At 32.1% G+C, this 68,745-nt stretch overlaps 1 protein-coding gene and 1 pseudogene across 1 annotated transcript; both read left to right on the top strand.

Annotated features, from left to right (window-relative positions):
- The first annotated feature begins 21,968 nt into the window (after positions 1–21,968).
- On the top strand, positions 21,969–35,592 carry LOC123230174 (annotated as a pseudogene).
- Positions 35,593–43,217: 7,625 nt separating this feature from the next.
- Positions 43,218–52,626, top strand: LOC123210058 (calmodulin-binding transcription activator 3-like). Its single transcript, XM_044628225.1, has 10 exons — positions 43,218–43,386; positions 43,507–43,826; positions 44,675–45,172; positions 45,371–46,050; positions 46,416–47,001; positions 51,150–51,263; positions 51,350–51,412; positions 51,512–51,745; positions 51,833–52,066; positions 52,156–52,626. Exons 3-10 carry the CDS (start codon positions 44,714–44,716, stop codon positions 52,552–52,554), a joined length of 2,769 nt encoding a protein of 922 aa, XP_044484160.1. The 5' UTR covers positions 43,218–43,386; positions 43,507–43,826; positions 44,675–44,713; the 3' UTR covers positions 52,555–52,626.
- The last annotated feature ends 16,119 nt before the right edge of the window (positions 52,627–68,745 follow it).

Below are 68,745 nucleotides of genomic sequence, written 5' to 3'. Positions count from 1 at the left end.
GAGAGATTTTGTTGTTTCGAATCCTACGAATAAACAAAAATAAATTAATTCAGAATTAAATAATCAAAGTAATCAGAAAACTAGATTGAAACAATAATAAAACGAGTTCTAGCCAAGTAATTCAGGTATGGTTCAATTCAATTGATCATTGATAAAAAGATTAATTTTTCCTTTTAAATAAACCAATTATGAAACATCGAGATGCTCGTTGTTCTGCTTTTCCTTAGGCGTTGGTAATTAAGAAACGTTCTTTAATTACTTCTCTTGTTTTTCAATCAGTTCTAGATACGATCTTAGAATTTAAATTGAAAACAGAACTAAGAATTAGAAAACCACCGATTCTAATCAACAAAACACAGATGTTGTTTTTGTTTAAATTAGATTAACCTATTCCACTAACATACAATAATTATTCTATTTCACCAAGTATGCTAGTCAGCCACTTATGATTAAACCATCAAACAATTACGGATTCAGTAATTTAATCTAGCAAAGTTGTTTTTAATCTAAAATAAATAAGAAGTCTCCTATTTAATTGAACAAGACAACAATAAATAAAATCAGGAATAAATTAAATATTAAAAAAAAAAGAACGGATAAAGAAGATCTCACAATCGTCATAGAACCATGATCTTGATTACTCGACTAAAGAAAAGAGTTAGCCACTCATGTTTATGTTCATGGTTTCACAGAAACTATATTATATGTATTTTATGATATAATATATATTATCTATATGATTGATATACTTTTTTATAGAAAATAATAATATAATAAAAATAAATATAAGAAATTTTAAATTTTTAAAGGTGTTTATGATTTTTTTAAAATAATAATATATTAATTATATATTTTTTATTTTTTATTATTTTATTTTTTAAAAGTTACATTAGATGATAACATATGTAATTTGTAATACAAAAAATTAAAATTTTAATATACAACATTATAAATGATTTGAATACCGAAATAGGAAGCAAAGGATGTCGGAATTGCAAGCATCAAAGAGAGCGTGACGAGATGAAGAGGCATGGAGGTACGAATCATCTCGTGCTAACGAGATAATATATTATAAACGATAATGCAAAAGAGGGCACTAGTTATGTACAAAGGAAGAGAAACAACATCAGAGAAAGGTTTTGTTGTACTAGATTCATGGTGGAAGGTTTTTGAGGAGTGAAGAGGTCTCTGGCGAGCCCCCTTAGACAGTGGTTGGCCAAGAGATTGAAGGTGGGATGGTAGAGAAAAAGGAAATGATAATGATATTTGGTTGGAAATTGATATGAAAGAATTGGAGGAAAAAACACAAAATAAACCCGAAACTTTGAAGGAATTAGAATCTCTTTTCCCATAAGCTCTATCACCATATCTCTTAACAAGCAGCACTACCCACAAAATCCGTTCTTCCTTTTTCCTTCACTCCACGTCCAAACAACACAAATTTAAAAAAGTTAAAGAAATATATACACAATAATAGAACCTCCAATAACTTAATTAGATACAAGATTATCAATGAGTGGTGGTTCTCGGTTAACGGGGGGGCTGCATACTGATGATTTGATTGGAGTTGGGATTGGTTGACGACGATGATGCTGGTTGGAGGCTGGAACTTCAATGATCGATGAGGGCTAGGACTCTCACCTGCTAGCATGTGTAGTTTTAGTTTGAGAAGCCTAACTAATAAAATAATATATCTTATGAATAAGGATTTTATAATAATAATAAGGGAGTGTTTAGTTTAAGTAATATTTTATTAAAAAAAATAAAATATTATCTAGAAGATAAATTACTTAGAAAATTATTAGTTATAAATTATTGCTATATTTGATAAACTATGATAAAAATTGATAAATATAAATAATTATTATGTTTAGTTAGAGGTAATAAAAAATGAGAAATTAAATTAAATACTTCATTCTATCCTAAACTAAACAAAAATACCTTAAATATTTTTAAATATACTAAGACTACTCGTCACCACTTCTATATAAACTTTTACTTTCGTACATTTATCACATTATTTGAACTCTTACTCTCACATTCATTTTTACTAAATATTTGATACAATGAGTTCGTTTAAAAGGAAAAATAAAAAAAATCATTTTATGAGAATAATATATTAATATGAATCTTAACTCAAAATTTAATTTTATTTATTAAATCAAGTTCGTATATTATATATTAGGGGGCATTTTGATAGTTGATAATATTTTAGGGTGTTAAAAAAATGTTAGAAAAATATGAGGGTTTTTTGATATTGAACAATGTATTAAAGTTTTAAATAAAATGTTAGAAAAATATAGAGATATTTTGATAAAAATAGGGCTATTTAGATGCAAGACAATATATGAAGGTGTTAAATAAACGTTAGATAAATATATGAGGTATTTTAAAATTACACAAAATATTAGGGTGCTAAAAATATGTCTAAAATAAGCGGGCATTTCGATATTATAAGATATCAAGTTCATATGCTATGAAAGTGTAAGTTGTATTTTGATATTTTATAATATTATAGGGGTTAAAAAATTAGAAAATATAGGGGATATTTGGATATTAACTAATATAGGAAATAAACATTTTGGTATCAGATAATGTATAGGGGTGTTTAATGAAATGTAGGGAAATTAGAAGTGGCATGTTGATAGTCGACTATATATAAAGGGGTTAAAAATTATAAGAAAATATAAGGGTCATTCTGATATTGATAAATGTTTATTGTGAATTTTTTATTATAATATTGATAATTGAAATAGTTGGTTATATTGTTGTTTGTTTCCAAGAAGAATAAATCTAATGTGATCAGAACATAATAAAATATTTTAGAGGTTTTTAAAAATTGGTTAAAATTCCCTCTAGAATAACATTTTGAGGGATTTATCCAATGAAAAATGTGGTATTGATTCGATCCAAAATTACATTCAGTTATGCATGAAACCAAAAAGTATCAAGCTCGACTTCCCTCTAAAGATTGAAAATGATGAAGATGTGGAGGGCCTTATTGACATGTTGCAATACTTCTAGGAATGTATTTAATGTATTTAATTTTTTATTACATGTATCGCAATCCAAGAACAAGAAAAAGAAGAAATACTTGGCAACAATGATAGTGAAGTGAAAAAGGAATCTGCTGGGGAAGACTTGATCGATTTTCATAATGATGCATTATATGTTGTTGTTGAATAGGTTCGTGGAGACAAAAAAAGGGTTTCAGATTGGGGTGACTTTGAGGGGAATAAGATGAGTAATATTCCTCTTAATGAATCGGGCTTCAGGGATATGTCATCTGTTTACTGTGATATAAATAGTCTCCAACTTGAAGATCCTATTATGGGTAGTAGAATTATTCTAGACTATTTTTTGATTATGTCCCCATTGATCAATTTAAGTAGTGGTGGATACATGGGCATTGTGAATTTTCATGAAATGGCTTGCTTGTCTGTGTAAGAAGTTTTAGCTTTCACATATTCCATGTAAGCATGTCATTACTATTGCAAGACATATGAGGTTCACCAATGAGTATACACAAGTTAATCATTTCTTCACCATTGAATACTATAGTGTAATGTATGTGGAACCTGTCAATTTACTCGAAAAACCAATCAGAATGGTTACCTACTGTTGAAGAAAGAGTTTTCTTGGCACTTGTTCTCAGTTGTTGTCACCGAGTCACCCTTTAAATAGAAATCGACGTCCTTTACAAGGTAAGATCATTATACCGAAGGTTTGTAGTCGCTGTAATCAACCAGGATATGTCCAAACAAACTACGTAAACCCATCACCAATTTCAAGCTTTGTGCCATTGGGTTCATCTATAAGAGCTAAAGGAAAAACATCTTCACAACTTCTATTTAGTTTAATTAATGTTTGATATATGTATTTGTTAAAATAATTTGTAACCAATTTAATTTGATTAATGTTTGATTTAAGTACTTGTTGAAATGAGATGTAATCTATTTAATTTTAGTAATAATGTTTGATTTAAATACTTGTTGAAGTAAGATATAATTTATTTAGTTTGAGTAATGTTTGATTTTTGTACTTGTTGAAATGAGACGTAATCCATTGAACATTATATTAGTATTATTTATGTTCCAAATATATGTTAATTTCCTTTACTCACTTATAATGTTTTATCCATTGTTTGAGTTCTAATTTATACATTATCAAGTAAGTTGCAATAAAACTAAAAAACTTGAAAAAAATATGAAATCAAACACATACACAATAAACCATTGTAAATAAATATATACATAACAACCAGGGTTGGATTTAAGCCGAGCTAAGCTTGAGCTCAACTGAAGTTAAACTCGGCTCAGTTACTGTTGAAACAAGCTTAAGCCTAAGCTTGGGCTAGATGAGCCAAAAAATTCAATACTTGAACATGGCTTAGGTAGGCTCAATAAGTCTGATCATAAGCCAAGTTTGGCGAGCTCAAAAGAGCTTGTTCAAAGCCCATGTGCTTCTGCCTTCTTTTCAATAATCTGGGACCAAATTGAACTATAATAACTCATATAATAAAATCGAACTACATAAATATCATTGTTTCAATCAAAATTTATTAAGCAACCAAACAAAAAAAAAAAAAGCAAACAACAAAAAGTATGGAATTCCTCATCATTCAGAATATGAAATATATATTATTAAATGCAAAGTTACTTAATTCTATTAAGAAAAAAATTCGTAAGAACTAAAAAATCATTATGTAATAAATTAACAATAACACTATATAAATAACAAATTTCAATCCTATTAAATACAACAAATAAAGATGAAAAATATTCTTTAAAAGGTACTTTAAGAAATACCCAGAAAAAGAATATTGTCTTTTGACTTCTAAGCTACCAATATAAATTCATTTATAAAATCTCATGACAGGCTTTCTTCATATTCAAAATTTCCACTAAATTTTGTATCTATCAATTGAGATGGTCCAAAAAGAGCCCGTAAAAGGTTTAGCCTGAGATTAAAAAATTAGTTCATTTTGAGATTAATAAATTAGTTCAAGATTAGAGAGTTAAGACTTAATTTCAATTTGAAAATAATTTAATTTTGAATTTAATTTGAATAAGTTTAAATTCAAATATTTTGATTAACTCAAACACCTGTTTTTGAAAATAAACCTAACTCATATATTGAAACAGTTTCGATCAAATCAAGTCATAATGACAAATATGTATCTAACTCTCTCAAGTATCAACAAGACTTGAGCTAAATATTATAGTAAGCTACAAAACATTCCTACAAAAAATTACCAGATTTTTTTGGCGTAAGGTCACTGGTTTCGTCCTGCCTCAGACTCATCAGGGGAGTGGCTCTAACTCGTAACTAATTTGTGCAGGGTTGGCCTAGTCCCCTTTTCAATGCGCTACCATAGCAACATTGTGCACGCCCCGTGACTGGAGCACTCCTAACTATAGTTATTGCATCCATGAACCCAATGACCTCGTGCTTCGCTTAACTCGTAAAATACCCCTAGTCCTCCACTAGCCGCATCAAATGACTGCATGATGAGTGTCCCCCAAATTGGCTAAAGGGATATCTGACCACCTGTTAAGTACGACATACCCCGTCATGTCATTTTTCATATGACAACCTGGAAAACCCCTGTCCTCCACTTGGTGCACCCTCTCATTATGGCATGATGTATTCTTGGCATTTGCTACTTAACTTTAGGATTTACTTATGCCCCGTGCAGAACAGTTAATCTGTCGTCGCCTACAATTTACTTAGAGGGATCTCTTTTTACTACTGCAGTATTGGTGATGGTTTGGCTCTGATACCCAATGTCACAGGCTGAATTTTCTTGACTTGCTTGTGCGACATTCTTGATAGGCCTTTTGAAAGATCAACATTGCATACGCCTACATTTTGACTTAGGGTCACTAGTTTCATCCTACCTTGGACTCATCAAAGGAACAACTCTAACTCCCGACCAGTTTGTGTAGGGTTGGTCTAGTCCCCTCTTCAATGTGCTACCATAGCAACATTGTGCACGTCCCATGGCTGGAGCACTCCCAACTACAGTTATTACATTCACAAACCCAATGACCACGCACACTCACTTTTAAACTCCCCGTCACTCATAATTGCCTAAAGCCTTGTCACAACTCCTCACCTGAGCCTGTGCACTATACATCGAGGTAGATGACTCATGGGGGAAATTTGAGGTCTGTTAAAGCCCTAAACACTCTATAAAGCACAACATAAAAATACTACAATCGTTTGAACCCTCGCCTTGCTGGGGGACACCCTTTACCCTTCGCAGTATCAAGTGATCCTCTTATGGTGTACACCCAACAGTGGTTCAAAAACCTATCCTTGCCAATAATGCTAAGATGAATGTGATGTAGGGTAACATCTGTCGTGTGAGCCCATCATGTCTACCTATATAAGTTGTCTTGGAATCATATATGGTAATTGACCAATCACATAAATCTAAGACCTTAGTGGCCCAATGGGCACAATCGAAGTTGTAACATTGAGAAATTGTAATGAGCACATGTGTTGTATATAAGTAAATTATAATTGAAACACACATATACAATACCCTGTTGACCTTGCCCCATGGTTTGTAAAACAAACTGGGCATGTAATCCGCCTCCACCATTTTCGTGAATAGCTTCGACCAGTTGTGCTCATCTGATGATATGGTACTCCAACTCTCATATGTGATCCCAATATGCCCTACGAAGAATATGTGTGTTGTTGTCCAACTCTGTGGGATAATAACCTACTACTTGTGTTAGTGCTAACATAGTAGTGCCAAGAAGGAATCTACATGCTAAAATGGATATAAAACAAAATTGTATTATGTTTTCATGAATATATAAAACATTTAAATGAAGTCAATGGATATAAAACCCTTACATCGTTAATCAACCATTCATGCAACTAGACAACTGTGTGTTAAAAAACGATTTTGGATTTCGTTCCTATGCAATAGATATCATGCTTGTTGGATGCTATAACTCCAGTATACCATTTTAGAAAAGCTTCCTCACACTCTACAGCAGAGGACAAAATGGTCCTAACTTGTCATTTCGGCCTTAGTTTTATTGGATTTGTATATGGAATGTGAATGAGTAGACCTTTTCTTATGATCCTACCATAAGCAATCTACACCAATTAAAAAATTACATAAAATTGTTAATTCAATTATTCATCTTAATTAATAAACATGATGAAATTAGTTAATGTTACCTTTTCGACGTACGACGGAGGGGGTTTGACGGAGGAATCCTCTATTATTCTTATGTAAACCATTTGTACCCCCAAAATAGACTGGAGAAGTAATTTAACATTATTAGTGAGCAACATATCTATAAATATACATTTAATTATATACATATATATCTCTTCCTACTCTCCTTATGACATAACATCAAGTACCGCATCTTCTTGTAAACTAATATCAATGACCCATTTGCTCGTGCTAGGGAGGTTAGCAATTAACCATAATTATTCATCTTGAAAAGAAGAAAAAAACAATTTAAATATAAATTATAATATTTAATTGCATTCAAATATCAATAATAATATTTACAATACCTACCTCAACGTTTGGGGAAGATTTATATGGAGAACTCTCAACCGATACTTCCTTATAGCCAGTACTTTGTACGAATATTAATGATAAATTGTTCAATGATATTTCATATAAAATATACTAACAAACAATTAATTACAAACCTCAGGTGGAAGAGGTAATGAAATCATAGGGCTAATAGGTGAGGGTCTTCCAACACCTTCATAAGCACTTTGTACAAAGTTAATATGCATGTTAGACAAATGGGTAAATAGAATTTATGGAACAAATAAATAAGATATGACTTTTTACCTAATTGACTGTATCTAGCTATGTATATGTCACGATGTCCACTAAATAACTCATATGATCCTCTAGTTAAGACATATGAGAAGACATCTACTCTTGCAAGATAGACATCTGATCCCACAAACAAGAAATCTCACCTAATATCATATTGCCTTAGTGGGCCAATGCAACATCTAAAGGGTACAAAATAGGTGATGCAGTTGATGGGCATTTGTGCATGAGGTGTTTGGTAGTAAGGGCTTGATTGCCATAAAAATGTGTGGGCTTAATGGTTGGAGTCTCAATGATAGAACATGTAATTTGCTCAGTAATAAGCGTTGAACATCGATACGTGTCTCAAGATTAGAGGTCTAAATGTGCATATAAGTGGCATTGTTGGAGAAGCTCCATCTTATGCCAAAGAGGATGAGGATGGCTACGAATCCAACATACCTGTACAGGTAATAATGTCAACATACCATTGTGTAGCCTCCTCAATTAGTGATAGTTGGTGTAGGAAAGTAATATCAACCTATTCATTTAGATATATAATTAAACATATTTGCATTAATCAATAAATCAATCAACTAATCAATTAATAATTACATACCTTATCACCGGTGAAAATAATTCCTATATGACTCCATCTAGAAATATCTTTTGTATGCTATTTGAACATTTGTGAAGACGCATCAATAACAACTAAGTCTACCCAATTTACAAGGTGTCGATTATCCTATAGATCCAAAACTACAATGTAAACATTAATATTTAAATAAAATTAATAATTTTTTTCCATGACAATCAATATATAAAATTAATATATATACACTTATATGGAATGCGAGTGAGAACCCATATATATCGTATTTATGCATATCTAATATCTGACCGAAGTAGATCCGCTCACTCACTTGGGACATTGAGTCGTATATCATTTTCCACATCAAAACACCCCACAAGTAGGAATTGAAACTGTCCAAGTGATCGAACAATTGGAGATTCTCTACAAAAACCTTCTTTTATTTGTCATTCTCTAGTAACACCATATGAAGACAACACAGTAAGGCCATTTTGACGGCGTTGATATCGTCATCCCCCTATAGCCTTGTAAGGAAAAATCGCTTCAAATCATGATATTACACCTTTTGACACCCTCGAAAATAGGTTTTCTAAATCCTATCTCCAGATCCTCGTGGAATATATGATGAAAGAGTAGTTATTCGATTGAATGGTAGCTGCTTAAAAGTGCAAACTCGAATGAGTTGAATCTCATGTCAACCTCATCAATCTTAAACCAAAACTCATTTCTACCTAATCCCCAATACAATTGTTACAACATGAATGAGTGAACCAACACTCTACTAAATCTCGTATCTAGTAATCGAATCAAATGTCCAAAACAAGTCCTCTCAAACATTCATAACTATGTTTGTGTCAATATAGATTTAATCATGGACATTACATTTCATTGTACATAAGAAGTAACCTCTGCTTGAAAGTGTTGTGTCTCATTCGAGATTCTTAATACTCTGTTCTCATGTTTTCTTTTATAAGAAACATCCTATAAAAAAGAAATTATTATCACAAATAAGTTGATAAGATTTTTAGATAAAAAAGACAAAAAATTAGATACAAAAACAAGAAAATAGACATAAGATTCAAAAATTATACCTCAAAAAATCTTAGAATGACAAAAATAAAAAAAATAAACATGAAATTTGAAAACTGTATCTCCAAAACCCTTAGAATGAGAAAAATAAAAAAATTGATCTGAAAATGACAAACATCAATCAAAATGAGGAAAACCAAAAATTCACCTGAAATTCGAAAACTATACATCAAAAAATTAAAAAACTGATCTAAAATTCAAAAATCACACGTCAAAATATCCTAGAATGATAAAAACTGAAAACTGACCTAAAATTCAAAATCTACAGTCGAAAAACCCAAGAATGACAAAAATCAATAAACTAACTTAAAATTTGAAAACTATACATTAGAAAACCCTAGAATGACAAACTTAAAAAACTACATATTGAAATACTCTAAAATGATAAAAACAAAAAACATATCTAAAAATAAAAAACTACACCTTAAAAAACTTAAGAATGATTGAAATCGAAAAACAAACATTAAATTCAAAAAATACACATAAAAACCCTAAATTGACAAAAACTGAAAAATCGGTCTAAAAATCACAAGAATCGAAAAATGGACATGAAATTTGAAACCTACAAGTCATAAAACCCTAAATCAGAAAAAACAAACACAAAATTTGAAAACTAAACTTCGATAAACCCTAGAAGTGAAAAATTATCAATTTGCCCCTTTATCAATTTTCTGCTTTCCTACATGTCCTATAGTTTCAATTTGCCTTCTTATCATTTTTTAACTCTCCTATAGGTCTTACAGTTTCAAAAAATTAATTCCATCAAGTTCCCCTGGAGCACCCCCCGGGTTACTATTCAAAATTAGCCTTCCCCAGGGTTTCCCTCGTAATCCCCCGGGATGCTCACTATTTGAAATTTCATAATCCCCCTTCTTACGTGGTGTCGATCCTACCTTAAGGAGATTTTATTCACCTCGGGGAAACCTGGGGTCCCCTGAGGTGGATTGCTAGACAAACTCAATGATTTTTCGACCAAAAATCGTCATTTCAATGTCATATTTCAACAACAATTGAATCTAAACCTATTATAACACAATATCCTTTAACAAATTCAATCAAAACAAACAAGAATCAACACATTTTATACATTGTTCAGAACCAAAACCTTAAACATTAAACACTCAAAATCGTCATCAAATTGATATAATTTGAATAATAAAATGATTCAAACAAGACTACAAATAATGTACTAACCTTCTTTACCATTTACGTTGCTAGAAAACACAAAATGCCAAAGAAATCCAAAAAAGTGGACTAGCCATTGAACCCGTGGGAGCCTTCGATTTTCCTATGAATTCCAACAGTGAATTGAGAGGAAAAGTGGGTTGGGGTATCAATAATTTTTTGTTTATATACAAATGCATTTTAGTCATTTTTTATAAATGGGGCATTTTTGTTTAATGTTGAACTTTTGGGGTAATTTTGTTAGAACCCTAATGTTTTGGGCAATTAATTTAATATCCCTAAAAAAATACTAAGATATTATTTTACTTAAATGTCTTTAGGTATAATTATTCTAAAATATTTTTCATGTTATTTGTTATATTAATTGAAAATGAGATTATTTTTGTCCTAAAAAATTAGTAAGTAAGGAAGTAATTATAATAATATTAAAATTACCTTTATTATTAATGATGATGTGACAGATAATATTAGGGGTAATCTAATTACAACCTCCACCTTAATTTTTTAATACTTAAGGTAGAGATAGTAATCAAATTACCCCTTATATTATCTGTCATATTACTATTAACAATAAAATATTATCGAAATATTTTATTCTCTGACAAATCCAACAAAGTAATATCAATAATAAAAAATAGAATACCAAAATAATTTTTTAATACTTGGAGCAAACGTCCTCTAAAATTTTGCATCATAATTGTAGTAATAATTATAATGAAAGTTGGATTTTAATTCTCTGGATAGATTCATTAACAATAAGGGGTATTTGGTTTGAACAATGTTTTATTATCAAAATTGGAAGATTATCTTAAAAATATATTACTGAATATAAATAATTACTATGCTTGATAAAATTTGGTAGACATAAATAATTATTGTGTTTGATTAGAGGCAATAAAAGAATACCAATATATTATTTTATTTTAATGTCTTTGGGGGTAATTATTTTAAAATATTTTTTACATTACTTATTATATTAATTGAAAATGAAGTTATTTTTATCTTAAAAAATTAATAAATAAGAATATAATTACTTTTGTCCAACGGATTAGACGTCTTTAAGTGTTTAGACCATAGGCCAAAACAGTTCACATTTTGCAAGAAAAGCTAATTCTGCCATAATTGATTCTTCCCATTTAGGTCAATCATACATTTTTTTGTATTCGTCTATAATGTGTGTTTCAAAATCATTACTATTCATAATTCAAGTAGCTATTACAAATAAGAATACATCATCAATGTGAACCGTTTAATGGTTCAATATCTCTCTTGTATAAACATAATATATAAAGACTTTTGTATTCTCACTTTCTTGTATTTTAGGAGTTTGTTTCAATTTAGGGGCTCTAGTCTCTTTTGGGACTATGATATATTCTAGAGAAATATCAATGAGTATAGAATTTTCAATTATTTTAGGGTCATCATGATTGATATCTTTTTCGTTATTTGTCTTTCGTTTTCATGGAACAATGTCCTTTAATCCAATAGGCCTACCACACTTCTAATGAATGGTAGACGGATCAGTTATGGCTTGAATGGACCGTTCAACAGTCATATTAATTCTTACTAATGCGTTTATAACTAGTATATGTGATCTTGTCACTTTTGTTGTATCCACAAATGTATCAGACTTTGGTTGACAATAATTTGTAAATGCATAATCCCCTATATTTTAGATAACTTTAGGATGTGAGAAAATTTATATGAGACATTGTAGGTAAGTACCAAATGAGTTTCTGCCTAACTTCAAGAGGTATTTTCTTTTCCCTTAAAGGTGGCAATGTTGTCTCATTAAAATGACAATTTGTAAAATGTGTAGTAAAAGGATCACTTGTCAATGGTTCAAGATACTTGATAATGGATTGTAGCACAAACAGTTAAGCCCTAAGAGCATTAAAGTTTTTTCCCTTATTTTAATTGAGTTAATAAATGTTTTTTAGAGAGATGAATGCTTGTGTGTAGGGGCACACATGGTTGTGCATTGTTAACAAATTTTGAATTTTGAGGATAAGATCAGAATCCTAGTAAAATAAAAAAATTCCATAGTTACATGATATGACATACGCCCTTATATTGGAGATACACACCTCGTGTGTCATGTCTAGGAGACAAAATAAAAAAAAGGCATTTAACCTAATTTCTTATTCTTTTCACTCCCAACAATACACCAAAAGAGAGAATAACAAGTAAGGAGATTTTTGGTTGTCGAAAGAAGTTGTCGATCATCGAAAATGCCATAGCCATGCAAAGATGACAACACTCTTCTTAAGTCAAGTAAGTTAGTTCTTCCCTTGGCTAAATCAAGCATGATTTAATCAGTTTAGATGAATGCTTTAAAGATTTTGATTCTTGGTTGGTTTATGATGCCATGATGATCTTTATATATGTATCTATGTCTCTGTAATGATGAAGTATTCTAGTTTTGTTATGATCATAAGGTTTGAATGTAGGTTAAAAGTTTGAGATGAACATTAGTTTTGATCTTTGATGTTAGACATCATATATGTGTTTAATTGATTAAAATATGTTAGGGGGCCTAGAGATGGTCGCTTTATGTGTTGACATGTTGTAAGATTCATGTATGCCTTGTATGGCTAAAAATTAGCTAGAAGAAAATGTAGAAAACGTAAATGTTATGATTTTAGATCATGACACATGATCGTGTATAACGTCATACATGCTTAAATAAAAGAAAATGGGGGTACACCTTAGGCATACACTTATGTAGATAGTTAAATGACTATTTTGCCCTTAGACTAAGCATAAGGAAAGGAAACAAAAAGAAAAGAAAGAGAAAGAAACATTAGTAAGAAAGATAAGGTAGTTAGAGATAAAAGAAGTATCTGACTATGTGGAAGCTAGCATAAGGCCCTAATTAAGTTCAAAAATAAAAAAAATAAAGGAAAGTGGTACACATCTAGATAACCACCAACTATGTGTAAAAGTGGCAATGTACATGAAAGCAATAGGACTGCATACCTATGAGATGTAACATGCATTCGGTGCTAAGGTGCATAACCATTCAATTTAGTTCAACTTAGGCATGAATGGTATGAGATTATGGCTTTTAGATATTTCCTCATGTGGTTAGCAAGATGTATCACATACGTACGTGTGGTAGGGACCATCCCAAGATGGTTTTGATAATAATTTCATGACTAGCATATGTGGTAAGGGAGAGACTGCAATCATATTTCCTCATGTGACCAGGGTATCTGAGTTAACTAGCTTAATAAGCTGTATGACATATGCAGAAGACATGATAGATAGTGATGCATAAGGTGTCTTACCCTTTTAATAAGGCATCTGATATGCCAATTTCATGTTAGACATTTTTAACCTTTGTGGATGACCTATGTCAAGGCATGAGAGTGCTGAGTAGTGAACACACCAAGAACCTTAAAGGGAATGCTAGTTTATCAGTTTTACATATTATTCAAGGTAACGAAAAATGCACCAACTTATTGAGTGTTTTCACTCACACATTTCTTTTTGTTGTATTGCAAGTAAAGGTGATGCAGGGCATGTAGGGGAGTGAGTAGTCCAACTGAGCAACTACATAAAGGTGAGGGGCAAAATCATCTTTTGATAGATTTCTTTTTATTTATATATTTTAACATACAGTTACAATTTTATAATTTTTTATACACAATAACTATTTAGATTGAGTTTTTAGACACTTATTTTATTTATGAAGTTTAATAAATGATGTATTTTCAATTAACACTCAAAGTTTCATTTTTTTGCACGTTTGGGTATTTATTATTATGCTTTAAATTATGTGCTATAAAATTAAGAGGTCAAGTCATACACGTCTCTTTAAGTCATATTTCAAGTAGAGGTATGCATATAGAGATGGTTGTTATAGGGATAGTGAATTATATCTAACATAAATTCTTAAACAATGTTGGATCTCATTTTAGTCAGTTGAGAAGACACAATAGAGACATATACAAGACAATCAAATATCCTCAAATAGGATATATCAGGTTGGTGACTGAGAACTAATTGTAGAAGAGAATATTGATAATAAGAAAATATGTCGCAAACGAATTAAAGTTGTAGCATGTAATATGACATGTCCACAAATAAAAGTTGGTAATTGAGTTCTTAGTAATAAAGTACGTGTAATTACCTGGAGTCGTTTGATAAGAGACTTAATTAATCCATTTTGAGTATAGACATACAAGATTGGATGCTCAACATTAATCTTTATAGACATGCAATAATCATCAAATGTCTTGAATGTACATTCACTAACATTATTTAGTTGTATTGACTTGATTGGATAATATGAGAAATGTGTCTTCAATTAAGACCATCGTATAGATGCATTATTCCAAATTGGCAACAAATAAACATAGGACTATCATATAGATGCATCAATTAAGATTAAAAAAATAACGAAATGACCTATTTGATGGATGAATGAGTCCGCATATATCCCCTTGAATTATATATAGGAATGATGGGGATTCAACTCCAACTTTGAAGAGTGATTGTCTTATCATTAATTTACCTTTTGAATATGTAGTACATAATTTTTCACTAGACAATAGAATCTTGTGATTATTTCAAGCATGTCCATATGAATTTTTAACAATCTTACGCATTATTGTAAATTTTGGGTAACCTAGATGATCATGTTAGAGCATAAAAATCTTTGGATCCAAGAACTTTTGGTTTGATACGGCATAAGTTTTAATTATTTTTATGATTGTATAATACAATCTAAATGATAAAGTGGACAATTTTCTAATACACATCTTTGACTAAATGCATTACAAGTTATACAAAGAAATTATGTATAATTTATATTCATGGTTTCAACATGATAACTGTTATTTCTTATATATTTAAAATTAGATACATTCTTTCTGGACCTACTTGAATATAATGCATCATTGATACTTAACTTAGTCCTACTTTTAACAGAATTGTGACTCTTTCGGAGCCTTCAATCAGGTTTACTGACCCTAAAATTGTGTTCACTCTAACTTCATTTTGTGCTACAGTTAAGAAAATTTTTTTCCTTAAAAAATGTATGCATTATTTTTGACATACACAAAACTTGTGTGCATTATCCACTAAACACTTGCCTTCATAATTAACTTTTGAACTCAATGCTTCAATTTTAAAGTCCATATCCTTTCAGTTAGAAATTACGTTAGTTATAATATATACAAAATAGTGAAAGGAAGGCGTACATGGTAATAAAAACATAAAATAATATTCATGATTCCAAAACAAGCAAATAGGATGGATTCTAATCATGAAAATATTGGACATTCACGTCATTAGTCAAGTGACCTATATTTTTACTTTTCAAAGAAGTCTTAAAATATCAAAATTCGTTAGATCGATATAATTTGAATTATCAACAAATTTGATTATATTTTTATAGATGTTTAATATAGATCCACTCAATGTTTATATATGTAATAGGTACACAATAAATGACATTTACAATCACAAACATATTCATTGTTCTGTGGTTTACTCTATATTACTCTTTATTTTGCTTTAATCTTAGTTCTACATCTGGTGATATGACTGAGATTTTCAATTATAACCGTCTTTGGGTTGAAAATCATTTCACCTATGATCTTACCCACACTCACGATAACCACTACTGGAGTCATGTTCACTTTAGAGAATAGTGCATTATTAATGAGGCAAGTTTGATGGTTTTTCATCAACAAGCAAACATAATATTAATTCAAATATTCTTTTCGTAATATTACTATTACAAGAGCATATTTTAGGGATGATATTAATTTAGAATATCTTTTCTTGATCTTGTTACTACAAGAGAATAATTTATAGATGACATGTGGGGAATGGTTTTTATAACATATTTTCAAATGAGCAATACTATGTGTACCCATTTTGGGTACATAAATGTATACACACTCATATGTGTCATCATATGATTGATTATTATTTTATTCTTAATTCAAAATCATCCAATCACATGATAACACATATAAATGTGTATACATTTGTGTACCCAAAGTGGGTACACATAGTTTTATTGTTTTCGAATATATTTGAACATAACAAAGTTGTAGTAACTTACAAACTTATTGGGAGTAGTATTGATTTTTGATGTTCAAATATATCTTTCAATTTTTTCCAAAAATTTAGTGGATCTACATTATATTCATATAATCAACTCACAATCCTTCGTGGATATGATATCATAAAAAAAAATAGTGGCTTTGGATTTGTCTTTTTAGGATATTTTATTTAATTACTTTTTTAAAACTCATAAATTCTAGGTGAAAAATTGTGTCAAAAGCTCATTTAATTTAATCTTATCTATTCAATTTTAGAGAATGTATTAGGATTAATTTTTGAAAATTCAAGTTTAGATGTTATCCTATATTAACAAAAGAATGTCTTGTAATTAATTTTTGAAACTTTAAATTTATATATTATCTCATATTTATAAAATTTCTAGTTTTATAATTAATTAGTATTTAGACTATCGAGTTTTAAATTATAATATTTAAAATTTTGATTTCTAATGATATTTCCAACAATTTTCATAATCTTTGCAAACTTCAAGTTGCATATGAGATACAATTATAATTATAATATAAAAATAATGAAATTGTAATTCAGAAACAAAAGTTAGAATTTCAAATTCATATTTGTCTAATATTTGTAAAACTTCTAGTTTTGTAATTAATATCTAAAATATTGAGTTTTAAATTATGATATCCAAACCATTAGTTATTATAATATTTGAGATTTTGTATCTATATTTTGTCCTGATTTTGCAAACTTCATATTGTGAATAGGATAAAATTATAATTTGTGTGAAATAATTATAAAAATAACATAAATGTAAGTAACCACAATTTGCTTTTTTTAAATGGAAAAATAAATATAACAAAAAATTTAATGAGATAATAATAATAACATAAATATAAATAACCATAATTTGTTTTTCCTAGACGGGAAAATAAATATAATAAAAAAATTAAATATAATAATAATAATAATTTAAATATTCATGGTTTGTAATTTATAAACTGGATAATAACATAATTGAAATATTCATATTTACATTTCACAATCGGGATAATTATATAATTTAAATATCTATAGTTTGTAATTTGTAAAAAGGATAATAACATAATTTAAATATCCACATTTGTACTTTACAAATGGGACAATGACATAATTTAAACATCTATGGTTTATAATTTATAAACTGGATAATAATATAATTTAAAGATTCATGTTTATATTTTACAATCGAGATAATGAAATATAATTGGGTAGATACAGCTGATTATGTGTTGTAAATTTAGAAAAATTGGAGGATTGGGATGGTATAATAAAATGAATTGCTTGTAGCTTGAATGTTTGACAGTAAAATGCTTCAGTAGAATGCAGGGGTTACAAGTGGGGCCCGGAGGCCGCGTCTTTCTAATGGAAAAAATCTATGGCCGGGGGGCCGGGTGGTCGCGTCTTTCTGAAGGGAAAAAGCTATGGCCGCGTCTTTCTGAAGTCAAAAAGCTATGGCCGCGTCTTTCAAACATCCAATGCATGGCTTAACTGGGAAGGAAATCTATTATAATATAATAGTAATAATATTATTAGTTATTTATCGCTTATTTCTAAACAAAGACTATCATAAAGTTGACTACAAGCCAAAGAATAAAAATCAGTGCCCAAAAAACCTTTTCCCACCTAAGGTTTAGTTAATTGTCAATTTTTGTACATTAAATTTTAAAAATTTAACTATTCACCTCTTAACGGTTAAAGTTAATAAAATCTATTAGTTTTAAATATATATTTGTTCTTTAACCTATAATATTAAAAATAAAATAAAAATTTCTCTTATTTCTTACCTATATTATAAAAACTAATAATTTTATTCTAGTTAAGTTTTAAAAACTTTACTTTTTTCTTAATATTTTTTTTTCTTTTCTGGTGATCATCTTTGTCTTCAATCGACCAATACTAGTGAATAGTAAATACAATCCAAAGTTTGAGTTGGAGCATTTTTCTTAGAAACCATTAACAAAAGGTGGTCGAGAAAGAACACTTTAACATCCCTCCCCAAAAAGTACTATCCATCGAAGGAGAAATATTACGAATTAATATCCGGAATGTTTATTTTTTTCTTTGAAATACTTTAAAATGAGCGCATCACTAAAAGTGTTTAGAAATTATTCTAAGAAAATTAAAAATCTAGAAGCAAACAAAAGATATATATATACTCATATAAAAACTCATCTGTAAGCATATGAAAATATGGAGTAATCTTATACAACTGTACAATCATCTCAAAAAAGTCAAAAGTCAACTAGAACATATGACTGTATGCATATAATATAAATCAAAGATAACCTGCTCCAGCCGGATCTATCTTCGCTGACCTGACCCTGTCTCGTAGCTACCACGATCCCCTGTACCTGCAATCATGAAAGAAAAGGAAATGAGAGATAAAAACACTCAGTAAGAGAAAATAATTAAGTAAACTATCTCATTTCTTGTTCTAACTCCCTCTTGGGACTCAATCCCATATCATAACCTCCATAAGAAATCAAGGGGATAATCTGGTTCATTTTTTACTATTTGAGTCATACTTTATCCCATCTGGTGTCTATTTGATACTTTGTGGAGGCTGACTATAGGAATTTGACACCTTTTTAAGCTCGAGCTTTCTTCCTTTCTCTCACTACACCATTTTGAATCTGAATTGAGCTCTACTATGAGCATGCTCTACTGCGAGCGGACCCTACTAGAGGTCTATGTCTTAGTACGGATGTGCCCTACTACGGGTAGTGTAGTGTAAAGTGCCCCCTCATAGTTCATAGCATGCATACGTGTCTTATATCTTACTAATCTTGCTTTCATCTAAATCTATTCATAACTCAACAGACTATACTCTTGGAATGACCCCTAAATCTTGAGCCCTAAATTCCTTTTCTTGCTTTTCTTTATCTCTCCTTTCTTTCCTTTCCTTTCCTTTCCTTTCTTTCTTTCTTTCTTTCCTTTTTCTCCTTTTCTTTCTTTCCCAAAAACTATGGAATACTGTTCATAGAACTATTCATTTGTTAGGGCAATCTTCTTTTTCATATGATTTAACAACCCAAACAGTCTCTAATTCACACAAACTATATATCGTTGAAAAGAGGATTCAAAGAGCTTTCCAACAAACTATAATAGTACTCCTAATTCATTAGATAAGATAGTCAAAATGTGAGATGAAATTAGTGGCAAAAACTATCTTCACTATTTATTTAGTAAAATAGTCCTTTTGGTTCAAATAATATTTAATAGTCCAAATGATCTCTAATTCATACAAGCTATATATCATTGGAAAGAGGATTCAAAGATATTTCCAACAAGCTATAATAGCACTTATGATTCATCAGATAAGACAACCAAAACGTGGGATGAAATCAGCAATAAAAAACTGTCTTTACTGTTTATTTGGTACGACAGTTTTTTTGTTCAAGCAATTTAATAGTCCAAACAGTCTCTAATTCATACAAGATATATATCATTGAAAAAAGGATTCAAAGATATTTCCAACAAACTGTAACAGCACTTATGATTCATCAGATAAACCAGTCAAAACGTGGGATGAAATCAGTGGTAAAACTGTAAATATTAACCAACTCTCTGCCAACAACAAAATCACACACATAGATATCTCAAATGGCAAAACAACATTCCTCAACTTCAAAATTATCATTTATAACATAGATCTAAGAAACCAAAAGCTTAAAACATGCAGCATGTCAAGGATGACACCCCTTACCTTGTTTCAAGTCAATCTTGACAAGTTGGCTTCCTCTTCCTTGTCTTGCTTCCTTTATCACTGAAATCACCTTAAATCAACACCAAAACACACTAACATATTCATATAACATGTATCAAATATATATATATATAATCATAGGTAAAGGGAAAGGAAGGAGATCTTTTGGTTACCAAGGCTTCCAAAGTACTTCTTTATTTCCTTTTCTTATTTTGTCTTCCAAAACCCCTTCAATTCCTTCCTTTATGTTCACAAAACAAAGGAAAATAACATGATAAATGGTGGCTACTGGAATGGATAGGAAGATGATGGAAAAGCCTTAAAGCTTCCTTTATTTTTTTTGTCTTTTCTCTCTGTATATACATCTTTATCTCTTTTTCTTTTTTTGTTTCTTTTTGTGTATATATATATACACACACACACACACACCCATACATATATATATATTTAAAATGAGAAATATCTCAAAATAGGGTCAAAAAACATTACCCCTGGAACATACCTGAGGGTATTACTAACACTGTCTCTTCTACTCTTAAAAGAAACAATTTAAATCTACAGTTCAAAGGATCTTGGATTGAGTTTCTCAACAAAAGCAATAGAATAGGCACACTCAAAACCAGTTTCGACTACAAATATGAAGACAAAAGTAATAGAATGAGCAAGCGATATGAAGACAAGAACAAGAAAATCATAAGTAAAGAACAACACAAGATTAGAGGCCTTATAGACAAATATTGTGTGAGAGTATGGTTTGTAGAGATGCTTTCGTTCACACTTCTGCTTAGAATCCATTTCAAAAGTTGAAAGATGGGTTTGGATCTGTTGTAAGAATTAAGAGTTAAGTTACAGAGAAAGTAGGAGAATGAAGAGATGTAGTGCCAACAACTTATTATGAAGCCTATAAGCTTTTGTCAATGAATATTTACGATTTTTTTTCCTTTTTTATAATTTAGGGTGGGTTTTCTGAAACTGAAGAGGAGAGGCACGCAACAAAAAATGCATCTATTGTTGTAGTTAATTGGTTGACCAGTTACCACCAGAGCAAAGAGCCGGTGAATAATTTTACTATTATTTTTCCTTTTCCCCCACCCATATATTATAGGTTAAAGTACGTATATTTTTACTATTATTTTTATAATTTAATTTGACATTGGTGGTCATCGAAAAAGGAAGGAAAAAAATATTAGAAAAAAAAGTAAAGTTTTCAAAACTTAGGCTGAAGAGAACTTGTGAAAAAGTGAAGTTTTTAAAATTTAGATTGAGAAGAAATCATTAGTTTCTAAAATTTAGATGGAAAAAAGAGATAAAAATTTATTTTTTAATATTATAAGTTAAATGACAATTATACTTTTGAAACTAACGTAATTTATTAACTCAAACATGTAATGGGTGGGTATTTAGATTTTTTAAAACTTAGTAGGTGAGAGTTAATGGACAAAATCTTGGATGGGCAAAACGTTTTTGCCAAAATCAGTTAAAATTCGTTTGTAGATTAAATTTTGCCAGCGATATTTATATTTCTTCATTTCTAATCTCCCAAAATCTAAATTTTTATTTAATCCTACCTCTAATTCTCGCTGATTACCATGACGCTCGACTAAAAGTTGTTTTCTTTTCGATCATCACAACATCTTCAATGGTAGAGACCGGACGCGTCGCTTTGGCTAATCAACTCGGCAATAATCTAACTTTAATTCACTCGTTTGATTGATTTGAGTTAGTGACTTGGTGTTTACCTGTTCATTAAGCTGATTATTGAATTGATGCGGTTGCAGATATCGAGCAATTACTTTTAGAAGCTCAAAATCGATGGCTTTCTCCGGCTGAAATTCATGAAATTCTTAAAAATTATAAGAAGCTTCGCATTGCTCCTGAGCCACCTAACTTGCCAGGGAGTATGGCTTTTGCATGTTTTGATTGAATTGTGATCTTGCTTGTGTTAATAACCCTTTTTGGTTTTTGGTTTTTGGTTTTGGAGTTTAGTCACTTGGATCAAGTGGGAGTTTAGTGCTTTGAGCATTAAATCTTTCATTTTTACTTTTTTGTAGGGTTGTGATTTCTTTGATACTGTAACAACTTAAAGTGAATGTTTTGTCATCGGAGCTTTTCTAATGGTTTAATTTGTACCCTTTAGGTGTTTTAATGTGCTTCAGAGTTAGTTTGATCAAATTCAGTCTAAATTGAAACGTACTTGGTTTGTGATTTTTGAGGCTGTCTTTTAACTTTGGTATCTTTGATTGAATTCTAGTGTCAGTTGTTTGAATTCTCAACTTTTGACGTCTTCAAGATTATTAGAACTACTGTATTTCCTTGTTTGTATCAATTAGGTGTTTTTCTGAAACTGATTATTTAATAATCAAGAAGTTGTAACTGTGACTTACATTTCTGATTTCAGGCGGTTCACTTTTCCTTTTTGATCGGAAGGTGCTTAATTACTTTAGAAAAGATGGCCATAACTGGAAGAAGAAGAAGAAGGGGACGAAAGTACTGGAGGGTCATGAGAGACTCAAGGTGAGTACCGATTTAATTAATTGATTTGTTTAAGTGTCTAAGCCCCACTCTAAATTAAATAGAGGAAATCTTTAATTATGCTGATTTTGTGCAGGTATGTTTATCTTGTGGCACAAGATTCGTTTTATAGAAAACTCCACTGTGCTTTCAAACAAGTAAATTTTTTCAGGTTGGAAGTATTGATGTGTTGCATTGCTATTATGCCCGTGGAGAGGAAAATGAGAGTTTCCAAAGACGCAGTTGCTGGACGATTGAAGAGTAAGTCCTTGAAATTTCATTAGTATTTGTGTCAACTAACTGCTACTGTGTGGTGTACTCGATATCACCAAAAGGAATGCAAGTGTTATGAAAATCACAAATTGCTTTGTACTTATGCTAGATATTTCAAATTTTTTTAAGATCATGTTATTTAAATTCTCTCTCTCTCTCTCTCTCTCACACGCGCGCGCGCACACACAAAGGGTAAGCACACATGCAAGTTCTGTTGTTATAGATCTTTTGATCTCTTGCTGCCAGAGGTATTTCTTAACTCAGTAATTTTTTAATCTTCAGCTGTGACTTTTTATTGATTTGGAATTGCATGCTTGAAATAATTTTACTTTTTTCTATTTCTTTTCTCAAGGACGTTTTGTTGGGCTTACTTTTTTTCTTCTCAATGAATTGATCACTATGCAGGGAACTCTCACACATAGCTCTTGTCCACTATCTAGATGTAAAGGTTAGACTATATCCTATCGTCTTTTACATATGTGCGTGTTTGCGTCTGTTCATTCAGTTATCTATAAGTTAAAAGGCCAAACGACTATTTCCCACCCAAGGTATGCTGTAATGACAAGTTTTCACCCTTTAACTATGGAAACATCAAATACTCACCCATGATCAGTTAAAAATAACGGTGGTAAAGGTAAAATCGTCATTTTCTCTATAATATTAAAAAATAAACTAAAATATAATCTATTTTTATCTTCCTAAACTTTAAAAACTAAAATTTTCCCCCAGCCTAAGTTTTAAAAAATGGCAGTTTCACCCTAGGGTTTGGTTTTGAAATCTTCGACGACATCTCCGGCTCCATTGCAGACAGCCTCTCCCTCCCGAGATATCCTCTCCTTCCGACGATCTCTTTCCTCCCATTTGGAGGGCCGATTGACATCGGAGATGCCTTGGGAGACGAAGAACTTCGTCGGGGAAGACAAAGTTCTTCGTCTTCTCAGAGGAAGACAAAGTTCTTCGTCTTCCCAGAGGAAGACAAAGTCGTCATCTTTGTCTGGGAAGACGATGGCTTTGTCTTCGTCTTAGAAGACGAAGAACTTCGTCTCTGACGCCGATCGACCCTCCAAATGGAAGGAAAGAGATCGTCGAAAGGAGAGAATGCTTCGGGAGAGAGAGGCCATCGGTAATGGAGCCAGAGAGGTCGTCGGAGATTTCAAAACCAAACCCTAGGGTAAAACTGCAATTTTTTAAAACTTAGGCTGAGGAAAAATTTTAGTTTTTAAAGTTTAAGGGGGCAAAATGAGATAAAATTTTCAGGCGTTAGAGTTCTGTTAAATTTAACCGGCCATGAATGGGTATTTGGTGTTTCCATAGTTAAAGGGTGGAAACTTGTCATTACATCATACCTTGGGTTGGAAATAGTCGTTTGGCCAAGTTAAAAACTTAACAGTAGTGATATTTTCTGCAAAGGCCATATTGGTTAAACTTCCAAAAGTTTTGAAGATTTCTCCTGAATATTCTTTTGACTCAGGTCTAATAGTTGGGTCCGCGTAATAAATTATGTTTGGGTTTGATTGTGAGAAGCTTAATAGATTGGACTGATGGTTATTAGTATGTGGGCTTGAGCGGTGATTAGCCCTCAATGCAAAGTGGGTTGGGTTGTTATTGAAAAATAGGTTAATGTTTGGGTTGATTAAATGGGTTTATGGATTGGGTTAGTTCTCTATGACCCAATTCTTTTCTTCTTTATTTTTTTTTTCCAATTTCGCCTCCCTCAATAGAGGTGCAAATAAAAGATATGCATAATCAAATTCCAATGGTTGGGTGTTACTAGAATTTGTCGTCTCATTGTTAGAATCTATCGATGTATCGTTTTAGACTAGAATAGAGTTTGTGTACTCCGTCGTCTTGAGTTTGTGTATTCCATTGTTGGCAACTCCAATTCCACCGTTGTTTTTTTTTGTCATCACCATTAAAAGGCAACACCTTTTTGTCCTTCTTTTGCTCCTTCATTGCTCCAAAGCCTATAACCAAATGATCTAAAGTGGCATTTATGACATCCAACTTATTCATCAAGATCTTTATGATTTTTTACCGATCATACTATTACTCTTCATCCTCTCCTTAGTCATGCCTAGATCTTACGTGCTCTAATATCAATTTAATAGAGACTTAATACAAATATTATTAATATTAAATAAATAATATTGACAACAAGAAGTGTCAATTGTAAAATTTATTTTGTATAAATTGAATAAAACCAATCAATCCTAAACCAGAAGATCTACACATAAGTTATAAAATATTGAATTAAATTTTTTAGGGTTATAGGAATACTTGGAACGTCATGCATCTGAATCCGAAGAACTTTTGAGAATCAGTTGAATATTGAAGATATGTTATTATTGGTCTTTTACTCTAGAAACCTCATCTATAAAAACTTTTAATGGAACAAAGCTGCAACGATTAGGTTTTTGAGAGGGGATCTAGCTAATTTATAAAAAAAGATTATTTGGACTCTCTCATCAAAGGTTCAATAACCCAAAAACGCAGGTTAAACTGCCTACCCAAATATGTAATCTATAAAATGTTTTTTTTTTATTGATTGTTTAAGCCCATCTATAAACTGTTATTGGACTATTCAATTACTCGATTTTATTAAACTAAAATAATAATTAATGTTACCCTACATTAGAAAATTTTCTAACATTCTCCTATTTAGGCTATATTAATTATATTTTAATTTATTTCAAGAAAAGGAAAGACGATTTTTTGACTCTTGGGTAACCAATATTTAGCTTTGAAGTGGTCACTATTTTAAAAACAAAATAGTCCAAAGATTTATAACACTCAATTATCAATCTAATTAACATGATCACCAATATTGAACTAAGACATTACTTATGTCTTGAATCAACACAAGATCGTCTATGACTACAATTACTAATAACCAAATTAACACAAATCAATGATTTAAGAGTGTGGCAAAAATAACACCTAATCATATAATCCTAAATGGTGTTATACTTTTGTTACTCATCTTTATGATTTTTCTTTAATCTTTATATTTAAAAAGAAACATGAGAAATCTTTTTGCTTTCAATAAAACCTATATATTTTAATTGTACTCGAGACTTAAAGAAATACATATATAATTGTCATACTCAAGAAAAACCTTATCTTGAGACATATGTTATACCATAATCGTATATATGTACATATATTCATATACAAACAAATACATCATTATAATGATATATATATATATATATATATATATATATATATATATATATATATATATAAACAAATTATAATATAAAACTCTCACTAACTTTGAATATCGAAAGATCTAAACACTTTTATATTTTTAATATGACTTTAAGGGCTATAGGTCTTGTTCTTTTGGTTAGGGGGTTTAACTTATATCAATTTTGTATTTATTTACTTTACCCTAATTTTCTATTCTTTATGAGGTTCTTGACTGTAAAATATTTTATTTCTGTATATCTCAATTTACTGATGGTCTTTTACCCAATTACACTGCTATCATAATAGATAATGTTGACACCAAGTAGTCTAAAAATGTAATCTCTTAACCACAAAACCTAAGAAGTTGTCCCATAGCAAGCTACAAATCTAATATCCATGGTTTAGGTTGTTAATAATAACTACTTAATGTTTTTTCAAAATTTGACCTCTTCAACGAGTATAATAATGTATCCAAAATGCATTTTAAATCATTTTTTCAACTACCAAAAGTTGATATTTTGCAAGTATCCTATTACCACTTAAACCATAATCAAATAATCAAAACTTGGATTTGAAAGGTATTGATTAGGAATCTTAAAGGCAAAAATTATATTAGGCTCATGCATACTTATGTATTCATCAAACTTGCAATAATGTCATTAGAGGGGACATTTCACATTAACTTCCTTCCAACCTTATTTTTTAGACACTACTTGATGTTAAACTTATCTCCTTTCACAATAGACATATCATCGTCTTTTAATTCTACATGTTGAACCTATTAGGAACACATTCCATGTATGCATTTTGAGATAAGTCAAAAGTCCATGAGTATTGTCTTAGTGGACCTCAATACCAATATCAAATGAAGTATCTTTAAGATCCTTCACATCAAAAGTTTTGGATAAAACCAACTTGATCTCATAAAACAAGTTGATGTCACTACTACCAACATATTGAACTATACCATGAAAGACAAATATGCTCTCACTAATTTTTATATTCCTATATTGGTCTAATTTGTTTTATATGAAGTCATGAGCAGTTGCACTTTCTCAAAGTAGCTTTAATATTGTATTAGGCAATACTATGATTGTGTCATTTCATGAGATATAACAAAATTATCTCTAACAATTTTAATTATATATTGCAATAAATCTGTATTAGACAATAATCAAAACAGTTTTAATACTATATAAACCACACTTTATAAGGATTTTTGATGCATTATCATTAAATCACCTTTGGGCAGAAAAAATAATATGCTATTAGGATCCCAAACATAAAGTTATATAAGTCATAATTAAGACCTTCAGAACATCTAATTTTTGAAAGAAATATCACCTTAAGACATATACACTTCTTAAACTAGTTTATCCTCTATCTAATATGAAAATGCATGTCAGTTGAATTAATCCAACCACTTTTGGACGTATTGAATCTTTCATGACCAATGTATTTTCCAAATTAACCTTCTGCTATTACCGATTCTAATATAGACAATGACCACCTTTAGGTAGAAAATTATCTACATTAAAGTTGAAGAATGTATCATTACCAAAGGGAAAATAATGTATTGCTTTGGCGATTAACATCATGAAAACTCACAAATTGTTCCTATAATACTAAGCACTATTGCCTTAATCAAGATTTCATGAGATAAAACACCTTATTATCTCTAATAATCTTAATTCAAAAAATGTTGCATCTAACCTAGTGAACAATAATCTTAACTTAATGTAATAATTTAACCACAGATGATAGAATTGATACTAAATTTATCATCATAATAGGACAAGATACCTTATGCCACAATATTCATTCGAAAATTAATTTCTTTTTCAAATGGAGACCTACAAGTGTCTCATATGCCTTTACATGCCACCAGAAATCATTCAAGAGTTACCATAAGTCTTTCATGCATGTCATGGATTGTTACTTGCCTTTCACGAGTCCTTATTATGCTGCACACACCACCTTAGACTTTTAACGCACTCTAACTTGCCTAAACTAACCTTTATAACCTCACATGCACCCTAAAAAACCCTTTATGTACATTCATGTGCCCTACAAAAACTTTAGAGCTTTATGACATGCTCTCATAATGCATTCACACACATTAATGTGTTTGAAAAATCCTTTACGCATGCACACACATTACCAGGAATGGATTACACACTATTGTGTGCAACCACTTGGTATAATTCACCATTTACAAGCATTGACACACTTTTAGAGATTGCCAACATGCCAAATGAACCATTCACACGCCTCACACACCACCAAGATATTCTTATGCACTTCTTACAAGGTACACATGCTTTCATGTGCCTCCAAGTTCTATACACACACCTTCACACGCTAAAGTAGTTTCTCACATATGTTCATGCACCAATTAGAATCTTTCTTTCTTCGCATCACACACATGTCAAGCGCCATCCAATAAATTTTTGTGCGTACAATTCACGCATCTAGGTTGGGATTACATCAAGATGATTCAAGTAATCTAGGTAAACAGGTTGAGCAGACTCGAGTTGACTTTGGCTAAGTCAGTTTATTATAGTGGGTTGAATTTTGGGTTTTCCCACCCCGTTTTTGACCGGCAATCTTAAAAAAACCCTTTGCTTGTTTTGACATTTGAATTTTTGGCTTCTATTTGTCCATTCCTTTCAATACTAGAGGGGAATTAAATTCTGGCTCACAAAAAGATATTTCTAGGCAATTTCATCACTTGGATTAGTGTTGGTAAGTTGTGGCAGAACAAGGAAAAGCCAATGATGCTAACAATCCTTTCCTTCTTGATTCTGATGTTGATTATAGGTTCCAATTGATAGGAAAGGGTTGTAAGGGCATGAATCATGCCGGTGGTGGTTCAACCACCTTCGATTTTGTAGGAAATAGCAATATGAAATTAGTCCACACGAGACAACTTATCACATCCAATTTGGATCGAAAAACAATTTTAAATGTCAAAATTGAATGTTCCAAATTGAATTTTGTTCCCCAAAACACTCTAGCAAGGTTTTACAAACTCTAATTTCAAATTTCAATGGTTCAATTAAAGACCCTAGTCATGAATTTTCAATCATAATTAATGATCTTTAAGCCTTAATTCAAAATTAATAAATTCTAATTTCAATTATGAAAAATTTAGATACTATAACTTAATGCGTTCGACTCTGATACCACATGTAAAATTTATTTTATATAAACTAAATAAAACTAATCAAACTAAACCACATGATTTAGGCACAAGTTATAAAATACTAAATTAAATTATTTGGCATTATAGGAATACCTAGAACCTTTGAAAATCACTTAAACAATGGAAATATGTTATAACTAGTCATCCGCTCTAGAAACCTCCCTTGTTGCAACTTTTAATAGGAAAAACTATAGCGATTAGGTTTTAGAGAAGGGACTTAGCCAATTTATAAAGAGTTCAATAACCCAAAGGCCTACAATAAGCCGTCTACCCAAATTTGTAATATGTAGAATGTATTTGACTTTTTCTTTATTAATCATCTAAACTCATCTATAAACTACAAAAATCATAATTAATGTTAGCCTTCATTAGAAAATTTTCTAACATCAACTCCTCACACCAAAGGCTGCAGGATTCTAAGTGCAAGGTATGAGACTTGGATCTTACATTGGAAAGTATGGACAACTATTGTGGGGTTTATATGACTTTAGACTCTTCTATCTCAATAGCTAGCTTTTGAGGTATGATTTTCCTAAAGTTTATATCATTTGGTATTAGAATCATCATCATGTCTCTTAGTTGCAATCGTGCAATGTGAGTGGTGATGCCGACATTGCAGTGTTCACTCGGGGCTAGTAGGGAGCTAGCGCATAGCTAGTCGGCATGGTGCAGGGACTACGGAGCGTGTGGTGTGTTAAAATGTCAAGTGTAATATATGAGACTTGGATCCCACATTGAAAAATATAAGTAACCAGTGTGGGGTTTATATGACCTTAGACTCTTCCATCTTAATAACTAGCTTTTGAGGTCTGGTTCTCTTAAGGTTTATATCATTTCTAATATAACTCCTTTTATCCAAATAATATCCTAATATCTTATTCTTCAAATTCAAATTCCAATTATTATCTTATCATTTAATATCCTAACTAATATTATCTTAATTAATATTTATTATTATTATTATTATTAATGCCTCCAAAATTTTCATAATCATACAAAGGATAATACTCGGTGCAGATTATAATAACCAAGCAAGTTCCAGATTCCACTCCTCTCAATTTACAGCACCCTGTATTGGAGAATAAAGATGCTGGATTCTCAGATGCTGCACCATTTACAAGTAAATCAGTTTTCTCACTTTTGCTTTAGTAGGATTATGTTCTGGTTAACATGACTGTTTTTTATCTGGTTGTTGCATGAGCTGACATGCCAATTTTATTTTAATACTCTGTTGTCAACAGATGATTACCAACGAAAGTTCTCAGATGTTCCCGGGACAGATTTAACTTCACCTGGTCAAGCAGATAAAATTAAAGATATTAATGATTCTGCCTTAACATATGACATTTCCAAAAACCCTGACCTCCCGTCATGGGTCAGGGAGGATGTCTTGAAGAATTGTTTTTCTGGCGTTGGATCACTGCCTTCTAACCCATCATTTTCATCAACTCAACCTGACACCATAGGAAATATCCCTAAAAAAAAGCACGAAATACTGGGACAGCTTTTTACCAAAAATCGGACCTTGGTTGAATGTGGGAGTCACTTACCGCCCTGGGATTGGCAGGTAGAATATGATGTTCCTTGTAGGTTCATGTTATTGGCACGAACGCTGATATATGATATTAAACCTTTCCTTTTTTTTTTCTATGATTTCATTGTGGGTAAAAACTGTAGGAAGCATTGTTCAGACAAGTTACAAGTGAAATTGAGGTGTTTGAATAGAAGTTTACAATTTGATTATTTCTTCACTTTTGAAATTAGTTTGTGACAGTCATTCATCTTTTAGAACTCTGTTTTTTGGAATTGCTATTCTGACTTCCAATTGATGTTGATAAGAATAGATTCTTTGGGTTAAAAGTTAATCTGACTCTAGAAAGGGATAGCCAGATATTTAAAATATAACAAGTTTTGAGGGCTGAGTATATATACCTGTTATCTTACCTTAAATTGCATTAGCGTGCTAGTAATATCAATTGTGTTTCTTAGTTTTGATGTTTCAGGATTGTTAGGACTTTCTTTCATTTATCCCGGTAGGAATTTTGTTTGATTAAGTTTGATGAGTTATTAATATAAAAATTGTGTGTATTGGTGCTTTACATTTGTGCATAATTTGTCTCAGGCTATTCAGTCATCTCTTCACTTTTGTTTTTATGAAGTAAAGTACCCTGAGGCTTTGCTTAAATAGAAATTAACCATGGTTGTGTTCTTGTTTATGGTAATATAATAGCTTTAGTGTAGAATAATTCTTATTGGTTGTTACGTTGGTTTGTGGCAACCAGCGTATAGACAATTATTGGTTTAATTTCATCTTTGAATAATTCTTAAAGTTGTATATTTATATACCAGTGTCATGATGCATCATACCAGAAAGCTTAGATTTCATATTCTATTTAATTCATCTTGTTCAGACTTTAATTTGCCTTGTCAACAGACATCTGAGAATGATTCTTCTCTTTTATCAATGTGGCTCATGGGTCAGACGCTGGCTTCAGAATCAGCACTTAACATTACATCAAGGTCTCATGAGCAAGATATTGAGAATGATCACCGAGTAGATCTGTCAAATACAGATCGTGGACATCTTTTGCAATCAGTTCCAGAGAGCAATTCAACCATACAGGGGAAAACCCTCTTTTTCTCTTCATTAAAACAGCATTTATTTGATGGCTCTCTAACTGAGGAGGGTCTGAAGAGGACGGATAGTTTCAATTCCTGGATGAGTAAAGAACTTGGGGATGTAAAAGAGTTGCATATGCAGTCCAGTTCTGGGGTCTACTGGGAAACAATTGAAAATGAAAATGGACATGAGGATTCCAACATTCCTCCTTCCATCTCCAAAGACCAGCTGTACAGTATTATCGACTTCTCACCCAACTGGGCATATGTGGGCTCAGAAATTATGGTATATTGCAGTTTATTATTGAATGTGCATGGTATTGTCAACTAAACATTAGATGTCTCATTTATTTAAATAGTTGGAATATTAACTGACTGCTTGAGTTAAAGCTGAACTTCCCTGCGAAGTAATATTTATTATTTAGTAAATACATATTTCTAATTTGTAGTTTCTTTTTCTTTATTTTTGTACTCTTTATTCAGGTCCTGATCAGAGGAAGATTCTTGATGAGTCAACAGGAGGCTGAAAATAATAATTGGTCATGTATGTTTGGGGAAGTGGAAGTTCCTGCAGAAATTTTAGTTGATGGTGTACTTCATTGCCATACTCCTGCACTGAAAGCTGGGAGGGTTCCATTTTATGTTACATGTTCTAATAGGTTAGCATGTAGTGAACTGCAAGAATTTGAGTATCGAGAAAACAATGTTCGAGATGTGGATCTTGCTGATAATAGTGCTAACATCACAAGTGAAAGTCTCCATATGCAATTCGGAAAGTTATTGTGTCTAAGTTCTATAAGAACTCCAAGTTATGATCTTAGCAAAGTAAATGAAATATCCGAGTTGAGCGGTAAAATTAGTTCATTGCTAGAAATAGACAATGATGATCAGGATGAGATGTTAAAACTTACGTCAGAGGAAAAAATTTCAGTAGGAATGGCCAGAGAGAAGCTTCTGAGGTAAAAGTTGCATGAATGGCTCTTGCAGAAGGTAGCTGAAGGTGGAAAAGGCCCTAGTGTTTTAGATCAGGATGGACAAGGTGTGCTACATTTCGCAGCTGCTCTTGGCTATGATTGGGCCCTAGAACCAACAGTTGTTGCAGGTGTAAATATCAACTTCCGTGATGTAAATGGATGGACAGCACTTCATTGGGCGGCATATTGTGGCAGGTAACCACTGTTAAAAATTTTCTTGCATGTTTCTTTTGAATTTGCCACAAGTAATTTATTCCTAGATATTTTACTTCTTCCAGGCCTGCCTTATAGTGTAGAAGGCATCATACTAGGGGACGGATTTAACTGAATGGTAAAGTGAAAGAGTTGTCAACTAAAACAGGGGCTTTTAAAAAAAAAAATGGTTAACTAGGCTAACATATCCATAATAATAAAGAGAAGTTAGAAATTTTTACTTCAGTTGCATAGAGTTCATTGGTTGAAGTACTTGTATCAGTGAAGCTGGTAGAAACATTTTTCATAGTTATACATCACATCATGTTATTAAAGAATAAAAAGGTTAGTTCTTAGAATAATTTTTCCTTTCCTTTTAATATCATTTGACGAACTTCACTATTTCCTTTTTGGTATCTTCTTACACCAATCATTGATGATACCAGAGAGCGTACAGTTGTCTCTCTCATCTCTCTTGGTGCAGCTGCTGGAGCACTTTCTGATCCTACTCACAAATATCCTTCAGGCCAAACACCAGCTGACTTGGCTTTTGCTAGTGGACACAGAGGAATTGCCGGTTATCTTGCGCTATCTGATTTATCCGATTTGAGTTTTCTCTTTTCATCTCTTACCATTAATAAAGAGTATGGCGAAGCTTCAGAACTTAGTGGAGAAAATGCAGTTCAGACAGTTTCTTATCAGAGTGCTGCTCCTATCACTGATGAGAACTTACGATATGGATTGTCGATGCAGAACTCATTAGCTGCAGTCCGTAAAGCGACTCAAGCAGCTGCTCATATTCATCAAGTGTTTCTTGTGCAGTCCTTCCAGAAAAAGCTGTCAGATGAACGTCCTCTTTCATTTGTAGCAGCTAAGTCTCACAAGGCTGGACATCATGATGAATCAGTGGGTGCTGCTGCAACAATTATACAAAGTAAGTTTCGGGGTTGGAAGGGTAGGAAAGATTTCTTGATAATTCAGCAGCGAACTGTGAAAATTGAGGTGCGTTTCCATTTCTCATGGTTTTCTCACTTATGCTCTTCTAGGCATGTATCTTCTCTTTAACTCTATATGGCAAGATCTTTTTTAAATCTTTTTTTTGGGTTTGATATCAAATTTGTGAAGTAATATTTATACCTTTTTCGGTGATAGGCACATGTCAGGGGTCACCAGGTAAGGAAAAACTATAAGAAGATAATTTGGTCGGTAGGAATTGTGGAGAAGATTATCTTGCGATGGAGAAGGAAAGGAAGTGGTTTGCGTGGATTTAAGTCGGAATCACTAACAGGGAATTCCAGCATGATAGATACTTCCATAGAGGAGGATGATGACTATGATTTCCTGAAAGAAGGCAGAAAGCAGAAAGAAGAAATGTTGCAAAAGGCACTTGCCGTAGTGAAGTTCATGATTCAGTACCCTGAGGCAAGAGATCAATACAGTAGACTGCTGAATGTTGCCAATGAAATCCAAGAGACCAAGGTAACTCTCTCTCCTTAACTATATATATACACACATGCCTACAGAACATCTTCTTGCATTGTTTGATGGAAAGGATTTTGGAGACTAATGGCCTGAGGCCTCGAAATTTGTAGGACCGAGAACTTGTATCATTAATTTTAGCACTTATTTTCTTCTCTTGTTCATAGAATTGTATACTTGACGATTGAACCTTCCATAAAGGCAGTGTAATGAAGCATTAATGATTTTATATTGTTAGTAAGCCATATTTTGAAATTGTGTACTCATGATCCTTGCAGATTGTCCCATAATATGTGATGTTCAATGGCATTATTACTGCAACTTTATTTCACTAATCTCATATTAGAAGTCTTATTTGTTTCTATTTTTCTCTTGAATTTTCAGGGAAATAGGACAAATTATGCGACTGAAGAAACTCATTATTCCCAAGAAATTGAAGAAGCTATACCCAAATTTGAGATAGAAGGTTTGATATCTTCCAATTATTATCTATCATCTAATATCCTAATTAACATTATCTTTATTATTATTATAATCAATATTAATTATTATCATTATTTCTTAATATTACCCATCTCTTTGAAAACCACCTTATATCCAAAACTCTTTTTGAGACTACCTTGGGTAAGTCATCTTTGGGTTAATCCTATTGGATTTTGGCTCAGGTCTAATGATTGGTTTGAGTAATAAGTTATGCTTAGGTTTGATTTTAAATAGTTTAGTAAATTGGACTAATGGTATTTACTTATTAGTATGTGGGCTTGAGCGGTGATTAGCACCCACTACAAATTGAGTTGGGTTGTTATTGAGGAATGAGTTAATATTTGGGTTGATTAAATAGGTTTCTAGATTGGGTCAGTTCTCTATGACCTAGTTCTTCTCTTCTTCATTTTTTTTTTCCAATTTTGCCTCCCTCAATAGAGGCGCAAGTAAGAAATATGCACAATCAAGTTCCAAAGATTGGGTGTCACTAAAATCTATCATCTCGTTGTCGGAATCTGTCAATATATCATCTTAAACTAGAATCGAGTTTGTGTGCTCTATCGTCTCAAGTTTGTGTGTTCTATCATTGGCAACTCCAATTTTACCGTTGTTTCTTCTTCGTCATCACTATTAAAAGGGAATACCTTTAAGTCCTTCATGTGCTCCTTCATTGCTCCAACGCCTATAGCCAAACAATCTAAAGTGGCGTTTATGACATCCAACTTATTCATCATGATCTTTATAATCTTCATTAGATCAATACTATTACTCTTCGTCCTCTTCTCAATTATACCTAGATCTTACATGCTCTAATATCAATTTGATAAAAATTCAATACAAATGTAATTAATATTAAATAAATAATGCTGACAACAAAAAGTGTCAGCTGTAAGATTTATTTTGCATAAATTGAATAAAACCAATCAATCCTAAACTAGAGGATTTACTCATAGGTTATAAAATACTGAATTAAATTCTTTAGTGTTATAGGAATACTTGGAACTCTATGCATCTGAATCCGAAGAACTTTTGAAAATCACCTGAAAATTGAAGATTTTATTACTGGTTTTTTACTTTAGAAACCTCCCTTATAATGACTTTTAATGAAAGAAACTGTAGTTATTAGGTTTTGGAGTGAAAATCTAATTAATTTATAAAAGAGAGATTATTTTACCCTCTTATCAAAGGTTCAATAACCCAAAAACCTAGATTAAACCATCTATCCAAATCTATAGTCTGTATAGTGCATTGGTTTTTTTTATTAATCACTTAAGCATATCTGTAAACTGTCATTATACTATTTAATTATTTGATTTTATTAAACCAAAATCACAATTAATGGTTGCTCACACTAGAAATTTTTCTAACATTCTCTTAGTTGGACAATATTAATTATATTTTAATTTATTTCAAGAAAAGGAAAGACTAATTTTTGACTCCTGGATAATCAATATTTTAACTTTGAAATGGTTACTATTTTAAAAACAAAATAGTCCAAAGATTTATAACACTCAATTATTAATCCAATCAACATAATCACTAATATTGAATCAAGACATTATTTATGTCTTCAATTGACATAGGATCATCTATGACCACAATTACAAGTAACCAAATTAAGACAGATTAATGATTTAGGAGTGTGGCATAAATAACATCTAATCATGTGATCTCAAATGGTGTTATACTTCTATCAAGGCTAGAAGACTATTTCCCACCCAAGGTATGCTGAAATGTCAAGTTTTCACTTTTTATCTTTGATAATACCAAACACCCACTCATGAGCAGTTAAAATTAATGGAACCCTAACCCTTTGAAATTTTATCTCCTTTTGCCCCCCTAAACTTTAAAACCAAAAGTTTCCCCTAGCTTAAGTTTTAAAAAAGAGTAGTTTCACCCTAGGGTTTCCTTTTGAAATCTCCAGCTCCATTGCCGACAGTCTCTCCCTCTTAAAACATCCTTTCCTTCCGGCGATCTCTTTCCTCCCATTTGGAGCTTCGATCGACGTCGGAGACGCCTTGGAAGGGAGAACATTCTTCGTCTTCCCAGACGAAAGACGAAGCTATCGTCTTCATCTAGGAAGACGGTCGTCTTCCCAGAGGTCTTCTTCTGGGAAGACGATCGTCTTTTCTGACGAAGTTCTTCGTCTTCCAAGGCGTCTCCGACGCTGATCGAGGCTCTAAATGGGAGGAAAGAGATCGTCGAAAGGAGAGAATGCTTCAAGAGGGAGAGCCATCAGCAATAGAGCCAGAGATATCGTCAGAGATTTCAAAAAGAAACCCTAGGGTGAAACTGTCATTTTTTAAAACTTAGGCTGAGGGAAAATTTTAGTTTTAAAGTTTAGGGGGGCAAAAATAGATTATATTTTAGTTTGTTTTTAATATTATAGAGAAAATGATGATTTTACCCTTATCACCGTTAATTTTAACTGCTCATGGATAGGTGTTTGGTATTATCAAAGATAAAGGGTGGAAACTTGACATTTCAGCATCCTTAGGTGGGAAATAGTCGTTTGGCCTTCTATCAATTATCTTTATGATTTTCTTTAACCTTTATATTTTAGAAGAAATAAGAGAAATCTTTTTGCTTCCAATGAAGTCTATATGTTTTAACTGTACTCGAGACATATAAGAAATACATATACAACTATCATACTCAAGAAAAATCTTATCTTGAGACACATGTTATACCATAACCATAAATATGCACATATACTCATATAAAAATAAATATACCATTATGATCATGATAAAAAAAATATATATATATATTAACGAATTATACTATAAAACTCTCACTAGTCTTGAATATCAAAAGACCTTAAACACTTTATATGTTCAACATGACTTTATAGGTTATAGGTCTTATTCTTTTGATTAGGGGTTTCACCTGTATCAACTTTGTATTTATTTACTTAACCTGAATTTCTCTATTCTTTATAAGGTTTTTGACTATAAAATATTTTATTTCTATATAGCTCAATTTACTAGTAGTCTTTTACCCAATTGCATTGATATCATAGTGGATAATGTCGATACCAAGTAATCCAATAATATAATCTTTCAACCACATAACTTGAGAAGATGCCTCATCGCAAGCTATGAATCTAATGTCAATGATTTAGGTTGTTAACAACGGCTATTTAATGTTTTTCCAAAATTTAACCTTTTTTGCAAGTATAATAATGTATCCGAAATGGATTTCAAATCATTTTTACAACTACCAAAAGTTGATCTTTTGCAAGCATTTCATTACCTCTTAAATCACAACCAAATAATCAAAACTTGGATTTGAAAGGTATTGATTGAGAAGCTAAACTTCAAAAATTATAGTAGGCTCATGCATACTTATGCCTTCATCAAGCTTTCAATAGTGTCATTATAAAAAACATTTCACACTAACTCCCTTCCAACCATATTATTTGATGCTAAACTTATCCTCTTTCACAATGGACATATCAATATCTTGTAATTTTGCATGTTGAACTTATTAGGCACATAATCCATGTTTGCATTTTGAGATAAGTAAAAAAAGTCTATGAATATTGTCTCAGTGGGTCTCAATGGATCTCAATACTAATAACAAATTATATATTTTTAAGATCATTTACATCAAAAGTCTTGGATAAAACTGACTTGGTCTCATGAAATTAGTTGATGTCACTGTTACCAACATATTAAACCATACCATAAAAGATAAATATGCTCTCACTAATTTTTATATTTCTATATTGGTCTAGTTTGTTTTATATGAAGTCATTAGCAATTGCATTTTGTCAAAGCAGCTTTAATGTCGTAATAGGGAATACCATAATTGTGTCATTTCATGAGATATAACAAAATTCCCTCTGACAATCTTAATTACATATTGCAATAAATTCGTATTAAACAATAATCAAAGTAACTTTAATATTGTATAAGCCACATCTTATAGGGTTCTTGGTGCATCATCATTAAATCACTTTTGGGCAGAAAAAATGATATGTTATTAGGATTTCAAACACAAGGTTATATAAGTCATAATTAGGACCTTCAAAACATTTAGTTTTTGAAAGAAGTACTATCAACATATTAAACCACACCGTGAAAGACAAATACACTCCCACTAATTTTTATATTCCTATATTAGTCCAATTTGTTTTATATGAAGTCATAAACAATTATACTTTGTCAAAATAACTTTAATATTGTATTAGACAATACCTTAATTGTGTCATTTCATGAGATATAACAAAATTATCTCTAACAATCTTAATTATATATTACAACAAATCTACATTAGACAATAATTAAAGTAACTTTAATATCGTATAAGCCACACCTTATAGGGATTTTTTGGTGTATCATCATTAAATCACTTTTAGGCAGAAAAAATAATATGTTATTAGGATCCCAAATACAAGGTTATATAAGTCATAATTAGGACCTTCAAAACATATAATTTTCGAAACAAATATCACTTTAAGGCAGATGCACTTCCTAGAGCAGTACATCCTCGGTCTAATACGAAAACACATGTCAATTGAATAAACCGAACCACTTTTAGGTGTATTGAATCTTTCATGACCAATGTATTTCCAAAATTAACCTTATGTTATTACCAATTCTAATATAGACAATAACCACCTTTAGGCAAGAAATTATCTACATTAAAGTTGAAGAATATATCATTACGGAGGGGAAAATTTTGTAAATCTCAATCATGTATCACTTTGACAATTAACATTATGAAAACTCATGATTTGTTCTTATAATACTAAACACTATTGCCTTAATCAAAATTTCTTGAGATAAAACACCTTATTATCTCTAACAATTTTAATTAAAAAATTGTTATATCTAACATAGTAAACAATACTCTTAACTTAATGCAATAACTTAACCACATGATAGAATTGATACTAAATTTATCATCATAATAGGAGAAGATACCTTATTCCACAATATTCATTCGAAAATTAATTTCTTTTTCAAATGGAGGCCTACAAGTGCCTCATATACCTTTACATACCATCACAAGCCATTCAAGTGCTACCACAAGTTGTTCATGCATGTCATCAATTGTTACTTGCCTTTCACGAGTACTTATCACGCTGCACACACCATTTTAGACTTTTCACACACTTCAACTTGCCTAAACTAACCTTTATAACCACACATGCACCGTAAAAAAGCTTTTATGTACATTCACGTACCCTAGAAAAACTTTAAAGCCCTATGAAATGCTCTCATAATGCATTCACACTCATTAATGTGTCCAAAAAATCCTTCACGCATGCACACACACTCTCAGGAATGGATTACATACTATTACGTGCAACGGTATAATTCACCATTTACATACATTGACACACTTTTGGAAGACTACTTGACATTCAACCCCACCAGATGCGTACAGGCGCCTTTGGAGACTGCTGCCAATGCGTCAAATGAACCATTTCATGTGACTAAGACATTCTCACACGCGCCAATGCGCTTTTTGCAAGGTACAAACGCTTTCACGTGCCTCCAGGTTTGACACACGTGCCTTCACATGCTAAAGCAGTTTCTCACGCACGTTCATACACCAACCAGAATCTTTCTTCGCATCACACGCATGTCACGTCCCATCCAATAAATTTTTGCAGGGTAAAGGACTATTTCCCACCTATTGTTTACCCCTATCTCAAAAGCATACCCACACTAAATGAAAAACCAAAATACTCACTCAAAGTTTAATCTGTTTGCATCCACCCACATATCTTCTATTAGATGAAGGGGCAAATTCATCATTTTATCAATAATATTAAATAATTAAAATTTTATCTCATTTCCCCCCATTAATTTGAAAAACTAATATTTGTCTCATAAATTAAGTTTTAAAAAATTCACTTTTTTCCTCTGAAATGTAGCCACTTTTTTTGGACGACGCTCATCATCCAGATATTTGGACGACGAATCGTCATCCATTCTGGACAACACTTCGTTGTCCAGATCTTTGGACGACGAATCGTTGTCCAGATCTTTGGACGACGTTTCTTCGTCCAGAGAAGGGACGAGCGTCGTCCAGAGAATGGACGAGCGCTCGTCACTCTCCCTTGAGCTAGGTCGTCGCCGGTGGCCGGAGGAAAAGTGAAAAAAAATTAGGGATTTGGGGGGGGGGGTGAAAGTCTCTTTTCAAAGTTTAGGGATGGGGGTAAAGTTAACTTTTAAAATTGGAGGGAGAAATGCAATAAAATTATATCACTGAAACGTAAACAGTAAAATGATGGTTTTACCCCTCTATTTAACAGAAAATTTAACGGCAGTTTAGAGATGGGTGGGTGTTTGAATTTTTTATCTAGTGTGGATATGTTTTTGAGACAGGGGTAAACAATGGGTGGGAAATAGTCGTTTCCCCATTTTTGCATGTATGACGCACGCATCTAGGTCGGGACTATATCATGGCTGTTCAAGTCATCTGGGTAAACGGGTCAAATAGACTGGGGTTGTCTTTGGCCAAGTTAGTTTTTTCCATTTATTCTAGCTGGTCGGATTCCGGGTTTTCCCATCTTGCTTGGGACCTGTGATCTAAAAACTGTCGTTCCTGTTCGTTTTGACGTCTGAATTTCCAGCTTCTATTTATCCATTCCGATTGATTCTAGAGGGGAATTTAATTTTGGCTCACAAAAAGATATCTCCAAGCAATTTCATTGCCTAGATTAACGTTGGTAGGTGGCGCAGAACAAGGAAAAGCCAGTGATGTCGACAACCCTTTCTTTCTTGATTTCGACGTCGATTGTAAGTTCCAATTGATGGGGAAGGGTCGTGAGGGCACGACTCAGGCTAGTGGTGGCTCAACCACTTTTGATTTTGTAGGAAATAGTAACAAGAAATTAGCCGAATGTGACAACTTATCATGTCCAATTTCAACCAAAAACCAATTTTGAATGTCAAAATTAAACGTTCCAGATTAAATTTTGTCCTCCAGAACACTCAGGTAAGGTTTTACAAACTCTAATTTCAAATTTCAGTGGTTCAAATAAAGACCCTAATTTCAACATAGAACCTAAATTTCAAAATTGCAAACCCTATTCCCAAAGCTCCAATCATAATTCTTGATCTTTAAACCCTAATTCAAAATTAACAAATTATGATTTTAGTTGCGAAAAATTTAGATTGTATAACCTAATGCGTTCGGCTCTAATACAACATATAAAATTTATTTTGCATTAACTGAATAAAACTAATCAATTTTAAATCATATGATCTACGTATAAGTAATAAAATATTAAATTAAATTCTTTATAGTTATAAAAATAGCTAAATTGTTATGCATATGAATCTGAAGAACTTTTAAAAATCACCTAAACAATGGAAATATGTTATGAGTGGTCTTCATTTTACAAACCCCCCCTATGACGACTTTCAATGGAAAAACTGTGACAATTAGGTTTTAAAAATGGAATTTAGCTAATTTATAAAAGATTCAAAACCCTAAAGACTCACAATAAATTGTCTATCCAAATCTATAATTTGTAAAATATATTGAGTTTTTTTTTATTAATCACTTAAATTTATCTGTAAACCATCATCAAATTATTTAATTTTCTAATTTGATTAAAAAAATTATAATTAATATTAACCCCGTTAGAGAGTATTCTAACATCAACTCCTCCCGCCAGAGGCTGCCCAAAGTATCCGATATCAATATTGTCCTTCACTTTACAGTCTGGCTCTCCTTTTTATATAACTCTTTCTATCCTAATAATACCCTAATATCTTAGTCTTTAAATTCAAATTCCAATTATTAAATTATCATTTAATATCTTCATTGACATTATCCTTATTATTATCCAAATTAATATTTGTTATTATTATTATTATTATTAATGCCTCCAAAATTTTCATAATCATACAGAGATACTCGATGCAGATTATAATAACCAAGCAAATTCCAGATTCCACTCTTCTCTCCATTTACAGCACCCTGTATTGGAGAATATAGATGCTGGATTCTCAGATCCTGCACCATTTACAAGTAAATCAGTTTTCTCACTTTTGTTTTAGTAGGATTATGTTCTGTTAACATGACTGTTTTTTATTTGGTTGTTGCATGAGCTGACATGCCAATTTTATTGTAATACTCTGTTGACAACAGATGAGTACCAAGGAAAGTTCTCAGATGTTCCAGGGACAGATTTTATTTCACCTGGTCAAGCAGATAAAATTAAAGATATTAATGATGCTGGATTATCGTATGACCTTTGCAAAAACCTTGACCTCCTGTCATGGGAGGATGTATTGAAGACTTGTTCTTCTGGCGTTGGATCACTGCCTTTTAACCCATCAATTTCATCAACGCAACCTGACACCATAGGAAATATTCCTAAACAAAAGCATGAAATACTGGGACAGCTTTTTACCAAAAATTGGAACTTGGTTGAACGTGGGAGTCACTTGCCGGCCTGGGATTGGCAGGTAGAATATGATGTTCCTTGTAGGTTTATGTTATTGGCACGAACACTGATATATGATATTAAATCTTTTTTTCCTATGATTTCATTGTGGGTAAAAACTGTAGGAAGCATTGTTCAGACAAGTTGCAAGTGAAATTAAAGTGTTTAAATAGAAGTTTGCAATTTGTTTATTTCTTTATTTTTGAAATTAGTTTGTAACAGTCATTCATCTTTTAGGATTCTGTTTTTTGGAATTGCTATTCTGACTTCCCATTGATGTTAATAAGAATATATTCTTTGGGTTAAAAGTTAATCCGACTCTAGAAAGGGATAGCCAGATATTTAAGATGTAACAAGTTTTGAGGACCAAGTATATATTTATCTGTTTCTTACCTTAAATTGCATTAGCGTGCCAGTAATATCACATTATGTTTCTTAGTTTTGATGTTTCGGGATTGCTATGACTTTCTTTTATTTATCACAATAGGACTTTAGTTTGATGAGTTATTAATATAAAAGTTGTGTGTATTGGTGCTTTGGTATTTGTGCTTAACTTGTCTCTGGCTATTCAGTCATCTCTTCCGTTTTGTGTTTATGAAGTACCCTGAGGCTTTGCTTACCTAGAAGTTAACCATGGTTGTGTTATTTTTTATTGTAATATAATAGCTTTAGTGAAGAATAATACTTAATGGTTGTTATGTTGGTTTGTGGCAAGTATCGTATAGAGAATTATTGGTTTAATTACATCTTTGAATAATTCTCAAACTTGTATAGTTATGTACCAGTGTCATGATTCATCATGCCAGAGAGTGTAGATTTCATATACTATTTAATTCATCTTGTTCAGACTTTAATTTGCCTTGTCAACAGACATCTGAGAATGATTCTTCACCTTTATTCAAGTGGGCCATGGATCAGAAGCTGGCTTCAGAATCAGCACTTAATATTACGTCAAGGTCTCATGAGAAAGATGTTGAGAATGATCACCGAGCAGAGCTATCAAACACAGATCGTGGACATCTTTTGCAATCAGATCCAGAGAGCAATTCAACCATACAGGGGAAATCCCTCTTTTCCTCTTCATTAAAACAGCATTTGTTTGATGGCTCTCTAACTGAGGAATGTCTGCAGAAGATTGATAGTTTCAATCGCTGGATGAGTAAAGAACTTGGAGATGTAAGAAAGTTGCATATGCCATCCAGTTCTGGGGTCTACTGGGAAACAATTGAAAATGAAAATGGAATTGAGGATTCCAACATTCCCCCTTGCTTGGATGCCTATATGCTGGATCCTTCCATCTCCCAAGATCAGCTGTACAGTATTATCGACTTCTCACCCAACTGGGCATATGTGGGCTCAGAAGTTAAGGTAGATAACAGTTCATTATTTGATATGCATGGTATTGTCAACTAAGCATTAGATGTATTAGTTATTTAACATAGTTGGAATATTAACTGACTGTTTGTGTTTAAGCTGAGCTTCCCTGATAAGTAATATTCATTATTCAGTAAATACATATTTCTAACTTTTAGTTTATTCTTCTTTATTTTTGTACTCCTTATTCAGGTCCTTATCACAGGAAGATTCTTGATATGTCAACAGGAGGCTGAAAATAATAATTGGTCTTGTATGTTTGGAGAAGTGGAAGTTCCAGCAGAAATTTTAGCTGGTGGTGTACTTCGTTGCCATACTCCTGCACAGAAGGCTGGGAGGGTTCCATTTTATGTTACATGTTCTAATAAGTTAGCTTGTAGTGAACTTCAAGAATTTGAATATCGAGAAAACAATGTTCAAGATGTGGATCTTACTGATAATAGTGGTAACATCACAAGTGAAAGTCTCTATATGCGATTCGGAAAGTTACTGTGTCAAAGTTCTGAAAGAACTCCAAATTATGATCCTAGCAAAGTAAATGAAATATCTGAGTTGAGGAATAAAATTAGTTTATTGCTGGAAAAAGACAATGATGATTGGGATGAGATATTTACATTACAGGAGAATTTTTCAGTCGAAAAGGCTAAAGAGAAGCTTCTGAAGGAAAAGTTGCATGTATGGCTCTTGCAGAAGGTAGCTGAAGATGGAAAAGGCCCTAGTGTTTTAGATCCGGATGGACAAGGTGTGCTACATTTTGCGGCTGCTCTTGGCTATGATTGGGCTCTAGAACCAACGGTTGTTGCAGGTGTAAATATCAATTTCCCTGATGTAAATGGATGGACAGCACTTCAATGGGCAGCACATTGTGGCCGGTAACGACTAATTTTCTTGCATGTTTCTTTTGAATTGCCCCAAGTAATTTATTCCTAGATGTTTTACTTCTTCCTGGCCTGCCTTATAGTGTCGAAGAACATAAAAGTAGTTAACTGGGCTAATATATGCATAATACTAGAGGGAAGTTAGAAATTTTGACTTCAGTTGCATAGAGTTTATTGGTTGAAGTACTTGTACCAGTGAAGCTAGTGGAAACATTTTTCATATGTATACATCGTATCATGTTGTTAAGAAGAAAAGGGTTAGTTCTTACGATAATTTTTCTTATACCTTCTAGTATCATTTGATGAACTTCTTTATTTCCTTTTTGGTATCATCTTACACGAATCTTGTATGATACCAGAGAGCGTACAGTTGCCTTTCTCATCTCTCTTGGTGCAACTGTTGGAGCACTTTCTGATCCAACTCCCAAATATCCTTCAGGCCAAACACCTGCTGACTTGGCTTCTGCCATTGGACGCAAAGGATATGCCGGTTCTCTTGCAGAATCTGATTTTTCAGATTTGTTTTCCCGCCTTTCATATAGTACAAGCAATAAAAAGGATGGCAAAGCTTCAGAATTTAGTGGAGAAAATGCAGTTCAGACAGTTTCCCATCGGAGTCCTGCTTCTATCACTGATGAGGACTTACGATATGGATTGTCAATGAAGGACTCATTAGCTGCAGTCTGTAAACCAACTCAAGCAGCTGCTATTAATCAAGTGTTTCGAGTGCAGTCCTTCCAGAAAAAGCAGTTGAAAGAGTATGGGAATGATACTTTCGGAATGTCAGATGAACGTGCTCTCTCACTTGTTGCAGGTAAGTCTCACAAGGCAGGACATCGTGATGAACCAGTGCATGCTGCTACAATAAGAGTACAGAATAAGTTCCGGAGTTGGAAGAGTAGGAAAGATTTCTCGACAATTCGGCAGCAAATTGTGAAAATTCAGGTGCATTTCCATTTCTCATGTTTTTCTCACTAGTGTTCTTCTAGGCATTTATCTTATCCTTGACTCTATATGGCAAGTGTTTTTTTTTTTTTTTTAAATATCAAATTTGTGAAGTATTATTTGGGTTTTATCAAATAAAATTAAGAAGAGAATAAAAAAGAAAGATAGATATTTGATCACTTCAGGGGATCAACCTCAAATTTGTTCACTTCAAGAGACTCTACCTCCATATTAGCTAAAGACTTTGAATTCTTATTATTATTATTTTTTGTTTTTAAAAATGGCCAAAAAGATATTACATATATAAAGTTTTTAATCCTGAGTCATCTAAGATTGTAATTGTTAGAGGAAATAAATAATAATAGAAAATACAATACGAATATTCCTACTAAAACTAAGATAAATCAAATTAGGAGTTAAGTCTTTAATATTAGAAAATCTTAACATTAGGATTTAAATCCATAAAATTAAAGAATCATAACATTCCTTGCCTCTTCAAAATAGTCTTGTCTTCAAGACTGAGGAGCAATGAATTCTAAAAACTCCTCTCTCAATGATTTCTAGGACTCCCAAGTTGTCTTTGGGTTAGTCCAATTAAGTTTTGGGTTAGATCTAATGATTTGAAAAAAGAGCTTAGACTAGGATGGTATTAGTTTGAGTTGGTATGATAAGTTAGGCTTGAGCAGATTAAGTTTGGGCAGGTGATGTAATTTAAATTGGTGGACTGGGTTGGGTCATATGTTAGACCGAGGTTGACACCTTGATAACTCTCTTCTCTTGTTTCGTCTTCTCCTTCAATATACTTTACCTTTATGTGAGAGTAGCTATTATCACGCTCTTAGTAACCTTTACTAGGAACTTCAGATTGCTCCAATTGTTTGCTAGTAGAATCCAAAATTTCATTTTGTTGACTTTTGCTAAAACTCTTAAACAAACTCTTTTTGAAATCACTGAGAACATCCCATAATATTCTTAGAAGTTTTGCTTCAAGAGCTTCTAATTGTGATTTTATAGAGTTATCAATAGCTACTATGTAAGATTATAGATTGAAAACCCTAGGAAACTACTCTGATACCAAATAATAAAACCTTAGGGTTTTATCAAATAAAATTGAAAAGAAAATTAAGTAGAGAGATAGAGATTTGATCATTCGAAGGGATCAACTTTCAAATTAGTCAAAGGCTTTAAATTATATTTTTATTGCTTTTTCTTTTCTAAAAAGAGCCAAAAAAAACCTTACATATATATAGAATTTTTATTCCTTAGTCAACTAGGAGTGTAATCATGAAAGGAAATAATAATAAAGGAAAATATTAGAGATATTAAATTAATTACCCTAAACATCAGGGGTTTAAGCAAAATTATCCCCTTTTTCGGACTTAAGTAAAACTATTCCCTTTACCCGAAATGATCGAAATGCTCTCATATATAAACCCAACAAATTTTATATTCTCAACCAAATTTTCTTCGATCCACTGTGCACAAAATTAGTTTTCATCGGTCTCCCACAGATCAATGGATTTTCAACTTCTGGATATAATTTTTTAAGTTTTCCAACGACAAAAATAATAAAGAAGGTAAGTAAATTGTCTTTTATCTTATTTGAATCATTTTTATGTTTAGATTTAAGAGATTAGAGTAAGATTTAGGACTTTTTTAGTTTAGGGTTTTTGGAGTTAATCAATTGATTTTGTGGCTTGATTTTTGGTTGTTTTGGATGAATTAGTATAAGGTTACTGTGTTTAAGTAGGTGTACAATCATTTTTTGTTGAAATGGTAGCTAAAAACTGCGATTTTGATTCAAAATTTGACCTATTTGAAGTCGAAATCTCACCCTAGGGAATCTCGAGTTTGAGAAATATCCTCCACATTGAATCGATGATATAGGGGAGGGGGGCAAATGGGATTTTCTAAACAGTAGTTACATTGAGGGGTCTACGAGGGAACATCGGGGGAGGGAAGAATTGTAAGTTTTGGAATAGTGTCCAATGGAGGAGCATGGGGGAACCATGAGAAGAGGGAGGAATGTTGATTTTTTAAACAGCGATAACTATAGAAACCCCCTGGGAGAATTGAGAGTTTTTAAACATTTTGGACTTGTGGAAGAGAGAGAAATTGATAAGAGGGTAAATTGATATTTTTTAAATATTTAGGACTTATGGGAGAATGAGAAAATATTAAAGGGGCAAATTGATAATTTGTCTAAATCTAGAAGTTTTTTGGCATGTAGTTTTTGAATTTTATTTCCATTTTTTCACATTATAGGGTTTTCGACGTGTAGTTTTTGAATTTTAAGTCCATTTTTCAATTTTTGTGATACGTAGAGTTTTCGACGTTTAGTTTTTAAATTTTAGATCAAATTTTCGATATTTATCATGCTAGAGTAATTGGACATGTAGTTTTTGAATATTCGATCTTTTTTTGATGTTTGTTATTTTAGAGTTTTTGGATGTGTAGTTTTTGAATTTTAGGTCTGTTTAATGATATTTGTCATTCTATGATTTTTGGATGTGTTGTTTTTAAATTTCAGATCGTTTTTACGATTTTGTCATTTTAGGATTTTTCAACGTGTGCTTTTCAAATTTTAGATCCGTTTTTATTATTGTAAGTTCTTTGACATGTAGTTTTTAAATTTCAGATCGGTTTTTTGGTATTTATTATACTTAGGTTTTTTTATATATAGTTTTCAAATTTCAGATCAGTTTTTTAGTTTTGTGATTCTAGGGTAATTAAATTTATAGTTTTTGAATTTTCAATCCTTTTTTTATTTTTGTCATTTTAAGGTTTTTCAACATTAAGTTTTTGAATTTTAGGTTTGTTTCATGATGTTTGTCATTATATGATTTTTGGACGTGTTATTTTCAAATTTCAGATTGATTTTTATCATTTTAGGGTTTTTTGATATGTACTTTTCAAATTTCAAGTCTATTTTTTTATTTTTGTTATTTTAGGATTTTTGAATTTTATATTGGTTTTTTGGTATTTATCATACTTGGATTTTTTGACATGTAGTTTTTGAATTTTTGATAATTTTTTTTTGTGATTCTAAGGTAATTGAAATTATAGTTTTTAAATTTTTGATCCCCTTTTTTATGTTTGTCATTTTAAGGTTTTTCGACGTGTAATTTTAAATTTTATGTCTATTTTTTGATACGAATCATTCTATGATATTTGGATATCTTGTTTTTGAATTTCAGGATAGTTTTTTGGTTTTTATCATTTTAGAATTTTTTGACTTGTCATTTTCAAATTTTCTTTACATTTTTTTGTCTCTGATTTTATGTCTATTTTTTATGAAATTCTGATCATCTTTAATATGATAATAATTTCTTTTTTACATGATATTTCTCATAAAAGAAAATGTGGGGATAGTGAATTAAGAATCTTGATTACTTTTCGTGTATAGCAAACCGCAATATTGAAGATTAAATCTACATTGACATATATATAGTTGCAATTTGAACATCTTCTTCGATTACCAAATACGAGGTTTAGTAGAGTGTTGGTGCACTGATTCATGTTACGATAGTTATATCAAGGAGTAGACAAATATGAGTTTTGTCTAAGGATTAATGAGGTTGATGGGAGATTCACTCTATTTGAGTCTGCACTTATGACTAGAGTATCATTCAATTGGATCACTGCTCCATCATATATTTCACGAGGATCCGGAGATAGGATTCAAAAGACCTATTTTTGTGGATGTTAAAAGGTGTAGTATTATGATTTAGAGTGAGTCTTTCTGACTAGGCCATGAAGGGATGATGATATCGATGCTATCAAAATGGTTTATTGTATTGCATGCAATGGTGTCACTGGGAAATGATAGACGAAAGAAGGTATCTATAGAGTATCTCTAATTGGTCAATTACTTGGATGATTTTAATTTATATTCGTGGGGTGTTTTAGTGTAGAAAATGATGTTCGAATCTATGTTTCAAGCAAGTAACAGGATTTGCTTGCATGCCAGACACACATAAATATGACATTTATGGGTTTTTGCTCGTATTTGATAATTATATATATTGAGAGTTCTCCATTTACACATTCTCTAATCATAGAGGTAGCGTAGGTTATTGTTATTAAGTCAGTTGAATACAGTTAAATATTATTATGTATATTTAAATTATTTTTTTCCTTTTTTTCAGGATGAACGATTGTGGTCAATTGCTGAGATCCCTAACACAAGTAAAGAGGTAATTGATATTAGTTCACAGGGGGACAAGTTACTTGAGGTTATTTCACAAGGAGAGGAAGATGAGGTATATCCATTCTAATTTGTATATTTTCAAATATATTGACCATTGATAATATTAAATTACTTTTTCAATCTATCTCGGGGGTATAGATAATTGACTTGACAACATTGAAGGATTCTCCCACTAAACCTCCTCCTTTATACACCGAAAAGGTAATATTAACCAATTTCATCATATTTGTTAATTAAGATGAAATATTAAATTAACAATTTTATGTTATTTTTTAATTGGTGTGTACTGCTCATGGTAAGGTCATCTGGAAGGATCCGCTTATTCACACTTCATATACAAATCCAATCAAATTAAAGGCAAAACGACAAATCCAATCAATCACATCCTCTGTTGGAGAGCGTGAGGCTTCTTTCCTCACATGGTACACTGGAGCTGCAGCGTCTGACACCCATGATGTTTATTCCATAGGAGTGCAATCTAAAGCTGCTTTTTGGCACAAAGTTGTCGAGTTACGTGAATGGTTGACCAACAATGTAAGTGGTATATATCTGTTGACTTTGTTTAAATGTTTTATATATTCGTCAAAACATAATACAATTCATGTTCTATATCCATTTCAGCATATAGATTCTTTCTTGGCACTATTACGTCGACACCAATATGAGCAACAAGCCATCGTTCCACAAAGTTGGACAACGACTCACACCTTCTTCGTAGGACATATTAAGATGGAATATGAGAGGTGGAGAACCACACCGTCAAATAAGTATAAGTGGCCTAAGCTATTCACGAAGATGGTGAAGGCGGACTACACCCCCGGTTTGTTTTACAAACCATGGGGGAAAGTCAAAAGGGTATTTTATATGCATGTTTTTATTATAATTTACTTATAATTATCTTATAGACAATACATATGTTCATTATAATTTTTCAATGTTTATAGGTTTTCATTCCTATAAACTTTGATAATGCCCATTGGGTCGCCGGAGTCTTGAATTTTCATGATTGGTCGATCACTGTATATGACTCTGAGACAACTTACACAGGCAAATATGATAGGCTTGTTCAACGGATGCGGCCATACACCATATTCATCCCGGCATTATTGGCGGCAATGAGTTTTCGGGCCACTACTATACGTACACCACGAGTGGAACACTTGGCATTGCGTCGAGTGGAGGGTGTTCCCCAACAGGGCCAGGGTTCCAATGATTGTGGTATTTTTATGTTGTGTTTCATAGAGTGTCTAGCGCTTTCACGGAGATTAGATTTCTCCCACGAGTCGTCTGCCTTGATGCGTCAGCGTTTGGCCACACAGTTGTATTTCCACTGTATCGAGTAGATCGCAAATGTACATTTATATTTATCATTGGTTATTCATATGATTTCTGAGTTGTTATAGATATATTTATTTATGATGGTTTATTGGTCTTATGCGTTTGATGTCATTTTTTTCAGTTTCATTGCAATTTACCTAATAAAGTATGAATCTAAACTCAAATAATATAAACACATGTTTGAAACATAAATAATACTAAAATGATGTTCAATAAATTACATAAATAATACTTATTCTAACAATTACATAAGTAAAATATTATTCACACTAAATAGATTACATCGCACATGAACAAGTACATAAATGAAACATTAATTAAATTACATCGATTACATCTCATTTTAACAAATATATAAATCATACATTAATCAAACTTAAGAGAAAGTTGTGAAGATTTATTTTCTTTATCTTTTTTGGATGACCCCTAATGGAGTGGAGCTTGAAACTGGCATTAGGCTTTTGCATTGTGTTTGAATATGCCTTGGTTTATTACATCAATTACAAACCTTGGGAGTAATGATCTCATCTTATGAAAGACGTCGATTTCTGTTTGAAGGATAATCCGATCAACGACGATAAAAAATGGGTGTAGGATAACTCTTTCTTCGATGGCAGATAACCATTTAGATTTGTTTCTTAGTGGATTGACAAGTTTTGTATATATTGCACGATAGTAATTGGTGGTGTAGAAAGGATCAACCTATGCATAGACATTTATGAGCCTTATATGTCTTGCAACAGCAACAATATGCTTACATGAAATACATAAAAGCTTAAACTTCTTGCACGTACAGGCCAATTCATGAAAGTCCATAATATCCATGTATCCACCACTACTTATAACTTGATATCGAACATTTGTAATTGGATGAACCTCCAAGCACATAGCTTTCAACACATGGAAACCAAACTTCCCCTCGATCCAATGTGTAACAAAGTAAAGGTATTCATTTGCAATTTGAAAAAGCATCGGTACATTTGTTAATAAATAAGCATAAGGGTAAAAATCATTATCAATTAGATAATTAGTATTAACTCCATACATACTTGTATGGTTTCTTCTCTTATAAAACCATCGTTGTAATATGCGTTTAATGAACTTGATGAGCATTCTGGTAGGCAAACTTTGTACGTGTTTGACAAAGGTATTAAATAACTCTATAATGTTAGTTGTCATTATGTTATACTTGTGTCTTTGAAAATGTGCCTTACATCATCAGTGAAACCCCACCTCACATAGGTAAGCCCTGACTTAAAAATGTACTTTATCAATAGATCATATCATAGCCTTAAAATCTCCGTTTGTATATGACTTTGTGAATTTCTAGTATAAACACACAACTTGTGAGTTTATAAATAATATAAACACTTCGTTATCAAAATTTATAAAATTTTCATAGGTATAAAAAATTTATAATGTATAAACACGTTGCTTGTGAGTTGCGCTTATACTTTGACAACTTGTCACAAAGAAGGTGATGAGAACAATACCCATGGTATACATCTGGAAAGACTTCAGCCATTGTAGAGCACATAACATCATGTTGATATGAGATTATTGCTAACTTTAGTATTTCATTGATGCAATCTCTAAGTTTTGTTAGAAACTAACACCACGTTTCATGATCTTTCTTTTTACCGACGCTAAAAACAATTGAATAGATATGGTTATTACCATCAGGAGCCACCATGAGAAATAAATGTCTCAAATATCAACATTTAAAGAAAACAATGTCAATAAAAATAACAAGTCAAAGATATTGTTTAAATGCATAGACAAAATAGCCTAATGCTATGAAAAAAAATACTAAAAGTGATGTTTATCGTCTATATCTATAGTTGTAACAATGCTCGGATTAGCACACTTTATTATAACAATAATCGAGTAAGAGTATAAATGACTCTTTCGGTGAGCTGCTCAATAAATGTAATAACCAATTTCTTGTCTATTAGGCCTCTGAATATTAAATGTCAATTTTATACTTGCCGATGATGTTGATAATGATCTCTTTAAGCCAATAAATATGATCAATCAACATAAACTTTGATTTCATTAATTGACCTAAAGTTTGGCCCCAACTTGTTTGTGATATAGTTTTATCTAATCTACTGAAAATTTGTGTATGAGATTCATTTAATAGATTCAGAAGACTTGACTAGTTTTTACTCTTCTTCTCAATGGAAACCATTTGTATTTCTCATCGTAACACTGAATCTTCCATTTCCCCGTGTCAGACTTAAACACTGTATACTAAAATTCTTTCTCTAGGGTAAATTAATCCATAACATCTTTCAAGTGTTTTTTATCATTAAAAATTTCACCAAGTTTTACAACATTTTCTTTTTGGATCGATTCTTCACCACTTGATGATATTGGGGGCTGTGAAGGAAAATCAAGTAGCCACTTAGATAGATCAGTGAAGATATTATCAAAAAACAGTCCAAAATAATTCCTGTCACCCATAATAGGACCTTTAAGCTGAAGACTATTTATATCATAGTTAACATGTCATATATCCCTAAAGTTTGCATCATCAAAAGGAACATTAGTCATCTTATTTCTCTCAAAGCCACCCTAATTTGGAACCCTCTCTTTCTCTCAATGAACCTATTCAACAACAATATAGATATATCATTATGGAAATCAATCAAGTCTTCCCCAACAGATTCCTTTTTCACTTCATTATCATCATTGCTTTTGATTTCTTTTTCTTTTTCTTCTTTTTCTTCTTGTCCTTCAATTGCAGTACATGTAACAAAAATAGAAATACATTTCTTGAAGTATTGTGACATGTCAATAAGGTCTTACATGTCTTCATCATTTTTTATCTTTATAAGGAAATCGAACTCGATTCTTTTTGGTTTTATGCATAGCTGAATGTAGTTTCGAATCAAATAAATATCACATTGTTCACTTAAAAGTTGTATAAATCCCCCAAGTGTTGTTCTAGAGAGAATTTTAACTAATTTTTTAAAGCCTCTAACATATTTCATTGGTTGTCATCACGTTGGATTCATTCTCCTTAGAAACAAGCAACAACATAACCAGTCATTTTAATTATCAATCTTACAATGAAAAATTTTGGTAAAAAATTAAACATTTATCATAAAAAATTCATAATAAACATTTACCAATATCAATATGCCACCTCTAATTTTGCAATATTTCATTAATCACTCTCATACTTTATCTGAAACTAAAATGTTAATTTCTTATATTGGTAAATATCCAAACGACCCTTATATTTTTCATTTTACTCCCTAATTTATTATACAATATTAAAGTGCACCCTATATTTTTATAACATATATGAACTTAATATTCTTATAATATCAAAATGGGCTCTCTTTGTCTGTGTATTTTATTTAATACTCTCATATTTTATCTAATTTCAAAATACCTCTTACATTTATCTAACATTTCATTTAACACCTTGAAGTATTGTCTTGTATCAAAATTCTCCTATATTTTATCAAAATGTCTCTATATATTCCTAGTATTTCATTTAAAAACTTCTTATATTATTTAATATCAAAATGCCCCCAACTTTTTTTAACATTTTCTAACCCTTTATATTTATCTCACATTTCATTAAACACCCTCATATATTGTCTTATATTGAAATACCCTTAAATTTTTCTAACATTTTATTTACAACCTTCATACGTGATTTAATATCAAAATACCCTCCATATTTTTCTAATATTTTATTAAAACCCTTATATTTATCTAACATTTCATTTAACACCCCCATATGTTGTCTTGTCTCAAAATGTTCTTATATTTTTCTAATTGTTCGTTTGAAACCTTCATACATTGTTTACTATTAAAATACCTCTATATTTTTCTAGCATTGTTTTAACCCCTTAATAATTATCAAATATCCAAATGCCCCATTTATATAATATACAAACTTGATTTAACAAGTAAAATTAAATTTTAAGTTAAGATTTGTATAAATATCTTTTTTTTATAAATTGATTTGTTTCGATTCAAATTAAAAAATACGAATTTTTTTCTCCTAAACAAACCCACATCATCAAATATTAAGTAAAAATAAAAGTGAGAGTGAGAGTTTAAATGATGGGAGAAAGGCATGAGAGTCAGAGTTTATATAGAAATGGTAGTTTCGGTATTTTTAAAAATTTTTGGGGCATTTTTGCTTGAGACATTGAAAATGAGTTATTTTTGCTTAGGAGATAGAAAATGGGGCATTTTACTTTAATTTCCCAAAATATTATAATAAAATTCTTACTATAATTATGATATATCAAATTAGGATTCAAATCCCTAAATTTGGGAAATCGTAACATTGGGATTCAAATTCCTTAAATTAAGGAATTGTAATATTCCCCTTTTCTTCAAAACAACCTTGTCCTCAAGGCTAAGGAGCAATGAATTATAGAAACTTCTCCTTCAATGATTTGTAGAACTCCTAAGTAATCTTTGGGTTAGCTCAATTAGGTTTTAGGTCAAGTCTAATGATTTGACAAAAAAGATTAGACTAGTATGGTATTGGTTTGAGTTGCTATGATAAGTTAGGCTTGGATAGATTAATTTTGGGGAAATTAATTAAAATAAGCAAAATTATAAGTGTTTATACGTTTTTAGGCCAACGTAGAAAAGTTTTACTAAAATAAGCAAACTATATTTTTTTTCCCATTTTACCCTTATGTTGAAAAACCAAGTAAAATCCAAAGTCAATCACTTTCAAAGTTACTTTTACCAAGAACAGAAAAGAGAAGCCGAAATCAAAAATCTGAAAACACAGAGCGAGAATCACCGACGAATATCCTAAAAGCAGTAGAAGCGACATCAGCAACGACAATATACCAACAATGGCTTTGCAGGTTAGTTACCATTTGTATTTATTTATTTGGTTTAATGTTGTTGATAAATTGATGATTCAGTGTAAATAATTTATTGTGATGGTTTAATGTTGGGGTGTATTGGATGAAAAAATTATTTTTGTTGAGAATGTGCATCGGTTGTGGTGGTTATAGTGGTGGGTAGAGTTTTTACAGTGAAACCCTCAAATTTGCCGATTTATGTATATATGTTTTTGAATGTTTTGAATGGTATACAATGATGTAGTTTTGATGTTAATGGATGCCCGAAATTACAGTCGTCGAAAGACGAAACCCATGCAAATTTGCAGAGCCACCGCGTAAACCACGCAAACCGCGCATACACTACGTAAACCATGCCAACCGCGCATACATTGCTCAAACTGTCCGTTCCCAAATTGCGCTAATGCGCCATAAACTGCGCAAACCGATTATCCACATGCATACACGACACAAATACTGTGCAAACATCGCGCAAACCATGCGTAAAGTCACGCAAAATGCTAATTACAGAATGTGAAATCTGTTTTATAACTGTTTAATAAGATTTATTGAATGAAACTAAAAACATTTTATTTCATTTTAAACTTGTTTTCACAGAAATTTCTAATTAATAATCAAGTGGGAGCGAGGCTATTTCATGATGCGCATGATTTTAAAGTTACCATTAATATTCGTAGTCACAAGGATACGGTGAAACATATTAGAGCAAAATTAAGTTCAGAACAAAAAATATTATTTAGACAAACGTGTTTTAGACATTTTTTGGATCTTGAAGTACATGGATATAGTTCAACCCTATTACACAGTGTATTATTTCGACAAGTAAATAAGAGTGAGTTGGGAGAAGTGTTTTGGTTTCGATTAAATTAGGTTGATGGTAGATTTAGTCCGATTGAGTTTGTTATGATTACTGGATTGAAGTTTAGTATAGAATCGGATATAATTGATTACATAACCACAGATTCTTTGAATTTTAGAAACAAGTACTTTCAAAGTGGTAAATCAGTGACTCATGGGGATCTAAGTAAAAGTTTCATGTCTAAGGCATGGGGAGACAATGATGAAGATGCGGTCAAAATAGTTGTATTATATCTGATACATTATGGATTATTGGGAGCAAATAACCGAAGAATAGTATCAGGACATATAATGCAGTTAGTAGATGATTGGGACAGTTTCAATAGATTTCCATGGGAGACTATGGTTTGGAGGTTGACTGTGGAATCAATTAGCTGAGCAGTGGAGAAACGGTATAAAGAAGTTATGAATAAGCATCGAGCATATGATCCAGATATTCCAGTGCAATGTTATGCATCGATGGGATTTACAGTTGCATTTCAGGTAACCTTATAAATAAATATGACTTATATTATTTTTTCTTTTACTTTTTTGGTTTGCTTATTCATTTCATAAATTTTATCTTTATATGGGATGCAAATATGGATATATGAAATTCTCAGTAACCTGGGGGGTTTCGCAGCTTACAAGTCCAAAGATAGGATCCCTCGCATGTTGAGATGGAAGTCACTTGAGCGGCCGAGGTAGGATCTTGTGAATAACATATTTGGAACTTCTCAGGTATGTTAATTTATTTTTGACATAAAAAATCAAGTTAATTAGTTATATATAAAAAATTGATATATTTATTAAAATATTTGTTAGGATGTTGTCACTCTTGTCTTAATTCCATCTGTTGAGGAGAAGCAATCAGTTTGGTTTAAAGAGGTTATGGATTACATAGGGTACACAAATGAATCTGATGATGATCGTATCCCTATTCAATCTAGCGGTGCAATCCAATCTCCTCACCCTACACGTCAAAGCACACGTATACATAGTCCAAGCATGTCTGGATGGTCTCCACCATGGTTACTAAATCAAAGCGTCATTCCACATATAGAACATCAATGTCCCCTCGTGAAACGACAAGAAGATCCCCCGGTGTTACACATACTACACCCACATCTACTACTGAATATGTTCGTATTGAGGAAATGCTACGTGGGTTTATGGAAACAGTGGAAGAACATTTTAGACAATTTGAAGAGCGACAAACATCCATTGAAACAAAAGTGTGTGAGATGCAACGTATGTTTCATGCCACCCCTGGATATGAGGTTAGTAAGTCCAAAAATCATATGTTTAACATTTACAATGTAACGATGATAATTATATTATAACAATCTTTCATGATAACACAGGATGAGTCAGCGGAGGTCATTATTGAGGTTGCCCAGGATGATGATGTTTGTGCGTTTGATTATTATGAGGTGGTCACTGAGCATTGACCTGTGGAGACACCATTTCAACCTTGGTCGAATACCCGAAGGACATTACGGGAAAGAATTATCAAGAAGGGGCAGACACTACTCAACCCTTTTATAGATCCTATGAGACAACACTGGGCACGGGAAGGGAACCAACCAATGAATATTGATTTTGACCAATGATATGATAACACCAACAATAATGACATGGGCCTTGTAAGAAGTTTGACTAGTGGGACAAGATTTGCACCGAAAACAAGTGGCTAACGGATGAGGTGACTAAGTTATCAATATATTTTTATATTATATTTGTACATTGTCATTACTATAAACAAATTAATTATATGTTTATGTTGTTTTTTAAGCATATGGATAGTTACTTGGTGATGTTGCGTCATTCCTACCTAAATGCTAATTGGACATGTGTTAATGCATTTTGGGATGGTTGGTTATCACATATTTTACAAGATCGAGAAGCGACTGATTGTGACAACCTTTAATGGCCTCGACTATTACTAGATCCTATTGAAGGGATATGTCCACAGCTGTTAGAACGGGGAAGGGATATGAGATACATTGCATGGGCGAGAGTTGACAAAGTAATTAAAAAGTTCAAAATTATATAATCGGTTACACATCTTTAATTAAGATTATGTTATATACTAACTTTTTGTTATTTCTTTTACAGGTGTACATTTCTATTAATTATGATTGTCAACATTGGGCGTGTAGGGAAATTGACCTCAATGTGTGGACTTTGACCGTTTACAACTTTTCAATTAAGTTCATATCTTCCACGAAAAAGTTCATTGACATGATGACACGATATTAACACCTTCCGACTATCATTAGTGCCACTAGCTACTGGGATATTAGGGGTGATGACCCTAACTTGGAGCCATTCATGCTTGTGCAATGTACCGATGTTCTACAACAAGGCAAAGCCTCGGGTGATTGTGGAGTCTTCACACTTCTGATGATAGAGTATTTAGCCATCGACCGGCCATTTGATTATACAGCCTTTGACACTATTCATTTGTGCAGGATGATCGCGTCTAAGATTTTTGCTCACGGATGCACTAGTTGATTTGGTTACTAACTTATGTATATTTATTAATTTTTTGGGTTGCCCATGTAAATGGTATGTATATATATTTATTATGTTATGTTAGTGGTTATTATGATAGTATTTTATTGTTGTTGTATATTATGTTACTTTGGTATGAAGTTTGGTTGGATTGATATATATATTAGAGTGTATTTTTGGATAAAATATAAACAGGAAGAAGATGAAGATATGGATAATGTTAATAATATAGGGGAAACTATGCCAAATTTTTTTTTAAATATTAAATTACAGCACAATAACCATTGATTAATATAGAAAAAAAATACAACGTTTAATGTACAAAGTGATTAATACAAATATAAAACAAAAAAAGGAATTTGCCACCGTTGTAGAGCACATTTAACCACTCCAGCCCATCCTAAAAAAAGGAATTTGCCACACTTGTAACAGGACGCATAAAATATTATAATGTTAAAAAAACTTGAAATGCAAATGTGATGTAATGTACAGTTACCTGATACCTGAAATGCAATGGAAGACCAGCACATCATGTCCCTCGCCTTGCCTCGGATAAAGGGTTCGTACAAGTAATCCTAGTATGTCCACGCTCGTGACACCGACTACAAACAGGTTGACGTACTTCCTCCCCCTGCGATGGTCTCCTTTGTTCTGATGGTCGACCTGAACATCGACTCTACATTGGAGGTAGATGAACTGTAGGAAGATTCTTCGAACATAATCATTCAGAAAGATTGCCTAGTGGTTCAACATTATCTCTATATACTGCTTGCCAATATTCGATTGAATAGTATTTGCTTACCCATTGATAACAATCAGAAAGATTCTGAAACCTGGCCACGATTACAACATGTGTACACGAAATATGTGACAATTGAAATTTCTTGCAGCTACACTCCCTCGCATATAGATCCACTATAGCGATCGACTGACCCACACCGTGCACTTCATATCGGTGCATAGTTATTGGTTTGACAACTATGTTAGCTTATTTATAGATATAACCTGTTATTTTCTCCTCAGCCCATGAAGTGAGTTGATTAGTAGAAGCCTCTGCATGATTACAAATATATTATAAGTATACATTTCAATATCATGCATAAAAGTAGGAAACATTATACGAATCTACCGTAGTGTATCGGGAGTAAAACCAATTTTGCATAGTGGAACGCATAAACTCAAGTAGCATCATAACCGGTAATTTTCGTGCGTGTCGTGCTACGACATTAAATGACTCAACAATATTTATTGTCATTATATTATATCGAAGCCCTGGGAAATAAGCACTGGCCCAACCTCTATAGTTTATACCTTGTAAATAAGCATGTGTTGAGGGATTTTTATCATTGATCATTCGCATTGCATCCTTAAAATCTGGTATCCGATAAGCTTTCGCTGCTCTACAAAACAACCCATCTATATGCTTTGTTTGTTTATACTTGCTTCGTATATTACCTTTTATATGATGGTTGCATCAACTGTGATGTGCATTGGGAATACTTCACCCACGAAGTGAATGATAACATGATGTCTATCTGAAATGATGGCCAAATCTGGAAGATCACCTACACACCCATGTAATGCTCTAAAAAAAGAGGTCTAAGTCATTGTTTCTTCTTTTCCTCTCACACCAAATGTCAAAGGATAAATTTGGTTGTTTCCATCTTTACCCATAGCAACAAACAATATACCCCAATATCGTCATTTTAAAAAAGATCCATCAATACAAATGACAGGACGACAATATTCTCGAAATGCTCCAATTGAGTAACCTAAAGCCATAAAGACAAAACGAAACTGATTATCCATACCAGTGTCAATGTGTGTAACTGTGCCAAGGTTTTTCCGTTCCAAATTATAACAATATACAGGTAATTATCTGAATGACTCTTCGAGGGAACCTCTAATCTCATTCAACGCCTAATTCTTAGCACGTCAAGCTTGAGAATAAGAGATATCTATTTTTTACCTATCTGCAACATCCGTTATGATGTCTTTCGGCCTATAGATTTGGTTAGAAGTGGTAAACACAGATTGTAATATTTTTCCAAGTGTCCGTTTACCTGTTTGTTTGTGGTGAGGCATTATGACATCTCGAGGGCAAGTGTGAGGTTTCAACTTCCGTAATACAAAAATATCTGTGCTTTTTAATTTAACTCCCCTTGCCTTCCATTTATATTGAGCGTGTGCACATTTGATATCCCATCTTTTTTTATTTGAACTAGTCACATTGATCAGATAGCTTTTTTCCAAAGCATCTCTATACATCGTATCAATCAACACTTGTTTACATGTAAATTGATTATTTACTTTGATTCTCCCATCTCGTGGTGGAACTGTATGTAATGCAATACCCTCATTTTCTACATCTTTGTAAGGATCTGGACCACTGAAAAAAGGATTTGTAACTTGTACGTTAATAGGAATTGGTTGGCCATGCATTGTTGGAGTGTTATGAAATAAACTTCCCTCAGCTAATCCACTTAGACCAACTCCTGCTTCATGACCACCTGTTTCATGACCACTCCCTTAGCACCACTGTTTTCATCATTATCATCACTAACATCATCACATTCCTCATCACCACCATTATCACTACCACTTTTGTCATCACCAATATCATCATCCTCGTCATCCCAATCATTATAACCATCATATTCTTCCTCATTTGATTGAAAGTTTTTTGTCAAAATAGTATCCATTTCATCAATCCTATTTGGTGTTCCCCGCAAAGGTTCTTGGTGCCTTCTTATTTCATCATGTATCCTAACCTCAACCCCATCACCTTCAAGCATACTTTCTGGTTGTGTCTCACAATATATATTATCCAAGCAGTTAATCGCATCATCCAAAGGTTCAAATGATTGAACTCTTAGCTATGGTTCAGTTCGTTGTTGTTGCATATTGGTTATGACTTCTGTAGGCCTTGTAAACACTGTAAGAAATAACGGATCTCTTTTATGTGTCTTTAATAACCTCATCATAATCTGTATATCAAAATCATTCTTCAACAAATACGGTAAATCACTATAAGTGGTCGAATTTTGCATGTAAATTTTTACAATATTGTAACTTTGATTAATGCCCAAACGAGAACACACTGCTTCTACAAATCCATTAAAATTTATTTTTTTCCAAACTGATACAAATGTTTGAACTCCACTAACATATTTCATATTATCACCTCTGTTAACCCAATGTCCACCATATCCAAGCAAATATATTAGCTTACCCATATTTCTGCATAAAATATATAACAAAGATAAGTAACCACGTAAATACGCAAAATGCAAAATGCAAATACGTAAAACGCAAAACACAAAACGCAAACGCAATGTAACATCCCTCCCTAGAAGTACTACCCATCGAAGGAGAAATGTTACGAATTAATATTCGGAGCGTCTATTTTTTTTCTTTTTAAAGATACTTTAAAATAAACGCATTATTAAAAGTGTTTAGGAAGTATTCCAAGAAAACTGAAAATCTGGAAGCGAACAAAAGATGTATATACTCATATGAAGACTCATCTGAAAGTATCTGAAAACAGGGAGTAATCATATGCAACTGTACCATAATCTCAAAAACTCAAAAATCGATAAGAACATGCCACTATATGCATGTAATATAAACCAGAGATAACCTGCTCCAATCGGATCTACCTACGCTGACCTGACCCTACCTCGTAGCTACCTCGATCACCTGTACCTGCAATCAAGAAAGAAAAGGGAGTGCGTGATAAGAACACTCAGTAAGGGTAAAGAATCAAGTAAACTATCCCTTTTTTTTTTCCTGTTCTAACTCACTTTTGGGACTCAACCTCACATCCTAACCTCTATAAGAGATTGAGGGGGTAATTTAGTTCACTTTTTACTATTTGGGTCATACTTTGTCCCATCTGGTGTCTATTTAATACTTTCTGGAAGCTAACTATAGGGATTTGACATTTTTCTAAGCTCAAGCTCTTTTTCTTTCACTACACTATTTCTGAATCTGAATTGAGCTCTACTGCGAGCATGCTCTACTGCGAGCGGACCCTACTAGGGGTCTGTCCTACTACGGACGTATCCTACTGCGAACATGCCCTACTACGGGCGGTGTAGTGTAAAGTGGCCCCTCATAGTTTATAGCATGCATGCAAGTCTTATATCTTACTAATTTTGCTTTCATCTAAATTTATTCATAACTCACCAGACATTACTCTTGGGACGACCCTTGAATCTTGAGTCCCAACCTTTTCTTACTTTTATTTCTTTTCTTTTTCTCTTCTTTTTTTTTTCCTTTCCTTTCCTTTCCTTTCTTTTCTTTTCCTTTCCTTTCTTTTCTTTCTTTTTCCTTTCCAAACTGTGAAATACTGTTCACAGCCCTGTTCATTTAACCGGGCAGCCTTCTTTTTCATATCATTTCACAGTCCAAACGGTTCCTAATTCATACAAGCTATATATCTTTGAAAAGAGAATTCAAATAGCTTTCTGACAAGCTATAATAGCACTCATAATTCATTCAATCAGACAGTTAAAACAATAGATAAAGTCAGTGGCAAAAACAGCCTCCTCTGTTTATTTGATAAAGCAGTCCTTGTGATTCATGCAATAATTAACAATCCAAATGATCCCCAATTCATACAAGCTATATATCACTGAAAAGATAATTCAAAGAGCTGTCCAACGAGATATAATATAACTCATAATTCCATAGATAACACAGTCAAAACGTGAGATAAACGCAGTGACAAAACTGCCTCCTCTGTTTATTTAGTAAACCAGTCCTTTTGGTTCATACAAATATTTAACAGTCCAAATGATCTCTAATTCATACAAGCTATATATCATTGGAAAGAGGATTCAAATAGCTTTCCAAAAAACTATAATAGCACTCATAATTCATTCAATCAGGCAGTCAAAACATGGGACGAACTCAGTGGCAAAAACTGTAAATATTATGCAACTTTCTGCCATGAACAAAATCATATACATAGAAATCCCAAATGGCAAAACAATATTCCTCAACATCAAATTCATCATTTATAACATAGATCCAAGAAACCCCAAGGCTTAAAACATGTCACATATTAAGGATGATATCCCTTACCTTGTTTCAAGCCAAATCTTTGTAAGTTGGCTTCTTCCTCTTTGTTTTGCTTCCAAAGCTTCCAAGATGCTTCTCTTTTTTTCTTTTTATTTTATCTTCCAATATCTCTTCAATTTCTTCCTTTGGCTGAGGGTATTACACGCAAATGCAAAATGCAAAACGCAAATACGCAAAACGCAAAACACAAAACGCAAACGCAAAAGCAAAATGCAAACCGTGCAAAACGCAAACCACGCAAAACGCAAACACGCAAAACGCAAACGCAAATACGTAAAACGCAAACGCAAAATGCAAAAGCAAAATGCAAACTGTGCAAAACGCAAAATGCAAACCACGCTAAGCACAAAATGCAAAACACAAACGTAAACGCAAAACGCAAACCACACAAAACGCAAACCACGCAAAATACAAACACACAAAGCGCAAAACACAAAACGCAAAAAGAAAAAAGCAAAACACAACGCAAATGCAAACGCATAATGCATAACGCAAAACACAAACACAAAATGCAAATGCAAACAGCAAACACAAAATGCAAACTGCGCAAAACGCAATGCAAATGCAAAACGCAAACGCAAACACATAACGCATAACGCAAAACACAAACGCAAAATGCAAATGCAAACAGCAAACGCAAAATGGAAACGGAAAATGCAAACCACGCAAAAAGCAAACACGCAAAACGCAGATCACGCAAAACACAAACCACGCAATTTACCAGAAATGTACTGCGATTTTTGATTTTACTTAGATCTAGGTAACAAAACTATTGAATGCACAAATGTAAATATTTATAAAAAGATTCAAGCAAAAGAAAACCACGCAAGAGGTGTTGATTGCAGTTTTTAACTTTTTATCTCTAGAAAAGTTATTAATTTTAAAGTTTTCGGAATACAGATTGCTATTTATATAAAGGAAACGCAAAAGAAACTTACTTGATATATGATGATGATGATGAATGACAGAGACAACACAGATAAAATGTGTTGTCGTTAGAGTGTTGATAGAAGAAGAGCGTTGAGAGAGGAGATGATGGTGAAATAAGATGAAAACTACTTAAGTAGATTAGTTATGTGAAATGAGAAAGAGGTATTATTAGAATAAAAATATTGGTTTGCTTATAAAAGTAAGAAGTACTACGTTGGCCTAAAAACGTATAAACGCTTATAATTTTGCTTATTTTAATTAATTTCCCTTAATTTTGGGCAAATGATGTAATTTGAATTGGTGAATTGGATTGAGTTATATGTTGGACTAGGTTTGACACCTTGATAATTCTCTTCTCTTGTTTCATTTTCACCTTCAGTATACTCTACATTCATGTGGGAGTAGTTAATATCACACTCCTAGTAACCTCTACTAACAACTTTATATTGCTTCGGTTGTTTGCTAGCAAAATCCAAAACTCCATCTTGTTGACTTTTGCTACAACTCTCACACAAACTCTTCTTGAAATCATTGAGAGCCTCTCATAATATTCTCACAAGTTTTGCTTCAAGAGCTTCCAATTGTGATTTCACAGAGTTATCAATAGCCATTGTGTAAGATTACAGATTCAAAACTCTAGGATAACTACTCTGATACCAAATAATAAAACTCTAAGGTTTTATCGAATAAAATTAAAAGAAAAATTAAATAGAAAAATAGAGATTTGATCATTTAAGGGGATCGATCTTCAAATTAGTCAAAGACTTTGAATTATATTTTTATTGCTTTTTCTTTCTAAAAATAGTCCAAAAAAAAAATTACATATATATAAAGTTTCTAACCCTTAGTCAATTAGGATTGTAATCATGAAAGAATATAAATAATAAAAGAAAATATTATAATAATATTCTTACTATAATTATAATAAATCAAATTAGAATTCAAATCCCTAAAATTAGGAAATCCTAACATTAGGATTCAATTCCCTAAAATTAAGAAATCGTAACATTTCTCGCTTCTTCAAAACAACCTTGTCCTCATGACTAAGGAGCGATGAATTCTAGAAACTCTTTTTTTAATGATTTGTAGGACTCCTAAGTTGTCTTTGAGTTAGTCCAATTAGGTTTTGGGTCAGGTTTAATGATTGAGCTTAGTTTTAGTTGTAAATGGATTGAATTAGGATGGTATTGGTTTGAGGTAGTATGATAAGTTAGGCTTGGGCAAATAGTGTAATTTGAATTGGTGAATTGGGTTAAGTTATATGTTGGACTGGGTTTAGCACCTTGATAACTTTCTTCTCTTGTTTTGTCTTATCTTTCAATATACTATACTTTCTTGCAGAAGTAGCTTTAATCACGCTCTTGGTAACCTCTACCTGCAACTTTATATTACTTCAGTTGTTTATTGGCGGAATCCAAAATTCCATTTTGTTGACTTTTGCTATAACTCTCAAACAAACTCTTCTTGAAATCATTGAGAGCATCCCGTAATATTCTCACAAGTTTTGCTTCAAGAGCTTCCAATGGTGATTTCACAAAGTTATCAATAGTCATTGATTAAGATTACATATTTGAAATCTTACGACAACTGCTTTGATATCTAATGATAAAACCCTAGAGTTTTGTCAAATGAAACTGGAAAAAAAAAATTGAGAAGAAAGGTTTGGATTTGATCACTTCGAGGGGACTGACTTTCAAATTAGCCTATGACAATTAATTATGCTTTCATTTTTTTTCTAAAAATAACAAACAAAAATGCATTACATGTATATAGAGTTTTTAATTAATTCTTAGTCAACTAAAATTGTAATTGTGAAGGGAAATAAATAATAAAGAATAATATTCCTACAATAATTATGATAAATCAAATTAGGATTTAAATCCCTAAAATTAAGAAATCGTAACATTAGATTCAAATCCTTAAAACTAAGGAATGCCGACATATTTATACCTTTTCTTGGTGATAGGCGCATGT

Source organism: Mangifera indica, chromosome 1, assembly GCF_011075055.1.
Source record: "Mangifera indica cultivar Alphonso chromosome 1, CATAS_Mindica_2.1, whole genome shotgun sequence".
Lineage (NCBI taxonomy): Eukaryota > Viridiplantae > Streptophyta > Magnoliopsida > Sapindales > Anacardiaceae > Mangifera > Mangifera indica.
The sequence above is the reverse complement of the archived record's forward strand: the minus strand, read 5'-3'. Positions and strand labels throughout refer to the sequence as shown.

Coding starts and splice junctions, on each gene's coding strand:
- LOC123210058 (XM_044628225.1), top strand. CDS start 44,714: ATGGATCAGAAGCTGGCTTCAGAATCAGCACTTAATATTACGTCAAGG. Junction 51,746..51,832: donor GTGAATGGTTGACCAACAAT/GTAAGTGGTATA, acceptor TATCCATTTCAG/CATATAGATTCTTTCTTGGC. Junction 52,067..52,155: donor CATGGGGGAAAGTCAAAAGG/GTATTTTATATG, acceptor CAATGTTTATAG/GTTTTCATTCCTATAAACTT.